The sequence below is a fragment of the Trichosurus vulpecula genome, chromosome 4 (assembly GCF_011100635.1).
Source record: "Trichosurus vulpecula isolate mTriVul1 chromosome 4, mTriVul1.pri, whole genome shotgun sequence".
In the NCBI taxonomy this organism is placed as follows: domain Eukaryota; kingdom Metazoa; phylum Chordata; class Mammalia; order Diprotodontia; family Phalangeridae; genus Trichosurus; species Trichosurus vulpecula.
In genome coordinates this window covers 199,608,592-199,680,680 of record NC_050576.1, presented here as the reverse complement: position 1 = coordinate 199,680,680, position 72,089 = coordinate 199,608,592, and the positions used below count along the sequence as shown (strand labels likewise).

At 39.9% G+C, this 72,089-nt stretch overlaps 1 protein-coding gene across 1 annotated transcript; it reads right to left on the bottom strand.

Moving 5' to 3' along the window:
- Nucleotides 1–43,184: 43,184 nt before the first annotated feature.
- Nucleotides 43,185–54,757, bottom strand: SUMO2 (small ubiquitin like modifier 2). The gene is made up of 4 exons (XM_036753701.1): nucleotides 54,407–54,757; nucleotides 52,535–52,666; nucleotides 47,046–47,117; nucleotides 43,185–43,848 (listed from the first exon to the last, which is right to left on the bottom strand). The coding sequence occupies exons 1-4, from the start codon at nucleotides 54,425–54,427 to the stop codon at nucleotides 43,786–43,788; spliced, it is 288 nt and encodes a 95-aa protein (XP_036609596.1). The 5' UTR covers nucleotides 54,428–54,757; the 3' UTR covers nucleotides 43,185–43,785.
- Between the last annotated feature and the right edge of the window lie 17,332 nt (nucleotides 54,758–72,089).

The following is a 72,089-nucleotide window of genomic DNA, read 5'->3' as shown; positions in this document are numbered from 1 at the left end:
GATTGCACATGTATAACCTATATCAGATTGCTTGTCATCTTGACGAGGGGAAAGGAGGAAGAAAAATTTGGAACTCAAAATCTTATAAAAAAAAATGTTGAAAACCATCTTTACATGTAATTGGAAAAAATAAAATAGTATGAAAAAAAGGAGGAAAGGAAGGAAGGAAGGAAGGAAAGAAGGAAGGGAGGGAGGGAGGAAAAGAAAATTCTTCCATGACTACCTCAGTAGATAAGGTCAATTAGAGTCTGGACAACATTTCTAGATGTCCCAGTCTACACAAGTCACATCAAAATTTCTTCACAGCTCCTACAACTCTTGGAGGTCCAGGAAAATTTTCTGTGAGCCTCCTGGTGGGAAGAGAGAGTAGCATCAGCCTACTATCCTTAACCCAGGTCAAAGAGAAAAACTGAGCATGTGTCCTTGCTGTTATTCCTGTTCTTCTTGCATTTATTCTTTCTTATTCTTAGAGATGGACCAGATTAGGCTGTGACTTTGTGAGTCTTGAAAGGTTAGATTAGAAGACTGAACTACTTACTAGTCCAGTGATAGGAGTTCATGTCAGTATTTGCAGGCTGCCAAGCACAGTGAGAGGCAAGCCTTAAGAGAAGTCCTAGACTGAGTCAGTCAGTAAACATTCATTAAGCATTTACTATGTACCAGGCATTATACTAAGGGTTAGGGTTACAAATGTAGTGAGGCTTTCCTGCTCTCTGGGAGGCAAGAATAGACATCTCTTATCGTCCCCATCTCTATACCCTTCTCCAAGGGAGATTTTAATTCTTTTCAGAAAGGAAAGCAGAAAAGTAGAGCCAAAAGCTAGCCCCTCTGCTTTCCTCAGAGAGAGTTAATAAGGGGTTAAAATTACATCTGCTCCCTTAAATATTTTTAGTCTAAGGGATATAAACAGGAGAGCTGGGTGGTGCAATGCATAAGAGTGCTGTACCTGGAGTCAGGAAGATTCATCTTCCGAAATTCAAATCTGGCCTCAGATACTTAATAAATGTGTGACTCTGGGCAAGTCACTTAACTCTGCCTCAGTTTCCTCATCTGTAAAAATGAACTGGATAAGGAAATGGCAAACCACTTCCGTATCTTGTTCTAGAAAATCCCAAATAGGGCCACAAAGAATCAGACATGACTGACAAATGACTCAACAACAGGGAATATAATTTTTAGGTTCAGGCTAAACTCCTGATTGCTATTCTTAATGCAGAAAGGAGTGTCTCAAGCTTTACATCCAAGACTTGACTTCTTTTCCACTAAATAGGTTTTCTACAATGAACATGTACATAGCAAATAAGTCCATTTATTTAAGTAGATAGCAAGATAGTATGTATATGTATGTGTGTGTGTATATATCTATATATATACATACATGTGTGTAGATATAGATATAGATATAGATATAGATATAGATATAGATATAGACACATGTATGCCAGATAAACAGATTGAAGGAGCTCTCCCATTGTGAGAGTTAGCTCAGCTCAACCTAAAAAGTCTCAGATCTTACGCAGGGGAAATTCCCTAAAGCCTCTAGGGTAGCACCTGGAATAAAGACGTAATCCAAGTTCCATATGTTATTTCCCCCAGAATCTTTCCCCTTTTATACACCTGAAAAGAGGTTGGAATCTCCCACATCTTCTCCCAATACTGGAGGCCAGTAGAACTCCAAAGGGACTGAATATCTCTTTTCTCCCACTCTTCCCAACTTTGGCCCAACCCTCATCTGGGCACAGGGCATTGAGAGTCCTATGCCAATGGATACTGGGGCTCAGGTCACATGAAGAAAGGCAAAAGATAGTCCCTGCCCTCCAAGAGCTTACAGTTGAGTGCATGACAGAGAATCAAAGGCAGCCAAGCAGGAATAGTGGCCTGCACTTGCTAAACTCAAGTAGACAAGACCTACATCACAAGGTAGAGAAAGAAGTGGTAGTTGTGAGTGCTGAGACACAGTCACTAATCGTTGAAAAATCATGGAAGGAGGCTTGCCTGGTTCACAGATGCCAACTGAAGACAGAGGTGCTGGCAGGAAGCCAGCTCCTGGTGCCCTGGGCTATGCAGTCAGACAGTTCTGCATGGCTACAAAGCCAGAAAAATCATCATTATAACAACTTGGCTCATGCTCTACAGACAATGTTGTGTTTCCCCGCCTAGCAACCTGAGAGGACAACACAGGAAATATAGTTTCTTCACACTAAATTGATAGCAGAGGAGCTATGAAAAGATGTTTCTAGCAGAGTCTGGGATTGGAGCAAGTAAAAGAAGAAGCAAAAAACCCAAAGGATAGGGGAAGGAAACGGAACTCGAACAGGGTCAAATAATTGGTGAAATAATTGGTCACCCTGTTTGAATGTCAATTTTTTAAAAATGCAATGATTCAGGCAGTTAGCAAAAAAGAACAGAAGACACAGGTTGAAATGAAACAAAAAGAGATAAATGTAATAAAAAAAATATAAAAATGAAGATTAAAAGAGAAAAGAGTTGGAACAGAAGCCCTTGGGAAGTTATCAGTTTATGACTCCCCTGATCATGATCCCAGTGGAGAACCTTGTGAAGATTTTGACACTAGGATACTTAATAAAAGAGTGTGTTTCATATGAAAACTCCACCATTTAAGGAAAGAGCCTGGGAAATTCACCTAATTATTTCCCATCTGGCTGATTTCCTGGACTTCACGATTTCCAAAAGCTCATCATTCTACAAGATGAAATCAACTCCGAAATTCTCGCTTCCTCAGATTATTTCTCACCAGGTTAATGCCCCTACCCCAAACAGGTTCCTCTCTCCTGCACCTGTTTTTCAGCTTTTTTAAAAAATGTTATTTTCCTCCATGAGACTGTGAGCCCCTGAGGGATGGAACTTACCTATTCCTTTCTTTGTATCCGGAGTGATTAGCACACCGTCTTGTACATAGTAGATGCTTAATAAATGTTTATTGACTCTGATGCAGAGAGTAAAGGAAGAAATCCATCTGAGCCCTGGTGATTAAAGGAATGGAAAAGAAGCTTCAGATTTTGCTGTGGGGAAAGTCCCTAGCTGAGTCAGTGATTTTGGAATAACAAAGACTAGAGCAATTTATTCTTTGTGAAGCATCCATTCCAACACTGGAAAAATGGAGAAGGGATGGCCCTGTGATGCTGCATGCTGCAAATGCAGAGAGAGAGAGAGAGAGAGAGAGAGAGAGAAAGAGAGAGAGAGAGAGAGAGAGACTTGTAAATATTGAACTGGAGCCTTCAGACATATATGGAAAGATGACCCAATCATGTCACTTGACCTCCAGTGTTCATAACTCTAGAGAATCCTGAGTAGCCCAGGGCAGAAATATAACATCCACTCCCACTGAGGTAAAGTGGAGGAAAGACAGTTTTATACTGTGTGCTACCACCAGTATGCGAGGGGCAGTTAGGTGGTGCAGTGGAGTGCTGGGTCTGGAGTCAGGAAGACTCATCTCTCTGAGTTCAAATGGGGAATCAGATTCAGATATTTACTAGCTGTGTGACCCTGGGCAAGTTAGTTGACCCTGTTTGCCTCAGTGTCCTCATCTGTAAAATGAGCTAGAGAAGGAAATGGCAAACCACTCTAGGATCTTAACCAAGAAAACCCCAAATTGGGGTCAAGAAGAGTTGTACATGACCGAAAACAACTGAACAACAAAAATTAGTATGTGAAGGAAAATACAAATCCCAAGTGTCTGAGAGAATACTAAGCAAGATCCTTCAGACCTGCTTAAGGGACTTTATTTATTTGGTTTTAGAGATATTTCGCTCTTTATCCTTTTCAACTTCTCTACACCGGGAACCTTTCTTGTGTTGTGCATCATCACACTCAGCATTCTCTCAACCAATCAGGAGTCAAATCTCCCTTCCTATATGAAGCACAGAGTTGTCCTTCCCCCACCTCATTACATAGAAAGATATGAAGACCATTCAGCTTACCATGATATTTCTTTAACATTTAGAAGGACATACATTTTAATGTATGAAGCAGCCCAGAAGCCATGATATTCATTGTTATTGAACCATTCTTACAATCTGAAAGCTAATTGGAATTAAAGACAGGCAAGCTAAAGTTATCAGGCAGCTCAGTAGATAGGATGCTGGGCCTTGGAGTCAGGAAGACCTGAGTTCAAATACAGCTTCAGACATTTACTAACTGTGTGACCCTGGGCAAGTCATTTAACCACATTTGCCTCAATTTCCTCATCAATAAAAATGAAGTGGAGAATGAAATAGCAAATCACTCCAGTATCTTTGCCAAGAAAACCCTATGGATGGTATAGTCCACAGGACCATGAAGAGTTGTTCACAGCTGAACAATAACAATGTAAAGGTTATTGGATGTGACTATTTAATTAGTATAATCAGAGGAGGGCAGCTAGGTGGCACAGTGAGTAGAGCACCAACCCTGGAGCAGGAGGACCTGAGTTCAAATCCGGCCTCAGACACTTGACACACTTACTAGCTGTGTGACCTTGGGCAAGTCACTTTATCCCAATTGTCCTGCCTTCCCCCTCCAAAAAAAATGTATATATGTATATATAGAATATACATATGTGTATATATATGCATATGTGTATATGTACATGCGTATGTGTGTATACATATTTTTATATATATATATATATATATATATAATCAGAGGAGTCTTTTGTGGATTATCAAAATAAACACAACAGCAAGCAGGTAAGAAAAGTCTTCACACAGTTGAATTCTGGGAGGAATATGGTCCCCTTCCTATAGTGATCACCTCTCAGGGAGCAGTTAGAAGATAACCTGAGAAAGAAAATAATGTTCTTACTGCCAAATTGGACCAGAATTAAATCAAGCCAGAGGCTGAAGCACTCAGTTTAGTCAAATTTAGAGATGGAAACATTCTAAGTTTTCATCTGCCTGTTGCAGCTAAGTTAAGTTATACAAGAGGCAAGCAGAAAAGACTCAGATATGTTGTGCACCTAGATTCACTTTTCCAAAAAAAAAAAAAATTAAGTTCCAGATGGGGATAGTACAGCTATCATTTGAATTAATGCCATTGCTTATTAATATCCTATGTGGAATTCTCTGTGTATTTTAATTTGTGCTAATAAACTTGAGCTTTTCAGATGCTGGATAGTCTCACCATCCATGCTACAACCATTTTTTTCCTTGTACAGGAGATCCATTAGTTCATTGTAATACGGTATAACTAAGTAGGCAAGTTGAGAGTCTGATTTTTATAAAGTTGAATTGAAAATTTCCTCAAACTTTCTGTCATCAGTGTCTTTAGTTACCCAGCTTTGGAGGTGGAAGTAAGCCCTTATATTAAGTGAAATCCTAAATGGGTGGAGGGAGGGAGATGGAGAAAGATCAAGAAGGAGAGGTGGTACTTCCCTTCAAGATGGCTGAGTGAATATGAACTATGAACGGAACAGCCTAATTCCTATGTGTGTACTCTAGAAAAGATAAAATATAAGATACATACCAAACAATGATTAAGAAAGAGAGAAATTGCTGTGAGCACCTTCATCTAGCCTAGGATCATCTAATAACCTGCAGGCACCAAGGGGCATAGCTAGAGGAGCTGAGTGGGATAACTACAATACTAGAGACTTTCCAGCTCCAGCATCTTAGGAGCACCCTATCCAGGAAGCCCTAGAGGGGTCTGGCATACTCCATATGTGAGATCAGAAAACCAGAGTGCTCCAAGGAAGAGACCCTAGGGTGGTAAAATAGGAGCTTATGGATGAGCAGTGATCAGTCTACACACCCTAGGGGTTCTGAAAGTATCCAGGAAGATGCCACAAAGGCCTTGAAGAGCTCAGGACTGTTTCCTGAAGATGCAGGTAAGCCTGGGACCTCCTAGTTCTTTGTGCACTGCAAACATCAACAGAAGGAAGGGCCAATAGCAAGACCTTAGAACAGACAAGATCAGGATTCCTGGCTGGACAAAAATAGGCAGTGGGCTGGATTTGGCCCTCTAGCTATAGTTTATTGACGCCTGACCTAGACAATACAAAATGAATGGGGCAAAACATCAGCCTCCTATCCTATTCAAATGTGTAGGAGCAACTGGAGCCGAACTTGGACAAAAAGTCCTAATTCAGGAAGTAAAGCTGAAAACATGAATAAACATAAGAAGGTCCATATGACAAAGAAATGCTATAGATCCAGACACATCCAGTATACAAGCCTAGAGGAAGAGTAACTTCACAGCAGCAATAAATAGATAAAGATATTGCTTGACCACAAGGTTTATTAGAATTTCTGAGATTAAATAACAGATTCTTTAAAAGGATATTATAAAATAAATAAGAGCTTTAAGTGAAAAAACTGGAAAGAGAATGAAAAACTTAGTAATAAGAGATGAAAAATCTTAATCAAGTAATGAAAATTATAATAACATAGCTATTTGGGGAAAAAAAACAATTTGGAACTATAGTCAAGGAGAGGGGAAAGGAGGGGGTAGCGATACAGGAGGAGGAGGAGGAGAAAGAAGAGGGGAAGGAGGAGAAGGGGAAAGGGAAAGAGGAGAAGGAGAGGAAGGAGGAGAAGGAGGAGGAGGAGGAGGAAGGGAGAGGAGGGGGGAGGGGAGAGAGTGAGAGAATAAGGAAGGCAAGCAGGAAGTAATGGGGTGCCTGGGTGCCTGTGCTTGGACCCCAGTTCCAAAATCACATCTCTCCCTAGCCTCAAAATACTATCCCTAGCAGTTTCTCTCTAGCAAAACAGGACAGCATGCCCTAGCAAAACACTTATGTCTCTCCCTGATACAGTGGCCAACTGTAGCTATAGAATTTATTAGTTCAAACCAGCTGTGTACAGGCTGAACTGGCTGTGTACTGGGTCATAGAAATATTTTCTACTCACTGACCTATCATATGCATGCTAGACCTAGACTTATGAACACTCCCTTACATTTATCTTGTCTAACAAGACATTGATGGAAGCAGCCTGGGTATTTCCCAGTCAGCCCTGACTTTTAGTTGACTTAGTGATGTTTCAGGCCTAAAACCACACCTCCATGTAGCCACCTCTCCCTTAGGCTATTTCCCAGTGAACTCTGGGTAAGATACTTGCTCAGTAGATACAAAAAGTGCAAGTTCCTTTAAGAACTGACCACTCCTTAACCACTCCCTGAATCACCTAATTAGCATATTTGGCAGTTAAATCTATATAAACTTTACCTGTACCCCTGTAAGTTTGCAGGTTCCCTAAGAACTCTTGCTCATTGAAAAGCGTAATAAATCTTTGCCACCTTGACTTAAAGAATGCTTGAGATCATACATTCATTCCAGATGGCCCTGACCCTCTCTAGTACTCTGGTCCTTAAGGGGTAACCCCCCTCAACAACCCTGTCTGGGAACTACAGTCTTGGGGTTCCTGGACTTTGTCTCTCACCTCTACGGAAGGAAGGAAGAAAGGAAGGAAGGATCATCATTTCAAGTGTTGTCCAGTTCCTCCACATATAGTTCTTGAGGAGTGGGAGTCCTTGTTTGCTGAGACATAAAGTTGAGACTCACAGCCCTTGTATTTGCATCCTGAATCAAAGGGACATGCTCATAGGATAGGGGGGGTCACTGAGGGTCTGAGTGCAGCCCCTATGTTTTATTAGAAGAACTGTCCATCATTAGCCTGGATCTGATTTGTGGGGTACCTAAAAGAAGGCATGGACTCCTAAGTCACTGATTGACTGGAAGAAGAAAGACAAGGTTTAAGTAAGAATTCCAGCTGCAGTTTATGATCTCCATATCAAAGAAAGGAAGTCCTTAGGTAAACAAGACAATTGACAAGGTAATGCCACTTAGAGATTATGATCATAAGATGCAAATGTCTCTAGAATATCAGATAAGGGAATCCCACTGTTCTGGTTGCAGACCTTCTGTCACCAAGAGGAAAGATACCCCTTGTCAATCTTATCTGGTCTTTGAAGTTGCTGACACAGAAAGGGGCATTTTTAGAATAGAGCAAAAGCAGTTTGAATGCTTTGCATATTATTGGGGTTCAAATAATCTGAAAGGATTGACATCTGTAAATGGAAGTGCTTATTTTATTTGGTGTTTATGAAGTTCAGGATTAAAAAAAAATAACAGACGTGTACAGGACCAAAGATGGGCAAAAATCTTGATTTTCAAAAATGGAAGAGAGAACTTCAATTCCTGGTCAAATTCTACCATATTTTATTAAACATATGATTAAAGAATATGGGGGGAAAAGTAACCACGAAGAGTCAGTAAGGCTTCATCAAGAGCAATTCAGACGTTCTTGCATAATAATAATAATAATAATAATAAATAGCTTACATTTATATAGCACTTTAAGGTTTTGTGAAGTTTTATCTTGTTTTATCCTCATATCAACCCTAGGAAGGTAGGTGCTATTACTATCCCCATTTTACATATGGGAAAACAGGCAGACAGAGGTTAAAGTGACTTGCCCAAAGTCACATAACTAGCAAGTGTATGAGGCTGGATTTGAACTCAGGACTTCCTGGCTCCAGTGCTCTATCCACTGTGCCACCTAGTTTTTATCATCTCACACCTTCATAACTATTTTAGCAAAGTACTCTTGATGGGGTTTAGACTGTGGGAACCCCCTTGAGCCCCACCCTAAATCTTTCCACCTGATCTGGCTTTTCATGCCAAAATAGCCTAGCCTAGCCTAACTGTCCATTGTCTGGCTACCTCTGGATTGCCTTCTGGCTGTTTCCCACCCTTGATACTATCAATATCCATGCCTTCAGCTACTTCCCACCCTAAATCTCCTTCTCTTGGTTCCTGGAGTCCGACCTCATCCCAGTCCCATCAGTTCCTCCTTAGATTCCTCCTCAAGACCCTCCCTAAACCCCTCCTCCCATCACCCCAGGACCACCCTAGATCCCTCCCATAATCTTTCTGTATATAAGTCTCATCTTGCCTCCATGAAGGTGCTCAGATTCAATCTATCTCAGACTGAGTCTCGCCAGCTTGTGAAAACAAGCATCACAAAGGGTGGGATTTCTTAAGACAACCCGTTATGGGAATCTTTAATAAACTTTGTCTTTTTCCTTGGCTAAGAAGGCTTGGGTTGAATTCTTTCTGCAGGACCTGGCATGTCGGTATTTTGGGGTCTTGAGCACCCCTAAAAACATACAGTTGCCTACCATCATCATTTTTCTTTAACCTCATCACTCTGAGGATAGGTGTAATACAAGGAAAATTAGGAACCCCTGAGTAACCCCTAGCTACTGACAAGCCCCCCCCAGAAAGAATGGACTCAGATATCTTTGGCATTTAGCAAACCCTCTGGGACTCCATGACTCCACCAAGGAATCTCAATAGATAGGACCATCCCACTGAGAGATAACTTGACAGACCATTCCTGGAAGATATCCCTGGGACTCCGTGACTCCACCAAGGAATGTAAATGAGATTATCCCGCTAGTACCATAACCTGACTGAATCTTTTGATCAGCCAGGACCTTTGTTCCTGTTTTTCCCCCCACTCTGTACCCCCATATCCTATATAAGCCAAGCCATCACCCCAACACATTTGCCATTGATTTGTGGTGCCGTACCCCGATGGCCGCCGGCTAATAAATTCTCCACTTAAAACTTATACTCTGTGGTGTGTCTTGCTCGCTTCTGGTACAACATAGGGAAGTGGTTTATTGGGAAGTAAATGTTGTATCAAAACTGTATATGTATATACAAATACATATGTATGTGTGTGTAAAAAAATATATATCATGCAAGACTAACCTCATTTCCTTTATTACAGGGTTACTAGACTAGTAGATCAAGCAAATGTTGCAGGCATAATTTGTCAAATGTTTTACCAAAATCTAGATATAATATCTCCTGTCATCATTGTGGACAAGAAAGACACATGTTTGCCAGACTAGTATGCTTAGGTAGAGTCAAAAATAGCTGAATAGCCAGTCAGTCTGTTGAGGTTTAGGGTGCTAGGACCCTGAAATAGCAACACATGGGTCCTGCCTGAATGAATTCAACTCAAGCCTTCTTTCAACCTGAATGGGATGGATAATTGTGAAGACTTCACAGGGTATGTCTCATGGAGTAGGAGAGGTTTTGGGATTTGGCTTTGTGGTTTTGGAGGGTTGGGGCCTGGAACTGTAGGCATGCCCTTCCCCCCCTCTCTCAGATGTCAGAAGATAATGAACTTCCTGTGAGCTATTTGTTCTCTGCTCCAGGAAGGTCTCTCCTCCCCCCACACCCCATTTCTTCACCTAGACTTTCAGAGGCCACCCTGGTAGTTCAGTTCTGATAGGGAAAAACTTGAATGGACCAGATCAACCTTGGTCCCCTGTCTAGTTTTCGGCCTAGACTGTAAGCCCACCTTCCAGCCAATGGTGAGAAGGGATAGAGGTGGGTGGGAATCTTTCCATTAAAGAGTATAAATTAAGGCAGGTTCCCCTTTACCTTGCCTCCTCCATTATGGAGGTGTGCCCAAATCTTGCAAGGTTTGTGAAATAAATTTACTTTGTTTCTCCTAAGGATGTCTCTCCTATTATTTGAAAATCCTGTCCCACACAAACCAAAGTCAAGTTTTATTAAAATGCCAATAGAAGGTGGGCATGATTCTAAAAATCCACCATATTGGCTAGATTCTTAAGGAATCTGAGCACCTAAATGGAGACATACAGCAAGACTGTGAGAAGGATCTAGGGGTAGCCAAGCAGTCTGGGGTGACTGTGAGGTAACAGAGAAGGGCTGGGAACTCCAGGGACCTGAACCATGAGGCCAAGGGAGAATGGAGTCTGGATAGGATCTAGAGTGGGAAGTGGGGTGGGGGAGGTGCTCTGGAGATAACAGACAATGCAGGGCTGGGCTAGGTTAGGGGTAATGGAGAATTGTGAGATTGGGCATAGGAAAGGGCCAGTTGACTAGGATGGGTCAATGCCTCAGATGAACCCCAGAGACCTGGACTACATGGGAAAGTCCAGGGACTTTTCCCTTTTTGGAGTCCAGATCCCAAAGATATGGTCTATTCCTTTTGAGGGTTCTAATCCCATCCCCATCAAATCCATAAACATTTAATTTATTTATTTTTAGTTTTCAACATTCACTGCTATAAGATTTTGAGTTCTAAATTTTGTTCCCTTCCTTCTCCTACCCCTCCCTAAGACAGTGTGCAATCTGATATAGGCTATACATGTTCAATTATATTAAACACATTTCCACATTAGTCAGTCCATAAACATTTAGTAAGAGCTTTCTCTGTGCCAGGCACTGTGCTAAGTGCTAACCAGACCTAGAATGGTGTGGCAAAGCTAAAACAGTGTCCAAGGGATCTGTATTTGGCCCAGTACTATTTTCACATTTTTTATCAATGGCTTGATAAACCTATAGATTGCATGATTCCTCAGAGACTGTGGTATTCTATGATTTAAGCAACAGCAAAGAAATATTGAAGATAAGAAGAGGGATTTTTGTACAAGGGAACAGTTTATTATTGAAATCATTGAGACATTTCCCAGATGCAATCCAGCCTATTTTCTTCTTCCTCTTCAATTCTGGGCCCAGCTCCCCATTCATCTGCAGTGTCTAATCAAACAGACATGCTGACAATCTTAATAGGCTGCTCAACCAACTGCGGGTCATATTTTGGACAATAGGAACAGAATAAACACCACATTTGATCCCTGACATCTTAGGTTCTTCTATGCTAATAAGATGAGGAAATGTCACTTCCAAAGACAGAATTTGTGGAAAGTTTTTTTTTTGTTTTTTTTTTTTTTTTACAGAAGAACAGGGCAAACCAAAGGTCTCTTCTGAATTTCCAGCTGTAGTGGTTTGATCCTGGCCAGCAAAATTCTACAGGACATCTGCTTAGCTAGCTAGTGTCAAGCCAAATGAGCTCTCTAAATTGCATACCTAGGGGCAGTTTTAGTAGAAGGGACTTCACTAATTAGGCTTTTTGAAGCCTCCACCACTCACTCTGGTTCTCATTGATTGGCTAACAATAGGTCCCAGCCCAAGCCCCACTTAGTGGTCACTGTTTGGGCTTCCATTGGCTCAGAGACAATGTAAATAGTAATAGTATCTGTTTTGGCCAGAAACCTGGCCAAATCTGGGTCTTCCCCTCCCAGATTGATTTTTTTTTTCACTATGTAAAAGAAGCCATTCTTCCTCTCTTTTCTTACCTAGTCTTGATCATTGAGTAGACGTTGCCTCAGTCAACCTGAGACCTGGGAAAGACCTTAGCTTAAAAAGGCCAAGGTCTCCCACTGTATCTGGGGCCATCTCCAGTCATCCTGATGTACGGTATTTCCCCATGTATAAGACGCCACCATGTATAAGAAGCACCTTAATTTTGGGGTCCAAAATTTGAAAAAAAATGTATTACATAAAGTTATTGAACTCAAGTTTTATTCATTTGCTCACAGCTTTCAGGCATCATTTGGGCAAGTCTGATGCGTGTACACATGCTTAGTCCATTCCATTTCATGAACCTGAAGCACCAAGTGTGTCCTCCTTTGAAATCAGTAACTTCTTTTTCATCAGTAATTCTTCTTGCCTCATGATGAACCATCTTTGTGGACAGAGGAATTCCAATTGCCCTTTGCTCTTCAATCTATATCTTCAATTCCCTCTCTAAATCAGGCCATTTTGCTGACTTGCCTCTCATGGCTTTCTTTCAGTAGGGTTTCTTCTTCCCGTAGCCAATGTTGGATTGTTTTCTCAGTTGGAGGAGGACCAAACTTACCTTCAGCAGCACAATTTCCATTCACTTTTGCAAACTGGATCACTTTTAACTTGTACTGTACAAAAATCTTTTCTGAGCCATTTCTGATCATAATATTCCAGTAAGAAATGCAAAACAATAAGCGCAAAGACAACAGGTGTGAAAAAGCAGGAAATGCAAGTAAAAAAACTACAATGAGTGCAAAAACAAGCACAAAAAAGCAGGAAAGGCAAGTAAAAAAATCTACAACCACCGTATAAGACGTGCCCAGTTTTTAGACCCCAAATTTTCGAAAAATGGTGGGTCTTATACATGGGGAAATAAGGTATATCTTGCCACTGGACCCAGATGGCTCCAGAGGAGAAAGTAAGGCTGGTGATTTTGCATAATCCCCACTCACTTAAATCCAATTCACTTGCAAGTCATGTCTATACCTTCCTGATGCAATAGTCCTCTTCCAGAACCAAGGACAAACAATAACAACCAAAGTCAAACCAGTTATGCTGCAAGGTGAGTGATGAGGAAGACATTTTGCAGAATATTTATCAAGATATCACTCTGTTGCTAGAAATATGAGCTTATCTCTGTTCAAAAATAGTTATTTTTGCTACCAAGTTTCAGTTCTCTATCTTGATGCTTCCATGATTCAAACCCAAGCCCTTATCCAACATGTAAAGTCAGACAAAGCAGCTCGCAGGGTGTAATATCAATTAAGTTGGGACTTTTTTCCTGTTTTAGAATAATAGATTAATTGTCTTTGATTGAGCCTTACTAGGTGCAAAGCCCCAGGCCCAGAACCCTACCTACTATGGGGGCAGGATCCTAAGGGGAGTTGCTAAGACCAGAGCCAATAGTAGGAGCCTGAGTTCTGGTGGCTCAGATGACATTTGATGACAGCTAGAGAGTGTATAAAAAGAGAGAACAGAGCTTTTTGCTCTCACTCTTGGAGGTGTGTTGATGTGGAGACTCTGGGCAGCTGTAGTTAAGAGCCCTCCAGCTTGTAAACCTGGATGTTGGGACTTTGTTAAACCCTGGTAACTACGCATTGAGAATTGAATCAGACAAGGTCTGTCTGTTGATGTTTGTAATTTGTATTTGCTCTGAAATTCAGGGTTCTGGCTTTTTCCCCTGAACTAAGAGAATGATATTTGTATGCTGGATTAAAGTAAGATTGTTAACGTTGCTTTCCTTAGTAAAGCAGATCAAAAGAACCTATGCTGGCAGTGTTCTTGTTGTTGGCCTTGTGTTGGTCTTTCACCCCCACAACAGCTGCTAGTCAAATTGTTGCAACACAGGGTCAGAATTTGAACCTAGGTCCTTTGACCCCAAAAATCTAGTTTCTTCCATTGTACCATACTATGTCTTTCATTGTGTCCTACTCAAATTACATGATTAATAATGTAGCCATTTGACATGTAGGCCACTTTCTGACAAGTAAACAATTCAGACTCTAGAAATGGATCATCAGCATCTTAGAATTCCATCTGACTATGAGTGAATTTAGAAAAAAAAAGATTTTTATTTCATGTCATTATTTGAGGGGTTAAATGGCCTTTTCAGGTGCAAGCACAGTTAAGCTAGTTACAAAAACCCTTTTATAATTCATCTGGATTCAAATTTCCCGCCTTGCTCTCCATTGGCTAGATGCAACCTCCTTAACCTCCCACTTCATGCTCTCCTCCCTGATAGGTTCCCCCTTGAACAGCTCATTAAGCATGCATACAAGCTTCTGATTTTTTTACCTGATCAGAAGTCTGGTTCTTCTAGGTCACAGCTCTGACTAGAACCAGTGATCTCTGACTTATATCCTGTTATCACTTCTGTTATCACCCCTACAAAACTGGCAGAAATTTTAATCCTGTGGAAACACAATTCCTCATATTGTTTCCCACTGGATTAATAGAGGCAGGGCAGCTAGGTGTGGAGGTGGATAGAGCATAGGGCTGCTGCTCTAGGTTCAAATTTGACCTCAGACTCTTGCTAGTTGTGTGATCCTGGGCAAGTCACTTAACCCTATTTGCCTCAGTTTCTTCATTTGTAAAATGAGCTGGAGAAGGAAATGGTAAACCACTCCAACAGTTCAAATGGGGTCATGAAGAGTTATTTGTACATGACTGAAAACAAGTGAACAACAAAACTTAGTATGTGGAAGAAAACATAAATCCTAAGTGTCTAAGGGAATACTAAGCAAGATCCTTCAGACCTACTGAAGGGAATTTATTTACTTGGTTCTAGAGACATTTTGCTCTTTGCCCCTTTCAATTTCTCTCCCCTGGGATCCTTTCTTGCAGTATTCATCATCACACTGCATTGTCAATCAGGAATCAAATCTCCCTTCCCACATGAATTACAGAGTTGTCCCTCTCCCATCTTACCTGGGTAGAACTGAGTGTTATATTTCACTACATAGAAAGATATGAAGACCATTCATTCAGTTTACCACGATATTTCTTCACCATTTAGAAGGACATACACTTTAATGCATGAGGTTGCCTAGAGGCCATGATATCTGTTGCTATTGAGCCATTCTTACAATCTGAAAGCTAATTGGAATTAAAGATAGGTATGCAAAGATTAGGAGGCAACTAGGTGGCTCAGTAGATAGAATGCTGGGCCTTGGAGTCATAAATACCTGAATTCAAATCTGTCCTCAGACACTTACTAGCTGTGGGACCCTTGGCAAGTCACAGCCTCTGTTGGCCATAATCCATAATCCATTGGAGAAGGAAATGGCAAACCACTCCAGTATCTTTGCCAAGAAAGACATAGACCTTACTCACACAGAGTCAGGACATGACTGAACAATTATACCAGTCTTCTTGATCAAATAAGAGAGGAAGAGACATAGGGTCAAAAGTCTGTCCTTCCTGCTTGCTAGTCCCAAACAGCCAATGCTTGCTTTGTTTACTTCCTGACTGTATTCATTTGTATTCTGCAGATCCATGTGTCTCATAAATGCAAAATCTTATGGCCTCCTTTGTGTGATTAATGCCGGAATTGATAGAAATTTGGAAGGAGATTTTAATCCTAAAGAGCAGGAGATAGTATCCCTTTTTCATTATGAGGTGAAGCATGGATAGAGGAATAGGAAAGAATCCCATTTGAATTTTCTCATAAGCAATAGAGAGAGAATCACAATTATATTCCTCCAGACTTAACATAGATAAGCTCTGGAGGAGAATGTGGATACCAGAAAGACTTAATTTCACCTGGAATGACACTGGGAGATCTTGAGGGCACCTACTTACATGGGAACTAGGGGCAAGGGTGTCTTGCAGGAACCTCAATAAAATAAATCTTTTTTACATGCAGACCTACTTACATGCAGGGTGCTTTGCAGTTATGAATTAATTTTGAGATTATTATTTTATTCTGTTGCTTTATCTCCTTTTACTGGGATTTTTTAAAGGTTATTTTAATCCTCACTTGTTACTGAGATTTTCAATGACAGTTTTGAGTTTTGGGCTGATTTTCCAGCTGGCTAGAAGAAATTTTTTTCTCACTTTTATGTGTCAGATGTTCAATTTTGAATACCTTAATGCAGACTCACTGCCTTTTTTTACTTTTATATTTTAAATACTGTTTTAATTTTTTTGTTTGTTTTAAGTTTTGCTTTGTTTTGTCTCTAATAAGATTTCCCCTCTCCCACACTGAATATTTTTGTTTCTTCTTTTCTCTACTTTGAGCTGACCATTACTCCAGCTCTTTTTGAATGCATTTTCCATTTTCTTTTAAATGTATAGAAGAGAGATGCATTCTTTTTTACACTTTTGGTTTACATTGTAATTTTTCCCAGAAAGTTCTTTTTTTCAATTTTATTTTGTTATTTTTCAAGACAAATTTTATTGCTATCTCTAATTTTTACATCACCAAAATTTCTCCCACTATCACTGCCCTTCGATGGTATCCAATATAATAAATAATATTTTTAAAGAAAATAGAGAAAAGTCAGCAAATAATGATTTTTAAATAAATATCTGTGAATATTTGCAATATGCCCCTGTCCTCCATCTCTCCTTTCTGAAGTAACTGTTCCTCCTCAGAGGGTGACCTACAGAATAATTTTGATGTGCTATGTCCTACTGTCAGAATATCAGAAATGTTTAAATTCTCAACTGGGTCTGGGAATTCAAAGAGCACTTCCTGGGTAGTCTCACTGGGCTTTATGGTCATTGAGGGATAGCTATGCAAATGGTGACACATCAATGAATCAGAATTTACTGAATATGTGCCAGGGGTTGTACTAAGTGTTGGGGGTAGGAAAATGAAAGTGAAAGTTCTTGCCTTTGTGGTGTTTGCATTTAATCATGGGAGATGTGTACATGCGTCTAACCTAAGATGGTGTAACTCAGATGGAACATGGTGTAGCCAGAATGGCCTTTGTTTTCTTTGAATGACTCAGCTTACCTCATTGAGCCTCTGGAATTGTTCTGCTTCTAAATAGAGATCTTATACCTAGCGATCCCATCCTCGTCGCCAAATGTATTAGGAGGGCAGAGTTTATAATCTCAAAGAGGATCATAAACATGTCTGAAAGGTTCGGAACCGCCGGATATAAGAAACTCTCAAAGTAGAAGGCAGAAGAATCAAAACATTTATTTAGGCTCCACAGTAACCAACCCATGAACCAGCAACCCCATTTTGATATATTGATCAAAAGCTTCCAGGCCCAATAAGTACGCCTTGAAAGAGTAACCAGGAGGCTACAGAGAAGCATGATTGCGTAAAGCAAAATCATGTTTCCCCCTCTATGGTAATAAGATTACCCACTGGACTGAAGTCTTTGTTCAGCTTCCTCCCGTAGGTCAGCTCTGCTACTGGCAGCTCCTGCTTCAGCTGTGTCTGTGGCTGTGGCTGTAACTGACGTAACTGTCGTAACTGCCTCTGTAACTGCCTCTGGCTCCAACTGTAGCTGTAACTGTCGCTGTAACTGTCGCTGGCTCCAACCGGAAAAGGAAAAGAGGATCTTCAAGCTGTCCTCTCCCCTCTTATAGAGTTTTTGACATCATCAAGCACCGCCTGAACGACCAGGGCCGATTGGTTCTTGACTTGGCCCCTCCCCCTAGCATAGCCGTTAACACCTCCCCTCAGCCAGCCCCATGACTCATCACACAGGAAGTTGTCTGCTTCCTGGAATGCTCTTTGGGCTTCCTGCCCCGGAAGAGCAAGCCACAGTGTCCAGAGGCTCAATGAGGTAAGCTGAGTCATTCAAAGAAAACAAAGGCCATTCTGGCTACACTGGAAATGATGATAGTGTTCTGTTTACTTATTTTGTGTTATCCTTGCTGTGTTGTTTTATTGTTATGATATTATTGATCCTATGTAATGGATACAAGGATTTAGGGGTGGACATTTGAATTATTAATAATTATTTTGGGGATGATTGATTGAAGAGATTATCTTGCTGGGACCTAGGGGTGGATCACATTTGAATCGTAAACCAATATTTAGGAATGTCACCAAATGATATGTTTTGCTTTATAATGAATGATATGTTTTAGTTTCCTTTGTAATTGGATCACAATGTATGTTCTAGGATACATGGCTGATTAGATTATGTATCCTATAACAAGGGGTGGAGTGTAGCCAGAATGGCCTTTGTTTTCTTTGAATGACTCAGCTTACCTCATTGAGCCTCTGGACACTGTGGCTTGCTCTTCCGGGGCAGGAAGCCCAAAGAGCATTCCAGGAAGCAGACAACTTCCTGTGTGATGAGTCATGGGGCTGGCTGAGGGGAGGTGTTAACGGCTACGCTAGGGGGAGGGGCCAAGTCAAGAACCAATCGGCCCTGGTCGTTCAGGCGGTGCTTGATGATGTCAAAAACTCTATAAGAGGGGAGAGGACAGCTTGAAGATCCTCTTTTCCTTTTCCGGTTGGAGCCAGCGACAGTTACAGCGACAGTTACAGCTACAGTTGGAGCCAGAGGCAGTTACAGAGGCAGTTACGACAGTTACGTCAGTTACAGCCACAGCCACAGACACAGCTGAAGCAGGAGCTGCCCGTAGCAGAGCTGACCTACGGGAGGAAGCTGAACAAAGACTTCAGTCCAGTGGGTAATCTTATTACCATAGAGGGGGAAACATGATTTTGCTTTACGCAATCATGCTTCTCTGTAGCCTCCTGGTTACTCTTTCAAGGCGTACTTATTGGGCCTGGAAGCTTTTGATCAATATATCAAAATGGGGTTGCTGGTTCATGGGTTGGTTACTGTGGAGCCTAAATAAATGTTTTGATTCTTCTGCCTTCTACTTTGAGAGTTTCTTATATCCGGCGGTTCCGAACCTTTCAGACATGTTTATGATCCTCTTTGAGATTATAAACTCTGCCCTCCTAATACACATGGAAGATGCTGAGACACTTGCTTCTGGGAGACAAGAGAAGGGGCATATGCGTGAACAGTCTATGTTAGCTTACCCTATGGTTAGGAGTAGCCTTTCTCCATCGGGTGTGCATTGGAACTGTCTGTATCTTTCTCTAAAATGGCCTGAGCACAGAGATTTTTCCTACCTTCCCACCTAAGGGTGAAGGACTCCTTGACTCACACCACATGGTAAGGGGGAAGTCCTAAGAGTCACCTCCTTTCTCAACCACACACACACACACACACACACACACACACACTTAGGTCATATAGGCCCAAGAAGGAGGCTTAGGGTTTTGGCTTTTGAGTCTATGCTTTTCCATTCTAGATGCAGGGATTGGAGTTGCCCATCAGGCCCAGAAGTACAAGCCATGGGGATCTGATGGTCCAGGAATATAAGCTGGATGTTGTGCAGACAATCCAGCAGCAATCCCCTTGAGGTGCACATCTCTGGGACATGAGCCCAGTAGAAACCATGCATTGTTAGCTTTAGACTTGAACTTGGAAGGACTAATGTTGTATAGGGAACTGAGTTAAAAACGATGGGTTTAATGCCCCTCTCTCCAGACACTGAGGTAGTATTGGGAGGATCATGCCCCCAAGGTGTTGAGGGGAAATGCTTGTTTGTACGTTTGTTCTTGCTATATCAATGCTCAACATTTCCCAGTATTTTCTGATTATTTTAAATGAAGTATTCATGATACATAGTCAGCTAAGTGGCACCATAGTGCATAGAGTACTGGGCCTGAGGTCGGGAAGATTCTTCCTGAGTTCAAATCCAGCTTCAGACATGTACTAGCTGTGTGACCTTGGGCAAGTCACTTAACCCTATTTGCCTCAGTTTCCTCATCTGTCAAATGAGCTGGAGAAGGAAATGGCAAACTGCTCCTGTATCTTTGCCAAGAAAACCCCATAATGGGGTCAGGAAGAGTTAGATACAACTGAAATAACTGAACAACATTCATGATATATAAGCAGGAAACTTCTGAATAGACTACAAATCTGGTCTCTCATTAGATTAAACATCTAGTAAATGTATACTACTACCACTACTAGCTAACATTTAAATAGCACCTACTGTTTACCATATTTACTGCACCAAGCACTTTATAATTAATTTCATTTGATCCTCACAACAACCCTGAGAGGTAAGTGCTATCATTCCCATTTTAAATGGAAACTTAGGCAAACAGAGATTAAGTGGCTTTCCCAGGGTCACACAGCTAGTGTTTTAGGCCAGATTAGAACTCAGGTCTTTCTTACTCCAGGCCCAGCACTCTATCCATTGCATTATCTACCCACCTTACTATGTATAAGTGCCATGGTGCTAAATGTTGGATATACAAATTGTGCAGTTTATCCTTCATTCTCAAAGAGGAGCATGACATCAGGGAGATGATGACAAGACCTGCAATTTAATTTGAGTGAGGGAGGGCTGTGCAAAGTCACCAGACTAACTTTCTCCTCCAGGGCCAACTGGGTCCAGTGGCCAGATACAGATCGGGGCCACCGGAGATGGCTCAGGATGTAATGGAAGACCTTGATCTTTTTAAACTAAGGTCTTCAGATATACAAAAATAAACAAAGGAAAGACAGTCCCTGCCTTCAATGAGGTTCTATTCCAAAGGGGGAACTGGAAAATGGGAGTGAGGGGGAAAGCATCTGATAAGGGTCAAATTGGGGAAGTAGTCTGGAGAGCTAGGAGCTGAGCTGGGTTATAAAAGCATGGCCAGCACGGGCACTTCCTCAGATTGGGGTGCCAAGGAGTAACTCATTCATCTGAGGAAGAGGCTGTTGGAATGGTGGCAATAACAGAATGAGAGGACCACTGAAACAGAGGTAGAAAAGTCATCCAGATGACTTCCTTTACTTTGTTTCTCCTTTGAAATTCCTTATTCATTATGTTACAGCTTGATCACAGTCACCATAGGCCTCTCGATTGCCCTCTATGTGATACTCATTTATAAAGATAAAATAAAATGCAATCTCTTCCCTCAAGGACCATGGGCTCTCTCATTAGTCAGTGGACAATAGTAAACTGTAAGCAATTAAGAGCAGGCATTGGATGCTATTTATCATCATCTATGGCAGGAACCTGGCACATAGTAGGCACTGCAGAAGATCACAGATTTAAAGTTAAAAACAACCTCAGAGATCAGCTGGAAGAAAATCACACACACACACACACCCCATTCTACAAATGAGGAAATGAAGGTCCAGGACGTTTAGATGATTGCATGGGCAACAAATGTCAGAACTGAGATTTGGATTTGTGTCTTCTGACTTTAGACTAAGTGTTCTTTCTATTCTACTGTACTGCTTCTTAACAAATGCTTTTTCTTAGTATTTGTTGAATTGATTTGAAATAAATACATTCCCCTTTTAGCTGTGCTTCAAAAAAAATTTTTTTTTTTTTAAAAAAAGAAGTCATCCAGGGGTTGGGAGCTGAGCTGGGTTGGAATGAGCATGGCGGGTAAAAGAACATCCTCAAAGGGAGGAAGTTCTTTCATTTCTGCAGCTATACTCCAACAAATTTTCTTGCTGCTCTCACTCCTCTCACCTTTGCCTTAAAGTGACTGACCACTAAAATACATGCTTATTTACTTTGGAGAGTTTTATTTTTTTTTAATCAATTTTTTCATAGAACCTCTCCACCTTCTGCAACAGATGTTGGTACATAAACTGCAAGTATTTTTCCTTCTTTCTTCCTTTCTCTTTCTTTCTTTCCCTTCCTTCCTTCCTTTCTTTCTTTGTCTCTTCCTTCCTTCCTTCCTTTCTTTTTTTTTGTAAATCACAAGTCCAGTACTAGAGGATCAAATTTCCAATTAAATGTTTTTGGTGTCTTTGGGAGCATGATAAAAGGAACTCTGACAACTCCTCTTTTCACCTCTCCAAGGAGGCATAGATACCTCTGGGCTATCTTCCCAGCAGGCTGAACTTTCTGGTTTCATTTGTCAACAAGAATGTCTTCAGTTCTTCTGGCAATGTGTCCCCTAGGTCATTGGTCGAGGATCCCACATTTAGAGCACCAAGAGCTAAGTTAAATTTTATAGGTGGTATAAAAAGTGTGGTTTGTACTATTACTCCCCTTTCTACGCCTCTGTAACTGTCAATTGTAGAAGCAGAAGGAGGATGCCCAAAACTGAGAGTCATCTTGCATTTTTTGCCAATATTCAAAGAATTCTTTCCTCATGTGGCCCTCTCACTAGTGATTTTTTTAAAAGAAGTTTACTTATCCATGAAGATGGGGAGGAAAGGGTATAAGTATTTTTAAAAATACCTTTGCCGTTGTTGAGTTGTGTCTGACTCTGGCTCATTTTACAGATGAGGCAAATAGGGGTTAAGTGACTTACCCAGTGTCTGAGGCTGGATTTGAACTAATGAAGAAGTCTATCCACTGTTGTTCAGTTGTTCCAGTCATGTCTGACTCTCTGTGACTCCATTTGAGGTGTTCTTCACAAAGATGCTGGAGTGGTTTGCCATTTTTTAATCCAGATCATTTTTATAGATGAGGAAACTGAGACTGAGGCAAACAGAGTTAAATTACTTACCCAGGGTCACACAGCTAGTAAATGTCTGAGGCTAGATTTGAACTCAGATTCTCCTGACTCCAGGCTCTCTATACACTGAGCCACCTAGCTCACTGGTGATTGTCCTCCCTGTATTTTAGGCTGAGCCTCAGTAAGCAGTTACTCTGTTTTGGGGATCATATCTGAAGCCTACACACCATGACAGAACCTTCAAGAGCACATTTTCTGCTAGCATAGCCTCCCAGAATGCAATGCCATTTTCCATACCAAAATGAAGCACTGGAGTCAATTTGATGGAGGAAAGAAATCTAACTCCTCCATTCCCAAAGATATACATATAAATAACCACATAAATAATAAAAGCAAATTTTAAAGAATATATAGAAAATAAATTCATATAATTCTGAAGGACTTCTGATGAAAAATGCTTTCCTACCTCTAGAGAAAGAATGGATGGGAGTCTGAATGCAGAGTGAAGCATACTGTTTTTACTTTATTATTCTTGGTTTTTTGGTCTGCATTTTCTTTTGCAACATGGCTGATACGAAAATATTTTGCATGACTGCACATGCCTGCTCAAGGAAGGCAGAGGGGAGGAAGAGAGAGAGAGAATTTGGAACTCAAAATCTTAAAAAACAAATGTTAAAAATTTTTATTTACATGCAACTGAGAAAAAAATAAAAATTAAACATTTCTTTAAAAAGTGGAGTTCATAAAGGGACAGGAAAACAAAAAAAACACTCCTATTACTACATTTTTAAGGTATAGAAGAAATTAGAGTCAAGGGAACAATATACAAAATAACTAAAGTAATTGATTTAGTATCAACAAGATGTAGCTATTTTATTCTTTGGGTAGAGCACTGGGCTGGGAGTCAGGAAGACCTGAGTTTAACCCAGCCTCAGACACTTACTAGCTGTGTGACCCTGGACAAGTCACATAACCTCTATTTGCCTTAATCCACTAAGAAGGAAAGGGCAAGCCACTTGAGTATTTTTGCCAAGAAAACCCCATAACGGGGTCATAAAGAGTAGGACATGACTGAACTACATAGCATCAACAAGGGAAAGCCACAAAATTCTGGTGAAACAAAACAGTTAATCCTCTCTGTTAACAATCAATAAACCGTTTTTCCCCCCCAAGATATTTATAGTGGTAGTTGTGAGGGAGATCTGTTTTAATGTTTGGGATATGTCTACCACAATAAAGATTAACTTATGATATTACTTTGATACTGGATTATTAATGGATCTGTGATCTATTCAATGTAATCAGTCCCTCCCATAATACAGGTTGTAGCTTATTCATGCCTTTCTCCTGTTAGTCCTTCAAAAGGTCCACCAAATATGCTGCTGCTTTAATTCTCTTAGCATTGTGTAACTACCAGTGGAACACATGGGCTGTCCATTGCTTTATTGCTACATAAAAAACCCATCCTCCTCTCTCCCCAACCCTCAGGCAAATGTCTCCCTGTTATCTTTTATGCTTTTTTATTGTGCAATTAATTCTTACTTGGTAGTGTGTTGTAGCCTACTCATAATCATAATGTGCATCTCCATTCCCCTTTGAGCAACCTTCAACTTTAATTCTTTGGAGACTCTGGTATCCCATAATTCACATGAGATTAATCAATCAATAAGCTTTTATTAAGCACTGACTGTGTAATGAGCATGCATTAGACATTGGGAATACAGACATAAAAGCGAGATAGTCCTCACCCTCGAGGAACTGACACTCTACCAGAGGGGTACAATATGTTTAAATATAAGTAAATACAGTATATATACAAAATAGTTACATAGTGATTTGGGGGAAGATGGGTTCCAACAACTGGAGGAAGTAGTAAAGACCATGAAAGAAGGTGGCTTTTGAGCTGAATTGTTCTGAGACAGGAAGGACTTGGGCCAATCCAGGGGCTCAGGCTTTGGAGAGGAATGAAATGAGATAATTGAAGAACAAATAACATTTGACAAAAAACTTAACAACAGCATAAGAAAAATAATCAGCAAGGACACAGTAGTAACTCATGTGGGTACAAATGCCCTGCATTTAGCACATCTACATTTACCACAGTCATGTGCTTGGTCAGCAAGGTGTATAAAGCCCGAGGTGCTCCTGACTTCTTGTGTACTGGGTTTTTAGACTTTAAATAACCAAGAATCTATTTCAAGAATTCAAGCCCTGGGGGTAGAGCCAAGATGGCAGCTGGAAAATAGGCACTCGCTTAAGCTCTCCCCCAAACACCTGTAAAAAATCACTCTAAACAAATTCTAAAGCTATAGAGCCCACAAAATACCAGAGGGAAACAAGTCTCCAGCCCAACATTGCCTGGATGGTTGCTGGGAAGGGTCTATCGCACCGTGCTAGAAGCGGAGTGCAGCCTGGTGTGGGCCATGCCAGGACAGACCAGGCCTGGAGTAGATCAGGTGGAGCAGGCCTCAGGGCCATAAATCAATGAGCTATGGCAGTTTCCAGACTTCTCAACCTACAAATGCCAAAGACAACTCAGCAGGTCAGTGGGAAAACTGATGGATCTGGGTGAGAGAAGTGCGCAGTCTGGCTCCAGCCCCAGGGATGGTGGAGGTGGTGCAGAGTCAGCAGCAGGAAGCTCCTGAGGCTGCTTCCAGAGCTCCAGCAACTGTTGCTTTCGGCCCCAGAACCACACCGTGGGAGAAATCAAGCAGCGGATTAGAGCGGGAGTGCAGGGAGTGCTTTGCTGGTGCAGAGGCAGGGTTCTCTTGCTCTGCCCTGCTTAGATCGGGGTTGTAGTCCTGGTTGGCAGTCTTTGGGGGAGGAGGAGTGCTGGTGTGGCAGAGCTTGCAGTGACTGTAGAGAGGGAGTCCTCCTGGTAGTTACACAGCAGAAAGAAGTGCCTGTACTCACAGACCAGAGCACATGCCAGGAGAGGAGTATCATACCACCTCAGCAATGCTAAACTCCCGAAGCTTGGGATGAAGCACTCTCCACTCTGAAAGCAGTTATACCCTGACCAAAAGCTCAAAAGTCAAGTAACTGGCTGGGTAAACGAGCAAGCAGTGTAAAAGGACTCAGACTCAGAGTATAGAATCTTTTATTGGTGACAAAGAAGGTCAAAACATACAGCCAGAAGAAGTTAACAAAGTCAAAGAGCCTACATCAAAAGCCTCCAAGAAAAATATGAATTGGTCTCAGGCCATGGAAGAGCTCAAAAAGGATTTGGAAAGCAAGTAAGAGAAGCAGAGGAAAAATTGGGAAGAGAAATGAGAGTGATACAAGAAAATTATGAAAAACAAGTCAACGACTTGCTAGAGGAGACCCCCCAAAATAATGAAAAAATAGACTAACCCAAATGGCAAAAGAGCTCCAAAAAGCCAATGAGAAGAGGACTGCCTTAAAAGGCAGAATTAGCCAAATAGAAAAGGAGGTCCAAAAGACCACTGAAGAAAATACCACATTAAAAATTAGAATGGAGCAAGTGGAAGGTAGTGACTTTATGAGAAATCAAGAAATTATAAAACAGAACCAAAGGAATGAAAAAATGGAAGACAATGTCAAATATCTCTTTGGAACACCCACTAACCTGGAGAATACATCCAGGAGAGATAGTTTAAAAATTATTGGACTACCTGAAAGCCATGATCAAAAAAAGAGCCTAGACATCACCTTTCAAGAAATTATCAAGGAAAACTGCCTTGATATTCTAGAACCAGAAAATAAAATAGAAATTGAAAGAATCCACTTGAAATCCTCTTGAAAAAGACCCCAAAAAGAAAACTCCTAGGAATATTGTAGCCAAATTCCAGAATTCCCAGGTCAAGGAGAAAATATTGCAAGCAGTCAGAAACAATTTGAGTATTGTGGAAACACAATCAGGATAATACAAAATCTAGCAGCTTCTACATTAAGGGATCAAAGGGCTTAGAATGATATTCCAGAGGTCAAAGGAGCTAGGATTAAAACCAAGAACCACCTACCCAGCAAAACTGAGTATAGTACTCCAGGGCAAAATATAGACTTTCAATAAAATTGAGGACTTTCAAGCATTCTTGATGAAAAGACCAGAGCTGAATAGAAAATCTGACTTTCAAATACAAGAGTCAAGAGAAGCATGAAAAGGCAAACAGGAAAAAGAAATCATAAGGGACTTAATAAAGTTAAACCATTTTGCTTACATTCCTACATGGAAAGATGATATTTGTAACTCATGAGACTTTTCTCAGTATTAGGGTAGCTGAAGGGAATATACATATATATAGACAGAGGGCACTGGGTGAGTTGAATATGAAGGGATGATATCTTAAAAAATATAAAATTGAGAGGTTTCTGGGAAGATGGCAGAGTAGGTCAGACAATTCCAGGCTCTCAAGATTTTCACCCACAAAAGAGTTAAGATAGCACCTTAGGGCAAACAAAGTGTGGGTGGAGACAAAGAAAAATAGGGGCATAACCTGGGTTTTCCTTGAATAGTTTGAGAAGATCTGAAGAACATCCCCAGGACTAGGTTTGTTCCTGGGAGGAGTAAACACCTCCAGGCTAGATTCTGTTTAACCACAAGCTGGGAAGCCACTTAAACAACTAGGGGCAAGCCCTGGGGATAGTTGGTCTAAGAGGCTGCCTTGCCCCCAGCCACTGGAACTTTTCACCCTGGGATAGTGAGGGGAGTTATGAGTTTGAGCCCAGGAAGACTGGGAGAACCTCTGCAGAGGAGGAATGCCCCACTCAGCTGTGTTTCAAGGAGTGGTGGGGGCAAGAAGGAAGGAACTAGCACACGCCCCATTGAGTGCAGAAGCAGTGGAGTAGAAAGCCTCTGGTTGTGGGCACTTACAGAAAGTTGGAGTTTTGGCTTTGGTTCCAGACTAGAGAAGAGATCTAAAGATCTGAGGCAAGAGGCACCAGTTCCCACACCCCAGGGCTAGAGGTACTACTACAAAAAAAAAAAATGCTCAGGCAAAGGAGAAAGAATCCAACCATAGAAACCTATTATGGGAATAGAGATGACCAGGGTTTATCTTCAGAGGAGGATATTGAAGTAAAGAAACCCCTAAAGAGCAACGTCAAAAAGAATTTATACAAGATCTTAAAAAAGACTTTAAAAATCAAATGACAGAGATGGAGGAAAAACTAAAAATAAAAAATAAAAATAATCCAAGAAAAACAAGAAGGTTATGAAAGGAAAATCAACCAATTAGAAAAGGAGATCCAGAATCTCAAGGAGGAAAAGACACCTTGAAAATTAGAATTTGGCAAAGTGAAGCCAGTGAAATTAGAAAAAAATCCATCGCACACCACTTAAAAGAGATCCTATGAGGAAAACTCATAGGAATATCATAGTCAAATTCCGGAACCCCCAGCTCAAGGATAAAATATTAAAAGCATCAAGACTAAAACAACTTAGATATGATGGCTCCACAATTAGAATTAAAGGACTGCAGGTCTTGGAACACAATATATTGAAGAGCAAAACACCTGGGGCTCCGGCCGAAAATATCATACCCTTCAAATTACATTATTATCTCAGACTTTCAAGATTTTGTTAAAAGAAATCCTCAACTGAATAGAAGATTCCACACAAGAACCAAGAGAAACAAGGTACACACCAAAGACTGACTATAAGGGATTCATAAGAACAGACTGCTTACTTTTTATATAACATAAAATGTAAAATGTATGTGTAACATTCTTATTAATAATTGTCAAGCTCATAAGAGGGGGACAAACCTGACTATGATATGAATTTAAAAAGTAAAACCATTTGGAAACAACTAAAAACTGTAACTATTTTATACAAAAGAGGTGCAAGAAGAAGAAAGGATACAGAGTATTTAGATGGGGGAGGACTGGCTGATAGTTCTGGTAAGCTACTTTCATCAGGAATGGGTTTAAGAGGGAACAATACATATATATTTAGAAGAGTATTAAAGTCTTCTAAATTTAGAAGAAATAAAATGGTAGGGGTTTAGTGTGGGGGGAGAGGACAAGGGAGGGAGTGGGATTTTTATAGGGGAGAATGAAGGAATAGGTAAAGGGTGTTTAGATTAATGGGAATGGGAGGATGGGGGAGGGATCCTTGGAGGGTGGAAGGCAAGTAATAGGATGACAGGGTGGTTGGTGGAGGAGGGGGGTAGGTAAGAAATAGGAAGGCAATATAGTGGGTAGAAGTAAAATAGAGGCAGAAAGGATAGGAAACAAAAGATATGTACAAACATAAAAAACAAAGATCAGGAGTAAATTATGTTTGGGAAAGTATGTGTCTATATATGCCTGTATATATGTATAAGTTTATGCATATATCTGTATGTCTATGTATATATCAAGAAATATCTAAATTATATTGTAGCCTTCTGGTGGGGGGGGGGGGTAGGGGAAAAAAAGAACAAAGTTAAAAAGTGCACAGCAGAGAACAAAAGAAAACACAAGGAAGCAAAGAAAAGACAGACCATTCTCAACACAAGGTGTATTATTTATCACACAGGCTTTCTTGAAATGAAAATTTGTTGTTACATATTTTGAACCCTCTCCTATGTTCTGCTATGCACATGACATACTTTTTTTTTCTTTCTTACTTTATATTTAAGTTTATGATATGTTTTTCTTTCTTTTCTCTATTTTGTATTTGTGTTTTGGTAAAATAAAATAAAAAGCTGTTTAAAAAAATTAAATTAAATTAAATTAAGGGGTGAGAGAGGAATATATTGGGACGAGAAAGGGAGAGATAGAATGGGATAAATTATGTTACATAAAAGTGGCAAGAAAAAGCAGTTATAATGGAAGGGAAGAGGGGAGAGGTGAAAGGGAATGAGTGAATCTTGCTCTCATCAGATTTGACTTAAGGAAGGAATAACATACACACTCTATTGAGTATCTTACCCTACAGGAAAGTAGAAGGGAAGAGATAAAAGTGGGGGAATGATAGAAGGGAGGGCAGATTGGGGGAGGAGATAATCAAAAGCAAACACTTTTGAAAAGAGATAGGGTCAAGGGAGAAAACTGAATAAAGGAGAACAGGATAGGATGGAAGGAAATATAGTTAGTCTTTCACAACATGACTATTATGGAAGTGTTTTGCGTAATGTATCATTATGTTGAATTGCTTGCCTTCTCAAGGAGGGTGGGTGGAGAGGGAAGAAGGGAGAGAATTTGGAACTCAAAGTTCTAAAAACAAATGCTCAGAAAAAAAGTTGTTTTTACATGCAACTGGGAAATAAGATATATAGGCAATGGGGTATAGAAATCTATCTTGCCCTTCAAGAAAATAAGGGTAAAGGGGATAAGGAGCTGGGAGTGAGGTGACAGAAGGGAGGGAAGACTGGGAAAAGGGGCAATCAGAATATATGCAATCTTGGGGTGGGGGGGAGGGTAGAAATAGGGAGAAAATTTGTAACTCAAAATCTTGTGGAAATCAATGTTGAAAACTAAAAATATTAAATAATAAAAAATACACTTAAAAATAACAACAACAAAAAAGAATTCGATCCCTAATTGTTTACTTGTTAGATCTCTGGATATGGGAAGACTCTATGATCAAACAAGACATAGAGAGTATTATGAGATGTAAAATGGATAATTTTGATCATATGACATTTAAAGGGTTTTGCACAAACAAAACTAATGCAACTAAGATGAGAAGGAAACCAGAAGGCTTGAGGGGAAAATTTTTATAGCAAGTATATCTGACAAAGGCCACATTTTTCAAATATTGAGTCAAATTTATAAAAATACAAATCATTCCCCAATTGACAAATGGTCAAAATATATGAACAGGCAGTTTTCAGATGAAGAAATCAAAGCCATCTATAGTCATAAGAAAAAATCCTCTAAATCACTATTGATTAAAGAAATGCAAATTAAAAGAGCCCTGAGGTATTACGTCACACCTATCAGATTGGCTGATGATAGAAAAGGAAAATGATAGATGTTGGAGATGTGGGAAAATTGGGACACTAATGCACTATTAGTGGAGTTGTGAACTGATCCAATCATTCTGGAGAACAATTTGGAGCTATGCCCAAAGGGCCATAAAACTATGCATACACTTTGATCTAAGAATACCACTACTAGGTCTGTATCCCAAAAATATTTATTTTAAAAAGGGGAGGGAGAAAAAATCTATTTGTACAGAAATATTTTTAGCAGCACTTTTTGTGGTGGCTAAGGATTGGGAAATTGAAGGAATGTCCATCAAATTGGGGAATGGCTGAACAAGTTGTGATATAGGATTGTAGTAGAATACTGTTGTGCCATAAGAAAGGATGAGTAGGGTACATAAACTGATGCAAAGTGAAGCGAGCAAAAGAAGGAGAACACTGCACACATTGCAGAAATATTGTACAATGAGCAGCACAGTGAAGCAATATTGTACAATGAGCAACTATGAATGACTTAGCTAGTCTCAGCAATACAGTGACTCAGGACAATTCCTGGACTAATGATCAAAAATCCTATCCATCTCCAGAGAAAGAACTTATTGAGTCTGAATGCAAATTGAAGCGTACTTTCTTAATTTTTTTTCAGGTTACTTTTTTTTGGTATGTGTTTTCTTTTACAACATGACTAATGTGGAGATATCCTTTAAATGTATAACCTGTATCAAATTGCTTGCTGTCTCAAGGAAGTGGGGAAGGGAAGGAGGAAAAAGATTTGGAACTCAAAATAAAAAAAAGTTAAAAATTGTTCTTACATGTAATCGTGCAAAATAAAATACTAAATTTTAAAAATACAATTTTAAAAAATAATTCTAGCCCTAGTTCCATAGGCCAGTTAAATATCAAGAATAGCTGCATTGCCTTTTAGGGGAAAAAAACTAGCCTAGTTTATGTAGGGTAGATGTTGCACCTATTCCATCCCGCCCCTTGAGGCAAAGTAGCTTTTAGGGGGATCCTGCATTTAAATGGATTTAGGGCCACCTCCCATTTACATGGCTTTAGGGCCATTACCTAAGAATCTTGACCTCTAGGATTCTAGAAACCTGGCATGAAGAGCCCTGGAGGAGCTAAGTGCAAGTAAAAGAAAACTAAAACAAAAAGACCTTAAAATGATGGCAAGCAACATACAGAGCCCCTTGAAAGAATACCAACGTGGCCATAGAGAATAAAACCCAGAAATCCCAGGCTTACCTACCCCCTTCAGAAAGACCAAATCTTGGATCTCCATCTAGTGCAGAGGTTCCCAGACTTAGTTGGCCTACTGCCCCCTTCTCAAAAAAGAAATTACTCAGTGTCCCCCTGGAAATCTACTTCTTTAACCCTTTAATGGTTTTTTTTTTAAATTTGCATCACTTCAAAAAAATATAAATTAAAAAAATGATGCATCTTAAATTTAATAACCTATTGTAAATTTGTGGGTTTTTTCCTGCATTGAAATTTTGATGATGCAATATTGCATCATCTAACCATATAGCATCATATTGTAAACAAGTCATTACACGCACATATTCCTGGCTGACGCATGCTGGACTTCCCAGCAAAGCAGGACACACGGCCTGCCAACACTTGCTTGTTAAGACCTGTTTGGCAGACTTGACCACTGATCTGTTATAACTTGAATTTTGTGTGTTTATTTGAAAAGTAATGTAATCACTCTGACTTTAACTGTCACACATCAGATGAAACATGTACTAATAGTTTCTCAAACTTTCCTTCTCTTCTTTCCTTATGCTTCCACTACGCCCTTAATTTTATTCAATGCCCCTAATTGCACCCGAGGCTACTACCACCCCCCTGGATTGCTCTAGCATCCCCCTGGGGATGGTATCAACCACTTTGGGTGCATATGGTATGTGATGCCAAATCTTTAAAGTTCACACTGGATAAAAGCAGGCCTATATCCTTACTGAATATTAAAAAGGGTCACAGTGCGCAGAAGTAGCACCAGGAATATCAATCCCAGAGCTTAGTATTATCACTCATAGCACAGCCACCAATTCTCATTACACATCAGTCACATGCAGTTAGTTAGCTAAGAGATGACTCCCCTGTTGCATGCAGACCATCCTAGTGCCAGGGTTTATACTGAGTCTTTGCCACCTATGCAGTTTCCCCAGCCCATCATCTAGAACTTTCCCCTTCCTGGGAGTCCTTTTGTGAGGGGGTTGGAAATGGGGAGAAATGATACCAAATATTTGTCAAATATTAAGAGACCTTTGTTAGGGTCTCTTCCATAGGATCTGGGTGGGTATGTGGAGGCAGCTGGGTACTATACTGGCAGAAATGTGGAGGAGTCTTATCAAATCTAGAGTATAGTAAGCAAAGACTCACTATGGGCATGCCTGTACTGTTGTCTCTGGTGGTTCTTGCATTTCTATACCCTTCAATGGGCACCTGCACTGACCTCTCTTCCAGGATCCCACATGCTGACACCGTCCCTCAGCCATGGCCAGAGTGATTCCACTGCTTCCCTCCTCCCAGAGCTCACTGTACTGCCCATTACCAGTGTCCAAAGGTCAAGGCATCACTGCACCTGGCTGGTCCATCAAATTGACAAGGTCAGGAATAACTATATGAAATGGTTTGGAGTTCTGACCACCTAGACAAAGGCTCAGGTTCCTTCTGTCGGTAGTCATCCTTTTCCAAAGAAGAGTCTTTCTTCTGTCCATCAGATCCTACTGAGGGATCCAGGGACTCCCAATCTCTTGAATTCATGAGATTGCCATCAAGAATAGAGTGTTTATCTTGGGATCGGAGCTCACCTATGCTCAGGAAAAGAAACATGAAGAAAAGGAGTTAGTTTAGTCTCAGGCTTGTTTAGGCCAGGACATGTATTCTAGTTGTCATGTGTGAGCTATTTCCTTTCTGCCAGGGTGGGAGAGGACACCCAGGGCCTGCACTGGAAGTCCCAGCAAGTTACACGCCACATGCTCCAGAGTAGGAATGGAAGTTGGTTCTCCTATGATGATACACCCGCCCCTCAGGAAATAAGCTAAGCTGCATTTGCACATTTGTCCATATCCCAATTCTGGACATTTATCCAGAGTCCCTGAGAAGCTCCAGCTTTGTTCTTTCAAGTGTCTCCCCTGGGGCCTTGAAGAGGTGTCTCAATGTGAGTTTGTAAGGGCCTCCTAAATGCATATAGACTTCCAAAGACAGTGTATTCAGTATAGTTTTAGATAATCTCAAAATTAACATTCTTCAGGGATGGCCCTAGCCCACCATAACTGGAAGACCTGGAGATCACAATCATCCCCCAATATAAAGTTATACAAATTAAATAATTTATAATATCTATTGTATTGAGTGTATGATTGTTAAAGGCTCAGAGCATAACATGTCTCTAGTCGATAAATACGTAGACTGTTTATTCCCTAATCCTAGGGAGTCAATGGGTGTTCTTTCCCTGTCCCATTGAGATTTATGATAATAGGCCAGAAGCCTTAGGTTGCAAGGGTCACACAAGGCATTGTCTTACCTAGGACTCCCACCTGCCTCCACATTGCTCTTCCCTCACTTTAAGGAGATCATTCAAGTCAGTTCCTTTTAGCTGTACCAAATGTTCTGGGCCAGGTCTGACTCAGGTTCCTCCAATGGTCTAGGATCAGAACAAAGTGAGACACTCACAGACCATATAACTTTTAACAAAAATGTTTGTCCAATGATAGCAGGGAGAAGATATTAATCAAGAATAGAAGACAGATTCAGCTGAATGCAGGTCTCATCTCCATGTATACCATGGTCAGTGGCCCACTTAGCCAGGGGTCTCAAGCATGGAGATCCAACTTCTTATGTATTGCATTTACTTATGCAATCAGGAAGCTACATTAATGGTCTGAATCTCAATCCTCTGATACAACTGAATCGTTTTAAAAAAAAAATAATTATTTTTAGTTTTCAACATTCACTTTTATAAGATTAATTTCCAAATTTTTTTCTCCCTCCCTCCCCTTCCTGAGCATGTGTGATCATATTAAATATATTTCCACGTTAGTCATGTTGTGAAAGAAGAATCAGAACAAAAGGGAAAAACCATGAAAAAGAAAAAAACAACAAAAGAGTGAAAATACAACGCTTTGATCTGCATTCAGATTCCATAGTTCTTTCTCTGTATGTGAATAGCATTTTCCATCATGAAGCTTTTGGAATTTAGATCATGATACAATTGAATCTTGAGGACAGTTTCATTTCCTTTTAGCCTTGCTTGATTGAGGGCAGATGCTGCTCCTACCACCTGAGCCTTAAGGGAGCCATTTTTCAAAAGATAAGGATGTGAACAATTTTCAAAAAATTTTCAAACCTAATGGCTCAAAGTCAGAGAAGAAATGCAAATTCAGAAATGAAAACTCTTGCAAATACTCATCAGGAACACTGCATTATGACCAAACATCCCACCAAATGTTTCTTTTTGGTTTTATATACAAAATGAAATTAAATCTGCCACCTTTTATCTTCAAGGAAAACCTCACCCATCCTGGCACTTTTGTCTTTTGGTTTAATTTGCATTTTGAGAATATAAAAACTGATGATGAAGTTCCTCCAGTAGTTTAAATTACATTTGTTAGGAAAGGGTCTCATATTTAGGGGATGAATATCTAAATTAGTGTTTATAGGCAGTCAAAAACCATGTGATTCTTAATACTCTTCTGTAGAAGCAAAGGGACTGAAGCGCCATTCTGTATTTTTATTTAACAGGTCGCCATGTCTGAAGCATTCCTAATCAAATAGCCTATTGATGATGAGTGGGGTGCTAGGTGGCACAGCAGGTACAGTATCAGGCCAAGTCAGGAAGACCGAAGTTCAAATCTGGCCTCACACAAGCTGCATGACCCTGGGCAAGTCATTTAACCTTGTTTACCTCAGTTTTCCTATCTGTAAAAATCAGCTGGAGAAGGAAATGGCAAACCACCCCAGCATCTTTGCCAAGAATACCCTAAATGGGGTCATGAAGAGTGGGATACGACTGAAAAGACAAACAATTGATGATGACCAACTCTGACTTAACTAGGGTCATCTTAATCTATTACTGGAATCATAATAAGTGTATGAACTAATTATGTTTTCAAAATCACAAAAATAAGGCTCATTCCTACCTAATAAAAATAAAATGTGCTTTAAACTTTTAATAGATAAACTGTTGGATGAGTCCAGAAGACCTGGGTACAAATTCTACCTACCATTGACACTTACTAGCTTATATAACCAGGGTAAGTCATTTAGCCTTTCTGTGACTGGCTCTTTACCTGTAAAATGGAGATAAACATAACTCTATTATCTATATAGTGGATAGTGTTGGACTTGGTGGGTTCAAGTCCCATCTCTCACATGATAGCTGTGACTTTGTGCAAGTACTTAACAGGCTGAGGTCTGTTTCTTCATCTGTAAGATAGGGGTAATAGTCCCTAATTCACAGGGCCTAACTCATTGTGAGGATCTCAAGGATGAAAAGTAACAATGTGCAGAAAGCATTTTGTACATATTTACTTGTGTGGGAGCTGCTGTTACTTAATCTTAAAGGCTTAAAAGGCTCAAATGAGAAAATATTTTGCAAGGACAATTACTTTTATTTTTAAATATACATTTTTTTTACATCCACCGAATAGTGATATTCATATATATGAACATGAACAGAAGAAATCGCTCACATAAGCTACAGCTACAAAACATGGAATTGTAAATGATTATGTCCCTAACTTGCATTTCTTATAGATCACTAAACCATCTCAAATGATACATACTTTGACTTTAACATAGCAATATCCACTTACTAGTTTTTCTGATCCTCTTGGGCTCTTTGTGTATCATACCAATTCATTGTTACCATTGTCCCTAATTGCACAGAATGCAAGCTCTTTGAGGGCAAAGGCTGTTTATTTGGGGGATTTATTATTTCCAGTACCTGACAGATAATAGGGACTTAATGATCTTTGTTGCCAACACCATAGTTTGACCTATTAGATTTCACTTTTCCCTTAAATATTTGCTGACCTCAGCAAATCAACTAGGGTTAATTTAATTCATTTTGTACACATTCTTGATCCTACAAAGTTGTCTGGGGGACTGGGGAGAATTAAATATCTTTTTATATGCCTCCCCCAGTACTTTGAACTAAAGAGTCTTAACCAAATCAATGTGTTATGACACATTGAAGAGCCTCCTAAATACTACATAAAGAGCCCCAAGCAACATATTCAACGCAATCCTCTTGAAAGACACACAATTAATGTTTAAGGAGAACCTAATCCTGCCATACAGCAGACGGGCCTGGAGATACAATCATCTCCAACACAACGTTTTGTAAATTCAATTCTTAAGAGATTCAACCACATTGACAAGTCTATAGTTGCTGAATGTATAGTTTACTTGGGAATCCCACTGGATTAGCTGGGGTTTCCACTTTGTACCATGGATAGGACTTGGGGTATTTGCTCAGAAGCATAGTAGCTACAGGTGCAAGGTTCCCAAAACTGGGCATCTGTTAACAGGTGCTCCCTATTTCTCCTCACTGCTCTTCTCCTACTTCAGCCACCATCAGGCCTGATTCTGCCTTCTCTGGTTATTCAGGTTTGAGAATGGAACAAAGTGAGACACTCATATACTATGTAACATTTAACAGATTAAGTTTACTTAATAAGAGCAAGGAAATATTTGCCAAGATCTATGTACGGACATAGGTACGTACATAGCACTGGTTCAGGTAGCTGCTGCTCACTACCACATTAACCATGACCATGATAGGCATGCCTAGTCAGAGAGGAGTACTGACTTACGTAGCCACAAGGATTCTGAAGACCAATTAAGTCTTAAGGAGGGTTTCACTGGCTTTTTAGAGAAAAAACAATCTAGCCCATGAAGAGCTGTTCATGGCATTTAAGATCCTACACAACTTGGCTTCACTCTACTTTTTCAGCCTTATTTTACACCACTCTATATTCCAGTTAAATTGGATTATATGCTATTCTCCAATCTTTAGCTCCCACCTCTATTCATTTACATACGCTAATTTCCATGTCTAAAATGGATTCTCCTCATATTCTTGCTGACTGATGACCTTAGATGCTATCAATACCATAGCACTTTCCCTTGCCATCCTACCCAGAAATGACAACTCCCTTTGATGTACTGGTTTGACCTCTTCTATATATATTTGTTTTATTATCTTCTGTACAGTCCTGTATTAAATTGTAAGCATAAAAAAAAAATTGTAAGCATAGTGCCTAGCACCAAGTAAGCACTTATACTTGCTGACCAATGGCAAGCTCCGTGAGCATGACTGGCTTTTTTTTCATCTTTGTATCCTGTACCTTATATCCTTGTTTCAACGTTTATGTTTCAGAAAGTGCTTACATAGATGAGAGATTAGGCCAAGAGGTCAGTAATTCCTAGTGGTCTTTTTAAACTATGAGCTTTTGGTATTTTCCCCTCCTTTAGATCCCTTACAATTGGATTTCCTCCATCATGGATCTCTTCTATGTAACTGATCCAATTCCTATGGCTTCCCGTGTGCCCCCCCCCCCATTTTTGTTCTCTTTAGTTCTATTTCTCCTTCTCCTATCATTTGGGGCTGGGATGGTAACTGTCCAAATATGGTTTTATTGTCCTTGATTGTGAAAAGCTTACTTTAAACACACACACATATTTTGGGGAGGGCATTTCATACTTAAATAATAACTTGGCTTACTAAGGATCTCTTGCCAACCTTACTTGAAACAGGTTTTACCCTCTAATGTTTCTCTGCTTTCTTTTGATTTGCATTACACTCAATAAATACACTTGCTTGGGAGTATTGGCATATAGTTTTTTACTTTGTTAATCCAAACCACATATAAACATCAAATGGCTCTTCAATTATTTAGATTTTACTTTTGTCCTTTTGTACTTATTCTTATCCAAATCTTGTGTATTTCTAGGTAAGTTAATGACCAAATAATTTGGTTATTAATTAGTATTTTTAAAAGGATGTTTCTTTCTTTGGATGTTTTCATTACTTTTAATACCAGAAAATAATATTCTTTTTGTGGGTTAACTTTGTATCCTGAGAAACTGACCAATTCAATTGTCCACACAAAGTTTTTGATTAAGATGGCTAGATTTCCTATTTAGATTTTCATGTTATCAGTGCTATCAGTGTTTAATAAGGTTAAGACAAAATTAATTGGCAAAAAAGCAATCTCAGAAAAATCCATTTATGATTTGATACTGCTAAACAAATGTAAAAACAATCTTAGGCTGATAATATGCATTTAGAAACTTAAACTTGTTGTACCCTATGGTACTCTACAGCTAAAGCACCATGCAGGATCTTCCTTTCTACTTCTAGGTTGAGATCAGAGCCCTTCTTCTAGGTAAGTTCACTGGGTTATGATACAATCTTCATTTGAAGCCAACTAGTTTCTGGCTCAGACTGTTACGTTTTGAGTAGGAGGCTGTACAATAACACTGTACAGACAACAGAGTTTGATACACTTAAGAACTCTGATCGATTAAATGATCAACCACAATTGCAGAAGACTGATGTTATCAGGTTACCTACCTCTTGACAGGTGATGGATATAAGATGTGAAATGTGATATAGATTTTTTAAGCATAACCAGTTTAAAATTTTGTTTTGCTTGACTGCTTATTTTCTGAGTTTTTCCTCCCAATTGGGGGAAGGAGAAAATAAATGTTTACCAACTGAAAAGACTAGTTGGAAAAAAAAGTAAAGTAAGAAAAGATGAGTGCACTGTCTGCTTTCCTTGTAGTCTGGTTCATTAATTATCCACTATTAATTTCCTCCTGTTGATCAGGGAGCCTAACTACAAGCAATAGACAGTTACATGAATAATATTTACAGACAACTCTCCCCTAATTCTGTAGAATGGCAAGTTACCCAGGCTCTTACCTCAAAGCAAAATAGTATTTTGTCTATTAACCTGCATGTGCTTTGAGTCATGAAGCCTCTCAAAAATCTTTCACCTTATACTGGTTCTTGATAAGGAACTCAGACCATACCTCACTTTATTTCTGAGAAAACTCTTTTGAGCTAATTTATTATAGCTAACTAAGCTTTCTTCGTCGTCTTTCTCAACCACAAAACATACTTACTAGTTTTATCTTTATAATTTCTAACCTCTGCTACTCCAAAAAAGAAGTCAATAGGTAAGCATTGCCTCTTGTCCAAACATATTTGTATCACTTCTGGTAGAGTTGTGCACTAAAAATACTATATTGGCTCCACTGAAACTTTTGTTTAGGTCTCAGTTTTCCTATCACATTCATTTATTTGTAATTGAAACACACAGGTTGTGGGTCTCCTTGGGGATAGTAAACTAAAGCTCTTGATTTCTTCATACCTGCCAAAGTTAACTTGTTTTTAATTGACCTATTCTCAAAACTTCAGCATTATTTAGAATGGATCCTAGAAAGTAATTTAGACATTGAAAAATGCTTCTGCGACATCTGAACAACCATGCAAACTTTCTAGTTCCAGGTACAACATGCACGTAGGAGTATTTGGTGAAATGATCCGTTTTCACTTCTTTCAAAAACTAAAAAAAAAAAAAAAAAAAAAAAAAAAAAAAAAATCAATGCAAACAAGTTCCGAAGGTTTGCTTGAACCTACATTTTCTAAATATGCAATACATATTGGTAACTTTTCTTCTAACACATTTAGAACAATCCTCACTTCTTAATTGCATCTGCTCATAGGCCACTCAACTCTTGTTTCTTACTAGTTAAGTGTTCTTTCTTGACCTAATGTCCCAAACCATCATGTAGTAAGTACACCTTTATACCCATGAACTGAGATATAGTGAGCAGCATGGTGCTTTGTGGCACCATGTAGGGGATCTGCTAGTCTGGTACTGCACTTCATTGCACAGCTCCAATTTCTGCCATTGTTTCAATAGTAAGGTGCTGTTCTAGAGTACAGAACTTGAGTCTTATAGTTTTACCACCTCGTTTCTTGTCTTGAATTACTATTCACAGTCCATCAGTCATCTGCTCTGACACAAAACTGAAGAAAAGGGTTGGTTCAATAAAATAAAGTTTACATGCATTGGTGGCATGGTAAAGCTCTAACTCTCAGCTACACTTGTTACTTACTTGACTCGTAAATTATGATTTCCTAGTAGGCCAATGTTGCTACTCATCTCTAAGCAAACAGCATCTTACTTGATGTTGGTTAGTTAATACTTAGCTCCATAGTCAAAGTCAGAATTTTTCAATGACAACCTACTTCAAAACTCAGAACTCCAATTTATGCATAGTTTCCACTGTAACTAAGCCCTCTAGATAAAAGACACTCAAGTCTCTGATAACTACTGATTACTTGTACAAGACTTCTCCCAAACCTTCCTGGTTAGTATCTGTATATAACACACAAAAGGCATTGGATGTAAAGAAGGCATATGTAAGGCAACTGACCAGATCTTTAAATTCTTCACATTTGTAGTACAATGACCTCCAAATGGCTCAATAATAAAAACGTCAGTGTAGTGGCTGGGGTTACAGTAGAGGTTTAGGACTTTTCAGGCCCTCACATCCGCCTCATGCCTGGATTCTTAATAATCTCATAAGTGTTGTCCTTGCCTTAAGTCTTTCTCTGCTCCAATACAACTTCCACATAGCTAGCATTAGCTTAATAGTCTAGCATTAACTTTTGTCTGCCATGTTACACTGTTGGTTTTCCCTGAGCTACAATTCCAACAAAACCACCAGATCTTTTCTCCAGGAATCATTGTTTTATCATACTTCCCCCATCTTATATTTGTATAGTTGAGTTCTGGAGCCCAAGAGTTTCAGTTTCTAGCCCAACTAGATTCAGAAGGACAAAATGGCTATGTGATATTCCATTGAGAAGAAGCGAATTCACATTTCCTGACTTTACAACTACTATGCTAGTTAACTTAAGTCATTGCAAAGAGGCATGATCTGGTAAAGCCCCACATATTATTCTGAGTAATAAAAAGGTAAAGTTTGGAACTCAAACTGTGATTTTGAAAATCCTTTTATAGCAAATGTATAGCATGCTTCACAAGTCAAAGGGAAACTTCCCACCCTTATATTGACAAAACTTAAAACATCTTAAATTTTATTGGTCAAAGCTGAAACTATTAAGATACAAACTTAAAGACATCATACTCAAACAAACTTGAGTGTGCTAACATAAACCTTTTGTGGGCTGAATTTACTGTACTCCTTTTGTAATTTTAGTTTCAATAACTTGCGAAAAATCTTGTTAGAATGTATACCTTAAGTAGAGAATAGGTATAATTTCAAAAGTCTAATATCTGTCTCTGACCCATTGCTACACAATTGGAACAATTTTAGTTTTCCTCCAAGTTACATTGTGGAATAAGTTAACTTGACTGCATATATAATATTAGATTAAGATGGTTTAAATTCACTTAATAAACACCTAGTTTCATTTCCAAGTATATAACCTATGGGGGGAGGGGGAAGGACAAAGTGGCAGCCTAAGAACTAAGACTGTACCCTCTTAGAAATCATTAATTTCTCACCAGTAATAATCATCCCAAAAAATTTAACCTCTTCCAAACTAATATTATTGTCAACAACACAATTTGACAAAAAGCTCTTCTCCACTAAAGCCCTCCTATGATCATGACACACGGTGACGATGGGTTATCAAAGGTCATTCCAGAAGAACACAAGATCAGGCAAATCCTACAAAGTTGGAAAGGTTTTAAGTTCAGACCTGGTGATGGACTGCACATTTGAACATCCAAGAACCAGCTTAGCTAAATTCAGAGAGACTCATAACCAGATTGGCCAAAGAACTCTCCATGACCAGGTCAGAGATGGAGAACACTCTCTACCATGGGGGGAGCAGATCTACAGATAGTCACAGATCCTATAAGCATTAGTATAGTAGCAGTTCTTTTCTTAACCTTTCAGAAATTAAAATTTCAACTATTCTTTCTTTATTCATATTCATTCAAATTAAGCAGCATTTTAAGGAAATTAGCTTTCAAGATGATGTCACTCAAATAAAACTTATCTAACAATGAAAATCAGCTAGGATTTTCCAAGTGAATGACAGAATATCTCCAAATCCCATTTAAGATTCTCACATGAATAAGGTTAAAAAAAAAAGTGAACCCAAACCAACAGATAGTTTGGAAGATTCTTCTCCTGACTTCTTCTCTCCTGCCAATATTGTAAGCAGGAAAATGCCACCTCCTCCCTTTCCCTGCCTCAGTTCACTTCAGGCCAAGTATCTCTAGACAAAGCCCAAAATAAGAAATTTATTGCCACCTTCGTAATTTTTACAAACAAATGAAATTTAAAGTTACTATTCCTGTCTAGAATTATATACTTACAAGTTCCCAAATCTCGTCTTACTGTGGGACAACTTCTTGTGGGATTGGTGCCACTTCCTTCCTTCCTCAGTTCTTCTGAAGCTAAACCTTCCTTCCACTCATTAATGAGTACAAGAGAGCCATACGTTGCCATCATATTTCATTTTCTTCCTTTAATCTTCATATAATTCTTTGAATTTCTGAAATCAATGCAAAACTGAGCATACAAGAATATATTTAAAAAAGACTATTTACTAAATCTTAATCATTAATGCCAACAGAAATGTCATATCACTCTGATGACTGCTAATTTTTTAAGAAAATAAGTTTTAATCATTTAACCCCTCTCCCTTAGCATGTTAATTAAACTATGTTTCTATACATCACCATTTCTTAAGTTTGTTGAGAATAAGTAAAGAAAACAGTTTATTTTAAACAAGAAGTTTATTTAAACAACAAGATGTTTGACTTGAAGGGAAAACTATCTAGGATCAATTTCTTTATAGTAATTTATCCCTACTGAGAGACAGAGATTGCCCTACATGTAACAGCTACGTACAAAAAAGTTATAAAATCGTCCTTGGTTTTACAATGATAAAAGAAAAACATTGAAATTATCCAATCAAACAAGGTATGCAAGGATTTTTTTGTGGGTTTTTTTTTTTGTTGTTAAACAGTGAGAGCAAAATAACTTACTGGAATATAAAGATAAAAGTTGAATGAGCATGCCACTAATGGAGAAAAGGGGTATTTTCACAGAACCAGTTTGTTTTTTCCCCTCCCCATCTCCATTTGATGTTGATCAAAACATACCATCGGCCATTTAGTTAAAAAAAAATACGCATTATGCCTGTGCACATACACCAGTTACTTTATGTACAATAAAGGAACGGGGGAAGGGAATCAAAGAAGAGAGAAAACTATACTGCAGTAGTCAGGATGTGGATGAACCAAATCTTGGTTTCTAATTGTGAATGTATTGTTTTTCTTGGGAGCACAGTTCTGGAGAAGAGTTGTAGATTCTTTTTAGTAAGCGCCTCCTGTCTGCTGCTGGAATACATCAATTGTATCTTCATCCTCCATTTCCAACTATATAGCATAAGAGAAAAAGAAAACTTTAGCTCTGCTTATATTATCCTTTAAACTTTTCAAATTTATAATATTGTGACCTGGTTGGTTGTTCTGAGAAGAGATTTATAGGCTCCCATTTAACCTAGATTTGCAAAATTATTCATCTTGGGAATCTTATTCCCAAATTTATTGTCAATCCATTGCTAACCTTAAACTTTTTCTTCTCCCTGTAGCAGATAGCTTTTAAAAAATCCTATAGCTAAACTGCCCATGATATTTGAAAATAGGATTGCTAAAAAAGTATACTATATTATAAATAGCTCTTCCAGATCTCTGGTCCTTAGACAAAATTGAAAACAGTCTTTCTCAAAACCTTGGGACATACACAAATTTTGTTCACTGAAAACACTGTTTTGGTTGAACTTCTGAAATGGCAACAGTTTCCCATCATTTAAAGATAGAATTACAACTCGCACTTATCGTAGGGATCATATACTGAGAAAAGTAGTCATTTTTTACCCTAAGTGTAAAACCAGTTACTATACACATTCAACCAAACATTGTACTACCAACAAAAGTACTGTATTATGTGATGTTACAATAATCATCTTTGCAAGGCATCTAAGAACTCAAGTCCACCAAAACTGAGGCTGGGGGCTAAGGCACTAAACAACTAATGAATATGATGAATAAAAGCAATTGATGAGGGGGTTGGAAGGTGGGAGGGAACACAAATACTTTGGGCCAAGTAATACCAAGGACTTGAGTCATCTTGTCTTTTCAGTTTATGGATTTATCTTACCTCTAAATCTTGTTTAGATTTGCAACTACCTATGTACAAAGGCTTATTAGCATGCTATAGAAACATCTCCAACGTGCAATTACAAAGCACAAAAATAGGAGGCAAAGTTAAAAAGTGGCATGAATACAATCTGACTTATTCACCATCTGACAGCATTTAAAACTATTTACAGATAATTATTGCACTGCAAAAAACACTGTAGAAATCTGACAGTGTACCTGAGATCCCATGTAGAGTTTTCATACCTCTTTCAAGGCTAGAGTATATCACTAATGATTGAGATGCTACTACTAAAGTAGAGGAATAAATTACATATTTTTTTCCTTCTATCAGAAGAATTTTGAGCAATTCCAAAAAGCACTACTATTCTTGAAGGCACAAGATAGCAAAAACCCTAATTGGTTGGAATGCATTTAAGTTTCAACACTTAAACATCCCTCACTTACTGAACTACTGGACTCGTTTTTGATAATTGGGTAGGTTTTATAGTAATCACAGGATTAAACATTTAAAATTCTGATTCCCAAGATATAATACAGCAGAAAGTTTAGGAAATTAAATATAGATACACTTTCTACCATTCTAATACTAAAGCTGTCACAGGTTATCAAATTTTAGAACTGAAATATTTTTATACCTTTAGGTGTGTTTCCTGGTATATAAGCACCCAATTTTCATTTTTCTTACAGAAGAGAATTCAGCTTCTCATGGCTAACATGATTTTCTTTTAAAACAAAATGTTTAGCAAAAACTAAAGATTCTAAAATATTCTTCCTTCAAACATCACTCAAAGGCATTCCACAGTCTTTAAGTTTAATCAACTACATTGCCATTACTTTAGTTTTTAAGTGGGTGAAAAAAGACATTTAGAATTAAAAAGATTCTAACCCAACCTTTTGCTATTAAACATACTGCACATATGTACAGCTCTCAAAAATAGGTAATTTAGGGAGCAGAGTGGTACTAAAACAAGTAGTTTCCACAGGAAAATGTCGACATGACTCCATAAAAGGACAAAGAGAAAACATTTTATTAAGTTCTCATGTGAAGAACATCGCCAATAAGCTGGAAAAGATACGAGTTCTACAGGAAGCCTTCTTTGATATCTCCAACTGCTAGGGCCCTCTCAAGCTACCTCCTATTTGAACTCCTATTTATTCTCTTTAGATTTATTTTGTATATAATGTTTCCCCTATAAGAATACACCCTTGCAGGGAGGGATTGTTTCATGCATTCTCTTTTTGTCTTCCGTACCTAGGACACAGAAGGCACTTAATAAATATTTACTGACAGATTTAAGAGGCTTATAGGTTAGTCAACTATTACTTCAAGGATTTATGAATTAATCAGCATGGAAACTCCTTCCACCAATGAAGCTCACAACTTCAAAATGGACTATCTTCAAGAATTTTTGTGGCCAAAAAATTCATTGCACATGTAATGCTGGCAGTCAACCAGTTGTGGAACAAGATTCACCTGGCCTCAGAGGTCAAGAAATACTTCAAGGAGGTAGGAGCACTTACACTTGGCCTTGAAGGAAATACCCACATAGATTTTGATTAGTGGATATGGGGGAAGAAAGTAACATGACAGGCATAGGTACAATCATGAGAAAAGGAGGCAGGGGCAGTCAAGTGTAAGGACAGTGAGTATATAAGTCAGCTGTCAGCCATCACCCTACAGCCTAAGGATAAAAATGCAGGTAGGAATCAGATTGTAGAAGGACAAAGCTTGAGCTTTATCTAGCAGGAACTGGCAAATGGCTCAGATGTTTTTTAGCAGTAGCCAGGCCCCACAATGAGAAACGCTATTGTACACAAAGGAGAAAACAGCAGGCTTAGGAATCAAGAAATTCGGGTTCAAGTTCAGATACTCACTACTTGTGTGAAGTAAGGAAAATCTGAACCTCTGGAGCTGGTTTTTTCACCTATAAAATGTTGATACTTATAGAACTGGCCTTCACAAGATTGTTGAAAACATTTTGTAAATCTTAAAATGCTATATAATGCAAGCTATTATTAACATGGTTAGAGGTGTGCATTAGGAAGATTACTCTGGCAGTGATGTGTTGGATAAATCAGTACAATGTTAGACATGGGTGCCTAGTTAGGTGACTTACAATAGGCCCAATGTTAAGTAATTGAGGGCCTGAATTATAGTGGTGGCAATAGAAATGGAGAGAAGATGGATGAAAGTTATTACAGAGATTTTGATAAAACTTGGTAATTGACCAGATACAAGGAACTGGAAGAAGAAATGAGTCAGAAGATGACTTTACAATAAGAATATGGGTGGCTGGGATTAAGTCAAAAAGAGAAGCTATTATAATCCAGGCATTGTTATAATTATTTCACTTTAATTCTTAAAAATTATATGAAACACGAATTTTAGAAATTATAATGGAGAAGCTTACCTGTGCAGGTGTGTCTGTTTCATTGATTGGTTGCCCATCAAATCGGAATCTGATCTGCCTCATTGACAAACCCTGAACAAAAGACAAAAGTATGTTACAATGTGACTACTATTTGTATGGCTATATGGAGCCCTGACCCTAACTTTAGATATATACAATACAGCTCAATTTATAGACTTGGGCCTCTAGATTTAACAACATACAAATATTTTGAGAATCAGTGCACAATAGCAAGCAAAGAGCTGGACTAGGTAGGTTTAAGTCACCCTAGTCTCTGACACACCAGTTATGTGACCATGGACAAGCTTTGCCCAGCCACAAGCAACTCTAAGTTCCAGAGCTAGTACCTGAATATATATCAACCCTTCACATCAATTTGAGAATATACACTACTAGGGTTCTAGTCTCATCTCTGCCACTGGTGATCTTTGATAAGGCACTTAACCTGTCTTGCTCTGTCTCCTCATCTGCAAAATGAACGAGTTGATGTATCTGATCTCTTAAAGCATTTTCTGATATCATTCACAATCGTTGAAGTTATCTAAAGTTGGTAATTTGCCTTTTAAATAAGGGTTATATGCCAAGGTGGCTTATATAGGAACCAGTATTAGTGATTTGTCTAATCATTGTATAAAATAGTTCCCTACTGGCTTTTAATTGATGGGGAGTTTAAAAAGCATGACAACTTTCTATCTAAAAACTAGTAGCAATTAAAGAAAAGGAAATCAATTAAGACAAGAACTTTAATTCAGTATATCCTATCATCCAGTAATGAAAGATAGCTATGGATCATGGAAGACCTCAGAAGACTCCAAAATTGAAAGCTCCCCAAACAGAAAGATATATGATAGATCCATACAGGCTAAAGCATGCAGCTAATGTTGATTTGTGCATGAGAAATAGGGTAGACATCATACAGAACACATAGCCAGAAAGTGAGGCCTTCTGTTCATGTTCCAAGAATGAGGGATGATGGATAGAATAAGAGCTACATTTATTCTATCTAAGTTGGGGGTGGGTTGGGAATTAATCCTGACAGATTATATTGGTCTCCCTCCACTGATACAAAAAACCAACTTCTCAGTAACATGTAGTCAAAAGTTCTCTGAGGCACAAACAGTTGCCAAAATCATAGAACTAGCAGATGGTCTTCATGATCTGGGGGCCTGTATTCTATCCAAAATACTGGACTCCTCTACACTGCAGTGGTATCTTCTAAATATAAAGAGAGACAGAAACAGACCTCTAGAACATAAGGTAGACTGATCTTTTATGGAAAAGCTACATTAACCAATCAAGAAGTATTTATTAAAAACCCATGTACTGGGGATACTAGGTATAAAAAGAAAAAAAATGAAAACAGCTCACAATATAATCCCTCAAATTTATACTATATGCAGGAGAGACAATATGTGCATATATTAAAAATATATACAAAGTTAACTTGAGGAGAAAACAATGAGGAAAAGTCTATATAATATGGTTGGAAAGGTAGGCTGTAGTCAGGCTACTGAGTGCTTTAAATGCCATAGAGAGGAGTTTGATATTTGACCATCATGATAATAAAGAGCCATCAGAGTTTATTGAGCAGGGCAGTCACATGGTCAGACTTCTGTTTTAGGTATTATCACTACAAAGAGATGTGTGGAAACGTCTAGATGGGAGAGAATAGATGTTAGGAGGTAATTATAATAATCCAAGTGAGAGGTAACAAAGGCCTGAAGTAGGACGGTAGCTGTGTAAGTATTAGGAAAGAGAAGTGATGTGAAAGATGTTTCAAAAACATACAGATTAAGGATCAAAAATTACAAAGACTGTGACTGAGGGATGGGAAGTTTGGTAAGGGAGATGGGTTTTCGAGGAAAGGGGAATTTCTTTGGTGATGTTGAGTTTGAGATCTGAATGAGGTACCCATTCAGTTTGCAACATCCAATAGTCAGTTGGTGACAACCACACAAAAGAAAAGGATGGAGGATTTATCATCTTCACCAATAGGACTATTTACTTCAGAGAGATCACAAATGCATCCAAAACAGTTATTTTGTTTATAATAAACTGAAACAGTAATAGATGACATTTATACAGTGCTTGAAGGTTTACAAAGTGCATAAAACATATATTCTCTCATTTGATCAACAGCTGCAAGATGTTATGCACATTTTACAGATGAAGTATCTGAGGCTCGAAGGCCAAACTATTTGCCTAGAGGTCTGCTACTGCCTTTGAGAACATATAAACTCCTATTTGGCTATTTAAGTCCTTCATGACTTGGCCCCAAACTTATCTTTCTGACACTACAGATTATTCTTTTTCCCATTCGCTATAGTCCAGCCAAACTGACCTTCCCTGTGCCTTGAAACTTAGCTCTCTCCAACGCTGGTAATGTACTCTCTCCTCACCTCCATTTCATAGACTGCTCTTCTTCCTTCAAAATGCAGCTCAAGAATACCTTTTATAAGAAGTCGTTCCTGATCTCCCTATGTATTAGTGGCTCTCCTACCTTGTATTTATTCTCTATGTCTTTTTATATATACGTCCCCCTTGCTGGAATATGAGCTCTTGGAGACCACTAACCCGACCTCTCCTGACTCTGAAAGGCTCAACTACAACACTTTACCTCTCAAAGTAATATGAGTGTCTATATGAACATCTTTGTTGCATCTGTCCTCTCTTGAATCCCTCTGCATATTATCAATTACACCCTGCCAAGCCTCAGCCTCCCACCATTTGCTGTCTTTGCTCCTCTACAAACACTGCTATATGAAAGTAGAGAAAATCATGCAACTGTTCTGACTGGATCTCCTACAAATTTGTTACACAACAACTGGGCCTTTGATGTTGCTAGGTAATCCTACAGCTCCCTTACCAACTAACCATCCCACTTTGCACAGTGGCTCTCCCAAACTTCCCAAGGCTCCCCACCTCTACCAGCTGAGATCCTTGCCTCATATTTTTCAGAAAAATCAGAGATTTGTTGAATTTTCTTTTCTCCCATCACTCAGATGCCTTCTACCATTTTCTCCTTCATCCCTATCTCATAAATAAGTGGCCTTACTCCTTTCCAAGGGGCAGCCCAGTGGACAGAACAGTGGGCCTGGAGTCAGGAAGACTCATTGTTCTGAGTTCACATCAGACCTCAGATACTTACTGTGTGACGACGGGTCACTTAACCCTGTTTGCCTTAGTTTCCTCAACTGTAAAAGGAGCTGGAGAAGGGAAATGACAAACCACTCCAGTACCTTTGTCAAGAAAACCCCAAATGGGGTCAAATTGAAACAACTAAACAACAAAAATTCCTTACCAAGGTTAACTCTTCCACTTGTTCAAGTGATCCCTTTCTCCTTCATCAGACTGCCCCCTCTGTCACCCCCATTCTATCACTTTTCATCAATCTCTCCCTCTCTACTGGCTCATTCCCTACTGCCTACAAACATGTCCATGTCTTCTCTATTCTGAAAAAAATAAAAAACACAAAACTCTCACTTGATCCTTCCATCCCTGCTAACTATGGTCCTATCTCTTCTATGCATTGTAGTTAAAACTCCTAGAAAAGGCCACTTACAAGTACCTCCAACTTTCTCTCTTCTCTTTTCTTAACCCCAAATCATTCCATTGAAACAGCTCTCTCCAAAGATATTAGTTGCCACAAGTCCAATAGCCTTTTCTCAACCTTCATTCTCCTTGACCTCTCTTATCCTTTGACACTGTCAATCACTCTCTTCTACTCAATAGTCTCTTCTATATCTCCAGGATGCTACTGTCTCCTAGTTCTCTGCCTATCAGACCTCTCCTTAATCTCTTTTGCTTGATCCTCATCCAGATCATGCCCTGTAACAGTAGTCTTGGGCCCTTTTCTCCTTTCACTTGGTGATCTCATCAGCTCCACTTGATTGAATTACCATCCCTAGGCTGATATGATCCTCAAATCTACCTAACCTGCTGACCTCCAATCTTGCATCTTCAACTGCCTTTGAGACATCTCAAACCAGATGTCCAGTAGACATCTTAACTTCAACATGACCAAAACAGAACTCATTCATTTTATTGCTAAAGCCTGTCCTGCCCTACTCCCTTTCCTTATAGTATGTGAAGTGTCTGAGGCCGCATTTGAACTCAGGTCCTCCTGATGCCAGAGCTCGTGCTGTAATCACTGCACCACCTAGCTGCCTCTTAAAAGTCAATTTTTTATAGAAAGCCTTTTGTAATGCCTCAATTCTAGTGCCTTTCCTTCGTTACTTATCCTGTATATAGCCTGCTTTGTATTTTGCGTGCTGTCTCCATTAGATTTTAAGCTTCTGGAGGGAAGGAACTGTCTTTTGCCTCTTTCTGTCCCTAACATTTTGGATGGTGCCCAGTATAGTAGGCTTTTAATAAATGTTTATTGATTGCAGAGATAAGTTCTGAGCATTATATTAATACTAATGAAATAAATCAAATTGGGGCACTAGGTTAGTCTAGCCTCTTGAGTAAGATGGAAGTTTCTAAAAACTCATTACAAGTAAATCCATTGTTTAAAATAGCCAATAAATTTATACAAATCCTCAAAATATAACCTTTTACTAAAATTTCTTCAATTATGTATAACTTAACTTTCTATCATTTTGAACAAATTCTATTCCTAATAAACACCATCACACTGGGGGGGGTGGGGGAGACACCCTTTTTTTAATAGGTTCATGGTGGAAATATTTACCTTTTTAAAAAATTTTTTTAGCAGGAAAGATCTACTTACCTGATTATCAACAATGTCTTCCAAAAGGAACCCTGTACATAATATTTTTGAGTTGTTGATGAATTCATTACATAAAAGGGGCCTCTTGTTTTTGTCAGTAGAAACCACTAATATGCTTCCAAATACTGTACTCAAATAATTTCATTCATTACTCTTTATATTTCCTCTTCTCTATTTATAATCTTTTGGGTAAAACATGCCTTTAAATTATCAGAACCTTCATATTTGGCTTTGCAGGGTTAAGTTGTTTTGATACCGCCAATGAGTTGAAAAAATGAAATAGATCACACAATCTGCACGCTTAATGCCAAATGCAAATACGTCCTAAAGTTCACTTCTAACACTTGTTTAAAAGAATGCTAAATTTAAGACCAGCATTCTGCAAAAAACAACAGACAAGTATAAAATGAGTAGGATGCCTGAAAATATTTAAAGTTCATCTTCCCTTTCACTAATACAAAAAATAACTCAAGTGTTAGCAAGTTATTTCATTTAATTTACTCCTTAGTATCATTAAGAATAAAAGGTAAAAGGACCTTAACATATAGGGTTGTTAAAAGGAATGCTTAACACATTTGAAACTTTACAAAATAGTATGTGATACAAATGAATATTCATCCTTTCAAATCTATTAAATATTAAAGACCACAGAACAACATAGGATGATGCCAGTACAATGTTAAAGATGTCATCTTGGTCTCCATTATCAAGTTTGTTGTTTTTGCCAGATTTGGTCTGAAAGCCAGTATATTCTCACCTGTCGTTCACAATAGGCTTTCATTAGTTTACTAAGTGGTGTGTGCCTCTTAATCTTAAATTGCACCACTGAACCATCTTGCCCTGCCACCTTCAAATTAATGTGGTCGTTGTTTTCAGTCTTGACTCCTTCCTGTTGAAAGAGAAAAATAAGGTGATATAGCTTAAGGATGTTAAAAAAAAAAACAAAACTCCTTTACCAGCATCAACCAACAATCTAAAGTTGTTTCAAAAAGCAACAAGTTTCACATTTTGATTTCTAAAACAGTAGGACTACATATGATATTGACTTTGAAACTAACAGGGGAGATGAGAAACTTGGTATCAATGAAATAACCATGAGTAACAAAAAATGAACCTATATATGCAAGAGATTTTAGAAAGAAGTCACACCCACCTCGGCAACATTTTATGTTTAAAAAACAATTAGCAGCATGACCATCTTTCTCTCCCTAAAAAGACAAGCTCTTTTCAGAAAAATCACACTGAAAACTATAAAACTTCCTTTATTAATTATCTACATTCAGTTTTACATCCGATTTCTGCGGTGGAATTTTCATATAGTTACGTATCTTTGACACGCATTTTTTCAATCTAGATGAAAGTTACCAAACCCAGTTTAACAATTTATTCAAAATAAATTTAAGAAATTCTCCCCGGATCCAAAGGGAAAACTTAATACTTGACAGTGTCTTAAAGGACCAAAAGACTTTTCTTCAGTACCCTCTTTTTTTTTTTGGCGGGGAGTGAGGTTTTTAATAGGGAGCGCATAAAGTTCTACTCTAAGCTTCCCTGTATCTTTGTGACCAACCTCAGATCAAAGACTCCCAGATCCGGAGGTGTAACGAGAAAAGGAAACTGAGGCCCAGGGAAGTTCATTGCTTTACTTGCCCAAGGTCCCGGAGGTATCCAAATCAAAGTCGGGATTTGAAACCCGGGGTCAAGCATTTGTTGAGTGCTTACTATGTGCCGGGGACTAAGCGCTCGTCTCTGCACTAGAATAGCTACCACTCTAACAGGGGAAGGACACCACGCAAATCAGCCAGCCCGTACAAGACATATACAATGTAAATCGAAGGCAGTCTCACTTTTTCCCCCATACCTTGCAGACGCCCGACTCTGGTTAGATCTATGGGAGCATTACTGTACTTAAACGAGCCCAGGAAGGTTATGGGTAGCACTCATGTTTTCAGGACACGGGGGGCAGAAGGGGGGAGCCTCTTGGCGCCTTAAAAGCTTCTTTTGAAAAGTTTACATTAAAAACACAGCCACGCCACCCATCGAGCCTGCTCGCCAGCCTCCCACCTCTCTCTTCCCCGCTGGAGGCTCCAGCATCATCCACATGGTCGCCGAGGGCTATGGGTTCCTCGGCCGAGTAAAAGGAGGGAAGGAGAGAGGGAGGCAGGAAGCCGCGCTCCCCCAGCCCTCCTCACCCAGGGGGATCCAGCCCCCGCCCGCAGGCCCAGCCCGCGCCCCCCAGGCCCCCGGGCCGGGAGGAGCGCGGGGACCCCGAGAAAGGAGCGGACGCTCCGAAACTCCGGGCCAGGCAAGGACCCGCCTCCAACCCGCGCCCGGAGAGGGCAGAACAGTCCCGGGGGCCAGGAGGGAAATCCCCGAGCTCCGCGGCGGCGGCTGCGAGGCCAGGCCGCGCGTTCCGCTCTCCCTCCGCGGCCCCGGCTCCGGCCCCAGGGGCGGCGGGGCCTCGTCCGGCGCGGGCCGAGGGAGGGAGGGAGGGGGGAGGAGGGAAAATGGCGCGGAAAGCCCGGGCCCAAGCCGGGGCGGCCGCAGCGCCGAGACCCCTGCCCGGCCCGCCTCCCTCCCCTCGCGCGCCGCCGGCCCCCTCCCCCGAAGCTGCCGCCGCGGGCTCCCTCACCTTCGGCTTTTCGTCGGCCATGGCGAGTCCCGCGGTCTCCTCAGCCGCCGCTTCACAAAAGAGGCACCAGGATGGTCCGCTCCAAGGGAACGGGGGGAGAAGCAGCAGCGGCAGGAGCAGGAGGAGGAGGAGGAGGAGGAAGATGATGGTGATGATGATGAGGAAGAGGAGGAGAAGAAAAAGGAGGAGGAGGAGGTGGAGGAGGAGAAGGAGGAGGAGGAGGACGAGGAGGAGGAGGAAGAGGAGGAGGAGGAGGAGGAGGAAGAGGAGGAGGAGGAGGAGGCAGCTGTGGAGGTACTATGGGCGCGCGCACGTTCTGCGCTCCCTCTCCCCCCTTGCGTGCGCGGGCACGAGCCGCCCGGGGCTCCCATTGGCTTTCGGCTCACGGGAGCGCGCAGCACTTACATAACCAGCCCCCTCCCCCCCTCCACCTTCTAAGCTCCCCAGGAGAGGCCTCTGCGCAGGGCTCGAGGCCGGGTAGGCGGGAAGAAACTCGGGCACGCGCACAGGGCCTGTCGCGGGGGCGCGCCTGGCCCTGGGCGGGGTTGTATTGTCCTAGTGATGGTGGTGGAGGAGAATCAAAATGGACTCCAGCTGTCTGGGTCCCTGGGAGCAGGCTGCCTGGCTCATAAGTCCTAGGTGGGGAGTGGAGACCGACAAGTGCAGGCCGGGGAGATAGAAAACTCTGGCAGGGGCCCCACCAGGGCACTGCCTCAGAGTGGTCCAAGGACAGCCCCGCTTGGCCTCCCCCAGTGCCAGGGTTGGAAACATCATGGCCCCATCCTTGCAATGCAGGCTGCCTTCACAGCTTGTTGCCCAGACTGCCATCATTCTGCCCCGTGGTCCAGGCACTCCCGGAGTGCGCAGCTGTGCCTGCTCCAGGCTGGTGCAATGCACCCTTCATCCTGGAAAGGATCATCCGTGAGGTCCCTTCCAGCCCAGAATCTCTGATCTCACGCAACAGCCATTGGTCATTTTTTAAAAAATGTTGCCTACTCTGTATGACTTCTTAGGCCCAGGGGTTTTTCTTCACCTTTCTTCCCTCCACCTTCATATTTCTGAAGTTCTTACAAAATGAAAAGGCCGCTGGGTAGAGAAGGAAGAGTGGAGTCAGGAGGCCTGTAGTTGAGTCTTGAGAAAGGACATTTGGTTAGATGGGTGATACTGAGCTAGTCACTTCACAGGTGATTTTCAGTTTGCTCATCTGTAAAAGTGGTGTCCTGATACTTTGTGCTATCCACCTCATCTATAGGATTGGAGGTCAAGGAGTTAAAAGGGACCTCAAAGGCCATCTCATTCAGTGATTAGATAGTACAAGGGCAAGAGTACTGTGTCCGGAGTCAGGAAGACCTGAGTTCAAATATGGCCTCGGACACTTACTAGCTGTGTGACCTTGGGCAAGTCACTTAATCTCTGTATGCCTCAGTTTCCTCACCTGTAAAGTGGGAATAATGATAGCAGTAATAGAATAATAATTCCTCCCAGAGTTGTTGTGAAGATTAAATGATATCATATTTGTAAAGCCAGTTTAGCGCAGTGCCTGACACATACACAGCAGGTGCTGTATAAATGCTAGCTATTATTATGATCTAACTTCTTTTGACAGATGAGGAAACTGAGGCCCAGGGAGGCTAAGTGATTTGCCCAAGGTCACACTGCTAGTAAGCAACAGAGGTGAGATTTGAACCCAGGCCTTCATGATCCTGTGGTTTTTTTTGTTTTCTGTTTACCAGTCTGCCTCCTCTCAGAGGGTTGTTATGTGTTGGTAAATTGTAAAGTGCTATAGAAATGTGATATATTATTATCATTTTCATCTTCAGATTTGAGTCAGATGGTAGCACCTCTGTGGTGTGGCTCAAGGCAGTGGGACTACTTCGGGCAAGTACAGGAAGGAAAACACAGCCATTCCTCTGGAAAAAGAACTAAAGCTGTATATAGACACAAAAAAAAAGTCTCTCTGGCCCCCAACAACCTGTGCTCCTAGCAGGGCTGCTTATATGCATTTTGATTTATCCTAAATATATTTAAGGAGCTAACGACTTCCTGGTCACCAGTTAACCTGAGGTTTGGGTTTAGTTGAGGTGATTTGCAAGTCAAACAACATCCTAAATAGCAGTTTAACACTGTCTGAGCCAGAGTGACCCTGTGGGCATAAACCCAGTACCTCTCAGATCGACCTCATGTTTCATTCTGGGAGAGCTGTTCTCAGTTGGGAGCAGGAGAGAAAGGGGAGGATAAGGAGAACCATGTACCTCTTGGGGAAAGGAAGTCGTGAGCCACTGGACCGGCCTCACCTCCCCTTTCCTTCCCCTCTTTGAGCAGAGCTGGATTGTCCTCCTTTAGGAAGAAGACTAGCAGAGCCTAGATTCCTTTATTTCTCTCTCAATATACTCCCAAAGCTTCAACTACAGACTCTGCAGGATCTCAAATTCATATCCAATCCAATGCAACAAGCAGTTAGTATGTGCAAGGTTCTCATCACCCAAGCTTAAGCCCTCATCACCTCTCACCAGCACTGTTTGCAACAGACTCTTCCTAATTGGTCGTTCTGCCTCCCATCTCTCTCCAATCCATCTTCCATACTTCCATACTGCTGCCAAACTGATGTTCCAAAGCACAGGTTTGACTGTGTCAACCCCATTGGCACCCTCTTCCCTCTAGAATAACACATTCTTCTGCTTGGCATTTAAAGCCCTTCACAATTTGGCTCCAGCCTACCATTCCAGATTTATTACACATTACTCACCTTCACACACTCTACATTCTAGCCAAACTAGGCTTCTTGCTGTTCTTCCATATCTTCTGCCTGAGTGACTATACAAAGGTATTCTCCATACCTGGAAAATACTCCCTTCTTACTTCTACCTCTTAGAATCCTTAGGATATTTCGAAGCTCAGCTCAAGCACCACTTCCTATATGATAAGGCCTTTCTTGATCACCCTAAAATTACTTCATATTTGTTATTTACTTATGGTGGGGTTGATCAGGGGAATTCCTTATCAATTTGATGAGTTCCCCCAGTCAAGCTGATGAAATTGTAGAAAAGTGACCCTTTGGGGACATCTGAGGGACAGAACTTCATAAGAGCATAATCATGCCACCTCGCACCTTTATGAGAGAACCAAAAGAACTCAAGATTTTTGTTGACTTGAGACTCAAGTGAACAGAATCTTGCTGGGGGAGCCATCAAGAGGAACTTATAGACCAGTTTTCTCACTTTCTCATGTGAACTTTCCCTCTTGAGAACAGATCTTTGTTAGGAGTGGGGCAGAGCTGGATAGTTTGTGCCCGCCTCCCCCAGCAGTTGTGGACACTTGCAGCAAAAGCATGTGGCAGAACCATGCGCTTCCATGAAACCTGAGAAAAAATATTCTGATAATATACTTTCTTAGCTCAATGGATGGTAGCTACCAGGGCAATGCCAGATTTCCTTTAAGAGGAAGGTGGTAGAGACTCAGCCTGAAAGAGTAGCTCATGGAAAATCTTTACGAACTCCAACTCCTGTGTAAAAGAGAAGGGATTTTGAATTCCCTGTGCAGCATAATTCTGGAATCTGGGATTCTAGCCAGAGAAAAGAGATTTCCAGGGCATTACTACCTATAGGAGTTGCTTTGTGGGTAAAACCAAACTTGAGGATTGCCCAGTTTGAGACTTCAAGGATTGGAATTTGGAGAATAAGGGTTGCTAAACTATGGCCCAAAGGCCAAATCTAGCCTGATCATTGTAGGGCCTACAAGCTAAGAATGAATTTTTTTTCTTTTAATGATTTTCCCAATTACATGTAAAAACAATTTTTAACATCCTTTTTAAAAAATTTGAGTTCCAAATTCTCTCCCTCCCCACTCTTGAGAAAGCAAGGAATTTGATATAGGTGCAGTCGTGCAAAACACATTTCCATATTAGTCATGTTGTGAAAGAAAACACAGGACGCCCCCTCCCCCCAAAAAAACCCTAAGAAAAATAAAGTAACAAAAGAATGCTTTGCTCTGCAATAGAACGTAAGCTTCTTGGGGACAGGTACTATTTTGATTTTGTCTCTGTGTTGCTAATGCCTGCCATTTAGTAAATGCTTATTGACTGAATGGATAAATGATGGCAAAGTGTTGGAGATGTGAAGATGAAATAATAAGAACAACGATCATGGCAGTAGCTAGCATTTATAAGGCCTTTTAAAGGTTTGCAAAGCACTTGACATAATTTTTTTTTTAAAGTCCCGGTTCTTAAGGACTATACACTCCTTGAGGACACGGACTATCTTTTGCCTTTTTTTTTTTCGTATTTTTTGTACTTAACACACTGCCTGACAGAGGAGGTGCCTAATAATTGCTAGTTGATTGACAGATTCAAGAAGGTTACGTTGTATTTGCACAATCTTTCTTCAGTTTTCAGACTATTATCTCTGACCTTCTATAAAAAATTTCCATAGTAATATCTCACCTCAAGCTTAACATACATGAAACAACTTAACATCTTTCCCTCTAAAACCTACTTCTTTTCTAACTTCATTATGTGTGTCACCAGCATTAACATCTAGTCTCCCATGTTGGAAAGCTTGGTATCTTCTTCCTTATATCACCTGTAGTCAGTTACCATGTATATTTTCACAGCATCTCTTACATCCATCCTCTCCTTTCTGTTTCTACCATTGTCATAGTATAGGCCTTTATTATCTGCCACAAGACTCTATCAATAGATTTCTTAGAATGTAAATTTCTTGAGAGCAAGGATAATTTTTTACCCTTATATCCTCAGTATTTAGCATAATGCCTGACACATAGTAAGTGCTTAATTAGGGCTAATCGATTGATTCATTCATAAGGTCATAAGGCCTTTATGATTGAGTCATAGCTGATTACCAGGCCTTTGTTTTTTTCTCCCATCACTCTTCCAACAGCTGCCAGACTAATTTTTCTTATGCTCAGATCTGGTCATGTCTCATTCATCGGCTTAATAATCTGTGATAGCGTCCCATAGCCTACTAAATAAATTCAAATCCTGGCTTTCAAGGCCTTCTATAAGCTGGTGCCACCATATCTTTCTAGTCATTACCCTGAACACAAGCTAAACTCTAGCCAAATTACTCTCTATCCCCTAAACATGCCCTTTACTCTTCTTATGCCTAGAATGTCCCCCTCTTTATCTATTAAATTCCAACCCATTTTTTAAAGCCCAACTTAAATACAGATTCCTCTATGAAGCCTTCCCTCACTTCCTACCACTACTCCCATAACAACTTTCTTCATGGGACTTTATTTTACGCTACTCGAGTACACTTATTATTATTAGATGATTTTACCTTATATGGGAAGATAGCTAACTTGGTGCTCTCAGGGTTTAACTATCATCTCTATGCATATGAGCTATGGCTAGGTGGTACAATGGATAGAGTGCTGGACCTAGGGTCAGGAAGATGTTTTCCTGAGTTCAAGTGTGACCTCCACACTTACTAGCTATGTGACCCTGAGCAAGTCACCTAACCCCGTTTGCTTCAATTTCTTCATCTGTAAAATGAGCTGGAGAAGGAAATGGCAAACCACTTTGCCAGGAAAACCCAAATGGGGTCACAAAGAGTCAGATGTGACTGAAAAACGACTCAACAACAACCATGCACACAATTCCCAAATCTATATATCCATTCCTCATCTCTCTCCTGAGCCCCAGTCTGGCATCCCTAGCTCCCTGCTGAACATTTCAGTGTAGTGTCCCATCAACATCTCAAACTCACCTTATCCAAATTTGAACTTACCATCTTTCCTTCTAAACCCACCCTTCCTCCTAACTTCTCTATATTTGTTTAGGGCAGGGCTGCCCAACCTTAGGTTTTTATTGAAACAGCAGGCAATATATTTTGATTTGCCATTTTAGTGAGAGCTCTGTGGTAGCTCGGCTTGGTTTACTAAAGCATTTATGTAAATTTCTTTGCTTGTAGGTGGGCCCCATAAATCACACTGCGGGCGGGCCACCTGCATTTTGGACAGACCCGGTCTAGGGTACACCATACTTCCGATCACCTAGGTTTGTAACCCAAGGGACACCCTCTCTTTACCCATCTCCCCCACTCCCATATAGCCAATCAATTGGGTAGTCTTCTGTCAACTTACACCACAAGCTCTATAGCACAAGATTTTATCACCTCTGACTTTGACTCTCTGTTGTAATAGCCTCCCAACTGGTTTCCCTGTGCCTTGTCTCCCCTCCCTCCAATCCATCTTCCACACAATTGCAAAACCGATATTACTAAAGCACAGGTCTGATTGTATCATTCTCAAAAAATACCAGTGGCTCCCCATTGCCTTTAAGATAAAGTATAAATTCCTGTTTGGTATGTAAAACTCTTCACAATATGGCTCCATTATAGCTCTCTGGCCTGATTACACATTACAACCTATCACACACTCCACCTCAAGTTAAACTGGCCTATTTGCTGTTCCATTTACATGATAATCTGTCTCCCACCTTTTGTTGTTTGTCCTTCATTTTTGGAGAGGACCAGTGACATCACCAGGCTATGTCTTGATTCACGTGTGAATTGGATTTAAGTGAGGCAGAGTTGCACAAAGTCTCCTACCTCCACCCCTTTGCACATTAGTCTTTCACATCTGTTACAGACTTTTTATTCATTCATTAATGTATTCATTTATTCATTCATTTTCATTTTGTGTGTATGTGTGGCGGGGGTGTTTTGTACCTATTGTTCTTACTACCCATTTTAGGAAAATACTTAATAAAAGTTAAGTAAGGCAGGTAGGTGGTGATGTGGAGAGAGTGCCTGGCCTTCTGGAATCAGGAAGACTCATCTTCCTGAGTTCAAATCTGACCTCAGACACTTACTATGTATGTGACCCTGAGCAAGTTACTTAACCCTATTTACCTCAGGTTCCTCGTCTGTAAAATAAGTCTACAAAAAAATGGTAAACCACTTCTATATCTTTGCTAAGAAAACCCCAAAAGGGGTCACTAAAAGTCAGACACTATTGAAAATGACTAAACAAAAGCAAAAAGCTGATTAAATCTGGCTGTCTGATTTGGGGAAAGCAGACCGCTGGAGGCTTATAAGCAATAGCATTAGAAAGACATCCCCCACTTCCTCAGAGTCCTCTAGAATCCAGAAGGGAGAAGTTGAAGCTGAGCTTTGAAGTCTAGCTGGCCAGTGTGAATAGGCATTTGGGAGAGTTGCTCCAGAACTTATGTTTCATGTGGATCCTCATCTGGGATAAATTTCTGGCCGTTGGCATTTGTGGGGACCCGCTGGAGAAATTCTTCATCCTGGACTCTTTTTATTGGACATCCTAATTTCCAGGATCCAGTAGAGAAAAATTAACACTTTTCGCTCTCTTTTTTTTATTTTAGATGCTATGGACAGTCTGGTTTCCAATGTGTTTTTTTACAAGTCAGACCAAAAAAGTTTTTTTAATAGCTTTCGCTTGTTCGAATGCTAATTTACTCGTGTCCATTGCATTACTCCATCAGTATGAATATTGCAGCTAATATGAGAAGTATAGGTTTTTCATCTCTAAAATACTAGGGCCTAGAAGGTCTCCTACAGCCAGTGTTGGTAAATGTTTGACAGTTGGCTGGCTGGTGGGAGGCAGCAAGGAATATTGGCCTGACACACTTTTAAGTTAAATCTGCATCATTAATATTTTCTCCATCAATTTCTTAAATCCAAACCACAACAACAACAATAATGAAGCCCTGGTTTGTACCACTTGCATCAGGATAACTGATAACTGTTCATTTTTTAAGAAAAAAAAAGACTGCTGGCCTGATTTGGGACATGGGTCCACATAGCTTGTCTGAGATGTCCATGAACTATAGCCCAAGGATATGATTTACATGTGACCAGAAATCCTGAGTAATCAACCCTAACAATTTAATCCCTTTTTGAAAGCACCACTCCTTTCTGAAGGTTTTTCTTCATGTTTTCTTTAAATGAATATGCTTGTCTTAGTAAGGGTGAATTAAAACTCCATTTGAATTGCTTTTGCTGTGGCAGGGATCTGTTAGAGAAATTTCAGGGTTCCTTTGGTATAAGGACTCAGAGGAAATTTGCCTAGACCTTCAAGGGGATCTTTTTTTTTTTTGGAAGGGGGGAAGGCAGGGCAATTGGCATTAAATGACTTGCCCAAGGTCACCCAACTAGTAATTGTGTTGTGTCTGAGGTCGGATTTGAGCTCACATCCTCTTGACTCCTTGGCTGGTGCTCTACTCACTGCACCACTTAGCTGCTGTGTCAAGGGGATCTTCTATGGTACAGGGATCCATAGAAAAAATTTGGTGTCCTTTGTGTAGCAAGGGACACTTAGATATTTTGTCCAGAGCCCAGCTAAATGGCATTATGTGCTAAAGGAATTGTGGAAGAATTTTCACCAAGGATAGTTTAGCTTCTCACGTGAAGGGTAAGAGAGTTGACCTCCAGTTGACCTCAGATCCCTAATCCTATGCAAAGTCAAGCCACTAGGCAAAGTATAGTCTGAGTGACCTTAATATTTTAACCTTGCTCAACCTTTGGGTACTGCCAAACAGCAGGAGAGGGAGAGGTCCCTTTTAGCTCAGTCTCGTTGTCTGAAAACTAATCCCATCACTTGAGGACTACTGCTTGTCACTTGAAAACTAATCTCATCTCCCACTGTAATGTAGGAACTGAGACTTATCCTACCTCCTCATTAAAACAACTTGAATTTGGCATCTGGTCCTACTCCAACTGTTTGATGCATTGGGGTGCCAATAAACTCCTTTTTGTCTTATTTCCTGAGTTTGCTTTTAATTGATCAGGGTGAGGCATGAACCAGGATTTTTCTTTGAAAACTTTGGTGACCATGAAGGGATCTTTTTCTCACACGGCTGTCACTGGGTGAGTTCACCGTTTAACACCACAGCCTACATTTAGACTTTTGTTTGATCATGGTTTGGAGTGAATTCCCTCAGTGGTTAGTCAGCCGTGAAGTGTTTTGAGAATTAAAACTCCTCAGACTCAGGAAGGATAAGGAGAAACAGGTCCTAAGCCCAAATTCTACTCTCTCTCTCATGCACGAAGATAAAGAAGTAGTACCACACAAAGAAGACAGTGGTGAGTAGCTGGTCTTACCTAACAGTAGGTCTCAAAGGGACAGAAAGGCAAGGAATACCAATGTTATTATGGGATCAGAACAGAGTAAACCTACTGCTGAGTCCCCATTAAGGAAGCTTGGGACAAGAGAAAGCTACCAGTTCAATCAGGAATGTCCAGAACCTAAGTAATAAAGCTCACTTTGGAGTGGACTCAATACTCAGATAATTGTGGAAAAACAAATTTGACAGATAAATACAGGGCTTTTGAACTTGAAATGTTAAGTGTTTTATTTGTATAATATTAAGCATGTAAGCCATGTCTGTGTTTTGTGTGTTGGTAAATGCAAATTGGCTTTTCTTGTTGCCTGATCAGCCAAAGGAAAAAAAGCAGAAAGAAAGGAAACCAGTCTCTCTCTGTCTCTCCTCTCTCCATTTCCAACTCTAGCCAAGTTGGGGAGGGCAGACAAAAGATTCAGATAAGAAGGAAGGGGAACTTTGTTCCCAGTCTGTAGAATTTTATAGCATTATAAATTAGAGACTAAAATTTGTAACTGAAATTTAATATCTTTACTGTAAAATTCCAAATGATAGTGACTGCTAAGGACATTGCAATGGATTTTGGAGGTTTGCAGATTAAGGTTAAGTGCAAACAATCTCTCTCCCCTTCCTGGAGGGCGATAGGGAAATTCAGAAGTGATTTCAAACTACTAGAGAATAAGCAGAACTGGAGTTAGTTTGAAATGATTTAACTGAATTTAATTGTTTAGGTAAAGTAGTAATTAAACCACTTAAATTGAAATAGACTATGAAGCTCCTGAAGTATAAAGTGATATTGTATAGAGAAATCTGTACAGGAGAGCTTCAGTGAAATGTTAGACTAAAATGTGATGAGATAACTTAAGAAGGCAGTGAAAGTAAAGAGAAATGAGGAATCAAAAATGTAAAATGGAAGGTTAGTTTAAATAATAGTTTTGGAGATTTGATTCCATTGAAATAGGACAGATTTGAGAAACTTTTAGAGAAATGGTTGTTAGCAATTTTAGATAGACAATGCTCTATCCTTGAAAAACCATTCCAGGAGCCAAGGAGAGGAATGGGAATGGGAGCCTGCCACATTAAATCCTTCCCTATTCTTCTTGGGCTTCTCCTGAAAACAGTGTGCCTTTGGGAAAATTGAGATTTTTGAATGTTAGCAATATTAATAATAAATCCAAATTTGATTTGGTCAAATTTGTCCTGAAACTAGAATCACAATGTGGTCTCATTTACAGTGAGATACAGTCTCGTATTAGGGTAATTTTGCTAAGTCAGAGCTTGATGCAAATTACAGTTGCTATTTGGAATTAAGGAAATAATCTGGAAAACGCATGGATCTGGAAAACCTGAGTTAAAATCCAGTCTCAGAAATGTATTAGTTGTGGGACCTTCAGCAAATGACTTCATCTCAGTCTTCCTAATCTGTAAGGGGGCTAAATAATAGCACCCACCTCCCAGGGTTGGTATGAGGATCAAATGACATAATAATTGTAAATGCCTTTAGTATAGTGCCTGGAACATGGTAAGCACTATGTAATGTTAGTAAATGTAAGGACTCTATATAGATCTTGAATACAATCAATATAGAATGCCAAAAGTAAGAAAATGAATGATTTTCTATGTAAGAAATGCATTTCACTGAATTGATATCCCTTATTGGTAATAAGTTTGTTTCATGTTTTAAACACATGGTGTTAGATGTATTATTACTGTGTTTCTAAAATTTTTCTTATATTGTATCTGAAATGCTGTTAGAAAAGTAACTTCTTTTTTAATCTGAATGCTGTTAGATTACAAATTGACCTGTTAAAAGAATGTGGTCGAGATGTTTGAAAACTGTTAAATATTTAATGGGGTATAATACTAATGGTGGGTAATAGTGGATAATATTAATAACTCACTGTTGGACAAAGGTCTCTTTAAGTTATCTTTATCTGGGAGGTTCCTTGGGACATTCTTTTTGGGCAAGGTCATAAGATCTTATCAGCCTTGCTGACAATGTGTTGTAAAATTCTAAAGTGCTGAAGTTTGAAAAACTAAGACAACACACAGCCCAAACAGGGAAATTTGCTTATAGTAAAGAGTATTATCTGTCTGTTATCTGAGATTATCTGGCTATCACTTGTGAAAATTATGAAATTGTATCTGTTAGTAAATAGTATGTGTTGAAGTTACCTCTCTGAACCAACTCAATAACAAGAGACTAAAGATTTTATTTTGCCTTACCAGTTAAGAGGCAATACGGATATCTGTTAATCTGGAATCTTACAGTGGCCAGATTCACTAAATATGTGAAGCTCCAGAATGTGGTTATTCTTAATTTATAAATGAAGGATAAGTGAAATGTCCTTATATGGGCTCATTGTTAACGGTTATTGAAACGTGAGAAAAATAATAATAACCTAGCCTCGAGCCGTGATTAGGAAAATTTTGCTATTTGAGGTGCTGGGGTTGTAATTTGAAATTGTTTTAAGTTTTGATTTCACGTATGATTGTCTGAATTGTCATGAAGCCAATAATCCACCATTCAAGGGGAATGCCATGAGTTGCCCAAAAGGAATGCAATCTGAGCACTGCTATAAGTGGATGTCTGTGTAATGGATGTCAGGTGGAAAGTTGAAGGGATGACCTTGTGTTTGGGGGAAAGTAGGAACCTCTTGATTCAGTTTCCCCATTGTATGATTTCCTTTCTGAATATACCCTTTTCTAAACAGAAAATTTCCCCTCTGGTTAATTCTGAGCCTGGCTTTTGATACCAAGTCCTTTTTCCTTTCATAGCAAATTTTTATAATCAGGGCAGGGGCGAACAGTTGAAGTTTTGCCATTATAATATTAAATCTATTAATTAATAAATTAATACTAAAATATCTTTGAGTTACTATAATAGGTTGCAAGTATGAAAAATCTTACTGTTTTCAACCTGAATTTGCACTCAATTCCAAACCCTAAGTAACTAAGTAAATGAATTCTTAAACTTGCCAGCTACTCGCTAATATGTATTCATGTATAAGATTAGGTTCTTGAATTATCTCATTCTTTTAAGGTGATATGGGGATAATATCTTCAAAAGTGGAGAATAACACAATGATGTAAAAGTTTTCTAATTAATTGGAATAGTAAATTTTGAAAAAACATCAGGATCAGACTTTTCTCTAAGAAATAGGATAGAGACACATACATACACAATTGGTTTCCAAATGTTTCAGGAACATTTGGAATAATATAGGACATATAGGCCTTGAGTATGTTTAGTAACAAGTTCTCAAAATTGTATTAAGGATTTTACATTAAAAATTGCATTGAAAATTGCAAAGAAAGTAAAATTATTTTACTATTTTGAAGTCTCTGTCTGATAATTATAAGAGATAGAAGGGCTCATTTTTCAAGTCAGACCCTCATGGATTTTTAAAAAATTTATTTTTAAGATAGTTTGTTTATGGCAGTGTCCATATCAGGTACAGGGTTTTAGGTGGATAGACACTGCAAGTGGTATTTTTACATACTGGAATTCTCTGGTTTGAGGTGAATTATGACTTCTTAATTTGGTGTTCTTATAGCTCTATTGTTAGTAGGATTAGATCTATTAGGTTTGAATTAGTTTTTACTACATGAGCTAGTTACTAGAAAAACAAACTTGTAAGATTGCATTAAATTGTACTGAGTCTTGTTACTGGCAGATTTTAGCAGAATTATGTAGGAATTGCTGCAAGTGACTTGGAACCAGAGAAACAGATCTACTAGGAGAATCTCCTTTCAGAGCTGCTCTGAGGATTCAGCCGATTCCAGAATGTCCAAGAGGAGGTGTTTTCAGGGACCAGACTACTACTTGGGACATCCGGGACTCAAGATGAAATGTCATTGTTATTATTCCATCCTTCCTTCTCATAGAGGACCAATGACATCACCATCACGAGGGTGTCAAAGTTTTCAGCCTCACTCACTCCTCCAGAGTCAGAGTCCGGTGGCAAGACAAAGGTCAAGACTACTGGGCATGGCCCAGGGTGCAGTTGGTGACCTTAGCCTTTCTAAATTAAGGTCTTTTCCAGGTCTCAGTGTGTCTGAGGTCATGCCCTTTCAATGACTAAGGGCTGGGTAAGAATTAAGACAAAAAATGGCCCAATTTATCAGCAGAAAGATATCAGTCTGGGAGGAAAAGATCCTTAGAGTTTCTGGCCAGAACAGAAAACATTTACTATTTATACAGTCATTCTAAACCATCAAAACTGCTTGGGCTGGGGCTATAATTGGCCATTCCATGAAAGCCAGAATGATATACTTTTAAAAGTCAAGTAGCTCCATTTAAAACACAATGGGCTTTTTAAAAGCCCCCCCTTTTTTTCAGAGCTATATTTCAAAAAATCAAAAATGAAACATTGAGTGTGGGTTACCATATTACAAAGAGACTTGATGTTCTTTAATATTGATCCTTGTTACTGTATTCAGGATTTTTTGTTTGTTTTATAATGTTTATATTTACTGAGTTTTGTAGGTGACCTGGTTGATATGTAAATCCCCCCCTCTCAAATTAGTACATGGTGAGCCTTCTAAGCGGTTAACCTTAGTTTGTATATAGAGCCTATTTAACAAGGTTTGAATCCTTAAAGGATATATGAGAATGTGACTCTGCTTAAATAAGTTTAACTTTTATGACATTGAAGGAAACATGGGATTGTAATTTATAAATGTAGTTAGTGCCAGAGAGGGGATTGTGCAAAGTCAGGCCATTGAGCAAAATATAGTCCAAGTGAACCCTATATTTTAATTTTGCTCAACCTTTGGGTACTGTGCTCAGCCAAACTGTAGCAGAGGGCAAGGCTGGCTCCCTTTAGACTAATGTGTACCTGAGAACTAATCTCATCTCCCAATGAAGCTGTAATAGGAAGCGCTGACATAACACTTATCCCACCTCATTAAAATTAGGAGCTCGCATTTGGAATTGTTCTTACCCTTATGTGTAAATTCTCCTACTGTAATTATTTTACTTGTGTCTATAAAAGCATGCCAGAGCTTGGATTTGGTCACTGAGCTGGCCCCACTGTAACTGCTCGATATCCTGGGCTGCCAATAAACTCCTTTTGGTCTTGTTTCTTGAGTTTGCCTTTAATCAACCAGGTAAGGCCTGAAACCTTTAACATTCCCTATGGAGAGAGGCCTACATACTCTTGAGATCTCCATAAAGATTAGGCTTTTCTTCTGAAAAAAGAAGTTTGCTTTTCTTTTCCTTTTGAAGTTGATTAACTATTAAACCTGGCCTGTGTGTGTTGGGGGCTAGAGGAATAAAGATTGGGATGAGGGTCCAGAGAAATAAACTACTAGAACTTTGTAAAATGGTATGTTTTTAAAAGTTGTAGCACCATGTATTTGGAAATATGGAAGAATGTCAACTACAAGATTTAACTGTGACATGGACTTTTTCAGAGGGCCAGGGACAAGGGAGGATTTAGGACTAGGGACTTGAGTGGATTTTCTGAGGACAGTGGAGGATGAGTACAAGTGTAATGCCTGAAATAGGGTGGTGTATTCCAGTGCCCCCACACTGTAACACCAGATACCGAATGACAGCGGTGGCCCCATCCAATGGATGTTGATCACCACCACCAGTAACTCAGTCCCTCGCCCAGGCCTGTAAAACACCCTCCTTCCTCTCTGCTAGCAGGTCCAGAGATGGGCCATCATCACACAGTTAGATTGTCTCAAGATCTCCAGTTACCCTTTGAGCTAATACCTGTAAGAAATGGGAGGAGGAGTTTTGTTTCCACAGAACTAAAGGTGTGCTTCCTCCCACCCCAGCTTTAGCAGAGACCAGGCCTCAAGGTCGGTCAGGTGAGAGGTCAGAGGCTTGTACCCATGGGGAATTAGAGAGGCCAAACCCACTTGAACCAGTTCAAGCTTATCTAGGGTCTGGTCTTGGTCAAGAATCCAGGCCTACTGATTTGCATAATTTGCATATGTTAAAGAGGGAAAGTAGGGGAAATAAAAGAATATAGTTTAATCCTAAACTAAGAAGGAAAATCTAATTAACTTTACTTTTGCTTCTGTATCCTTATTATCCTATCTTTATAAACTGTATAACCTAGGAAAACTATGTAAAAAAATAAGGATTATAAAGTAACCATAACTCTAGCAGGAGTGGAGGGAATAGTTACCCCTGCTCCTGCAGCTGTATCTGTGTGAGTGTTCCCGTGAGCACTACGCCGGCCCTCTCGAGGAGCATAATGAAATGCCTTCCTCTGCCTACTCTGGTCTTGAGTTCTTTGGGTGAGAATGGGCAAATCACATGGATTTTCCTAAGGTCAAGTGAAGGGAAGCAATAGGCAGCGGAAGCTTGTCCGGCTTACTCCTGGATCTTGTCTTGGGGTGTCCTGTGATCCCCACTGCGGTGTCAAGAGGGCTACCACTCCAGATTCCCTTGGGGAACCCTGTGGTCTGCACAGCCTTCTTAAGGGGACATTCTTAAGGGGACATCACTTGGGACTTCTGGCCCTGTCTCAGGAGCCTTGTGATCTCACCGCTGTTCTAAAGGGGCCATCACTTGGGTCCTCCTTAGGGTCTGACCCCTAGGAGGCCCTGTGATCCCCACAGACTAAGGGGTGGCTACCACTTGGTCTTCCTCTGGGAGTCCTGTCGTCTGTACAGCCTTCCCTAGGAATTATCACAGGGTTCTTCCTCAGGACTTCAGCCCTGCCTAGGAAGTCCCATGATCCCCAAAGCTGCATGTTCTCACAATTTGGGGAAGTTCAGTGATCCCCAAAACCACATTTCTCACACACCCAATTCCCCTACTCATCCATCACCAGCTCTTGAGCACCTATCCTGTGTTTCCTGTCTACACAACAAGTGACTCAGAACAAAGCTACTTTTTAGATCTTAAACATAACCATTTACTTAAGGTTAATACAATACTACCAATTTCTATTTTATTAAAGCAAATCTATAATAAAATGGAGCGTCATATGCCTGTCACCCCAGATCATACTGATCATAGTGGGCTCATGCTTCTAGGGACCTGGCAGGACACATGCGGGGGAGGGACACGACTTACAACTCGAGGCTGCAGCTTCAGGGCTTCTGGGCCGTTCAGGAATATCTGCACCACCAGGAGTGGCTTCTCTACTGTTGGCCTCTCTGTTTGTCTGTTACTCTTCATCACCCTTAGCTTGGGGAAGTCTTCTCCCTTTGAACACAACCTTGACTCTCTCAGCTACACACACCCTTAAAAGGGCATTAGAAAGTGTGGGCTCCCTGTGAACAGCGGTTCTCTGTGAGCCCGAGAACTGACAAGTTCAGCTAACTGTCTAGGCTGGACATCCAAGCCCAGGCAGTTATTCCCTCACCAGGACACTGTGAGTGGGGTTCACAGCCCCACGGCTCAGGTCTCTGACTCAAGGTGGCGCTAAAGAGACTAGAGCTCTAAGCCAATTAAATCATATCTCTCCAGCCAATCAAGAGTCTATCGGCTAAGGCTGTCTCCCAGCTGCCAGGGTTCCAAAGGAGCAGCTTTCTAGGCCACCTGCTGTGCCTTCCCATCTTTTGGGGTTCTTTCCAAGCCTCTGCCTTCTCTTGCCCTTCACCACTTGGTCATTGTAGAAGTTGTAGTTCAATGGCCTTTGGAATCTGAGCAGTGACTCGCTTTTTACTTAGAAAAAGTCACAAGTCCCCACATTTCGGCTATCAAACCCACTGTCCTTTGCCTTTTTAAAATATTTAATATTTTCCCCAATTGAATGTAAAAATTTTTAACATCCTTTTTTTACATTTCTGAGTTCCAAATTGTCACCTCCCTTCCCTTCATGTGCAGTCATGCAAAACTTATTTCCATGTTAGTCGTGTTGTAAAAGAAAACACAAACCAAGAAAAATAAAGAAAAAAATGTGTTGCAATCTGCATCGAGACTCCATCAGTTCTTTCCCTGGAGGTGGACAGCATTTTTACATAAGTCCTTCAGAATTGTCTTAGATCAATGTATTGCTGAGAATAGCTAAGCCATTCACAGTTCTTCATTGTACAATATTGCCTTCACTGTATACAATGTTCTGATTCTGCTCATTCCACTTTACATTAGTTCATGTAAATCTTTCTAGGTTTTTCTGAGATCCTGTTCATCGTTTCTTATACCATAATAGTGTTCCATCACAATGGTATTTAAAAACTTGTTCAACCATTCCCCAATAGATGGATGTCCTTTCAATTTCCCATTCTTTGCCACCAATAAAAGAGATGCTATAAATATTTTTGTACATATAGGTCCTTTTCCTTTTTGTTTGGTATCTCTTTGGGATACAAACCTAGGAGTGCTATTGCTAGATTAAAGGCTTGGTATGGTTTTATACCCTTTGGGCATAGTTCCAAATCCAGTCTTTCAATCATACCTCTGTCTCTAAATGTTTATATGGTTTCTCATTTTCTTAGTTTTACCTACTTTAGTCATAAAATATGTGTATGCAAATGAGATATAGTACCATGATGCTGCTTTTTAAGTCTTTTTTTTCCTCTGGTATCCCAAACACTTAGCACAGTACCTGGCACATAGTAGGTGCTTATTAAATGTTTATTGACTGACAGTCACATGTAATCAATTCCTGAGTCAACTTTCCT

What these genes read in the sequence shown, in the direction of transcription:
- SUMO2 (XM_036753701.1), bottom strand. Translation starts at nt 54,427, where the DNA reads ATGGCCGACGAAAAGCCGAAG. An exon ending in AAGCCTATTGTGAACGACAG is followed by an intron (nt 47,118 to 52,534) that starts GTGAGAATATAC and finishes TCTTTTGTTCAG; the next exon opens with GGTTTGTCAATGAGGCAGAT. An exon ending in AAACAGACACACCTGCACAG is followed by an intron (nt 43,849 to 47,045) that starts GTAAGCTTCTCC and finishes TATGCTATATAG; the next exon opens with TTGGAAATGGAGGATGAAGA.